The sequence below is a fragment of the Schistocerca gregaria genome, chromosome 1 (assembly GCF_023897955.1).
Source record: "Schistocerca gregaria isolate iqSchGreg1 chromosome 1, iqSchGreg1.2, whole genome shotgun sequence".
Lineage (NCBI taxonomy): Eukaryota > Metazoa > Arthropoda > Insecta > Orthoptera > Acrididae > Schistocerca > Schistocerca gregaria.
Window position 1 is genome coordinate 383,383,351 of NC_064920.1, and position 71,796 is coordinate 383,455,146.

Genomic DNA, 71,796 nt, shown 5'->3' on the forward strand with positions numbered 1-71,796 from the left:
AGAGAGATACTCCACATGTGCATTATCTACAGCAAGAAATGTAAGTGACTGGACTATTGACTTGTAAGTCACTAGGGCAGAGAATTGGTGGAGAATAGAAATATTCTGTTTATTGTTATTTACAAATTTTCGTGACAGGGAGAAACAGAGTGAAGCCCTAGTCCATATAAGTTTGTGGGTTTAACAAGGTTATGACAGTTGCTGTACCCATTTTCATGTGCAGAACTTTAGAAAAAAACGTAACACCAATGAAAAGCTTGTTTGATGCAACAGAAATAACCAATAAATGTTAATATCCATATCCACATAAGGATCATTGCACTGAATTTTTGTATTACAAACAGAAGCAGTGTGATCTTTTTGTTGCAATTATGACAGGTGGCCCTGCCTTTGAACAGTCTGGGCACTCATAGCTAATGAAACAATAAGGGCAGGACAGGACACATATGTTGCTATTTACTGGCCAGTTTACTTTGCTGGTGCAGCAGCTGCTGAGAGTAAGGCTGGCCACCTTGACACTGTGACCAAGTGCAGACCACCATCAGAATGTCTTTACCAGCGAAGTATATGAAGTTTGGTATGGAGGAGACTGTTGAGTTGCTGATACCTCACACCATGACTCAGCTCGCAACACCTTGAACAACTGTGCAATAGCTAAAACCTCAATGAGGGATGGTTTTTCACACTGCAGAGCACGATCTCACACCTCATGATCTGGAGCTAAATGAATTATAGCATCTTCTTTATCTGATCAGCATATGGCTCATTATGCATGTTGAACACAAAACGACAATCATGACTTCATCCGTGGAGGTCAGCTGCCCATGCTTGATAGGATTGATGTGGTTGCTTACTACAACAGTAAAACTCAACCCAGGATGTGATAATGATGGTGTGCTTACAATAGTATTTTGGAAGAAGTTCATACATTTGGTCAAGTGTTAAAGAAGACGGATCCTGAAAAGGTGCGAGTTCACACAGTACGTTATACATTCCATCTAAAGAACAAGGCACAACATAAAATAGCATCAGTAATTTCAAAAGCTGAAAAGGGTCATCACAGATGTTTCTTGTACGCATCCCATTCCTCAATAGACTCATTATATGTAGAAAAGGTAAGCAGATAAACCTTGAGGTCCATGGAGGACAAAACAGCATGCCGACTAGGCAAAACAGAAGCCAATTATTGAAGTACCTGAGTTTGAGTGCCTAGTGCATGTGATTGGTGGTGCAATGCTGTTTGACGAACCAATATAAAATGACCTCTGTAACACTATCGGCCATTGTGAGAATAAATAGAGGACCAACCAGAGTAGAAAGTCATAAGTCTGCCAAGTGATGTATTTGTTTAGGGCACCCCTTGCAGTAGGACAAGAATACAGGCAGTAACATTCAAATTTGCAAACAGTACAGGTGGTTGGCAAGTTTTTCCTTACATTAAGGGTATAACAGAGCCTAGTCCTTTCAACGCACAGTGGCAGTGAAGTAGGTAGGATTCTTGAATGGCATAGGCCATCTGCAAAACTGTTATGGTTTGTGCAGAGATTTTAGATAAAATGTGTGTGATAATTTTGGAAGGCATAAGGTTGGGGCTAAGTATATGTTGAAGCTCTAACTGAATAGTGGTATGTAGCATATGTACATGCAGCTACATGACATGGGTATTGTGAAGGAGAACCTGTAGGACTTTGGTCATTTTTAACACAACTGCAGTGCTGAATAAGTTGTTATGCATCTTTAATAAGGCTCAATCCATGACATTCTGAAGATTTTCATCTTGTTGGACTAATCCAGTGGCAACTACCTGAATCTGCAAGAGTGTTTGTGAGTAAGCTGTTATCTACGCAGATCAGCTAATTTTCTGGTGGGTAAGAGTGTCATGGGCATTTACAAGCATGTTGCAGGGTGGATGGGTTTTTCCACCAGACAGCATGCAAATGATTGAGAGCTCTGAGCACTGCTTTAAGTACTTTTCCTGTAGTATTACACCACACTCACTTTACTCGACATTATGGAGTGGTATCAGAAATGCTAATAGGTGTTAATGAATATTGGCAATCACGTGGACTAGATTTCATAAGGATCAGTGGGCTTCATTTTGTCCAAAATGCCTTAAAGCATACTCACAGTCTAGCAGTTGTTTGTCTAAGGGCTGCATGTTGAATTATTCTTCCTGGAAAAGTGTCAGCCTGATCTCAGCAAAGGTCACAGCATAGTGGGGTATAGACAGCAGGTTACTTCATCATTTAAAAAAGCTCTGGATTTGGATGGCTGCATATGCAATGGTGGTGTTCCAATGACAGTGGTTAGTAAAGCGAACAATGTACAGTATTCCTTTTTGACATGCAAGACATGAATATCTCACAATGCAATTAGTATTACAGCAGCGAAGGCAACTGGGATGGTATGTTCATCAACAGGCAGAGCAGTGACACAACTACAAGGTTTTGAAGTAATGGCAGTAAATTGTTGAGGGGGGAATAATCCATACACACTATTGTGACCATGAGAAGAATCATAAGTTGTTACTTGGTCAAACTGGTAGGTTCAGTGATGGCTGGCCGACAATGACAGACAGAAGACAGCTTGGAATTGTTGGCAAGTGCCAGTTTATTCATTTATCTGTTGGCTGTTATAAGCCACATTTTTGCTAACCTTCGGTAGACATGAATAGTGTGTCAGCATTAAAACCTGATTTTCATGAGAACCCAAAATCAGTGTAGTAACCTGGAAAGCTTACAGTGTAGGGCCCAATTTTCTGCACCATACGCTGGAATGGAAGGAAAAGGGATGTGAAATCAGCATCTGCAGTGTAGTTTGGCTAAAAGTTAATGCTGAAATTTTCATGTTAGGCTTGTGGCAAGGAAGAATTGGGATCAAAATCAACATGTGGGGCATTTTGGCTTGAAAGGTGTTCTGGGGAGAATTGAAAAGTGTGACCATCTGCCTGCTCCTTAGTGTCCCAGTCAATCCAACACATTTCACACCACATAAGACTGCCTGCTTTCCACTTGTTACAGACAGCCATAAACAGGGGGGTTAGGCAGGGGTATGGATTCACGTTATATTAGACCTGCCTGAGTTCAGCAGGAGCAAAATGACTTTCACAAGTGTGGTGTGCAATGACTCACGTGAACAAATATCCTTTAATAACTGTACAGGGACAATTGGTGATGGATGATGTGTACCAAATATTTATGGAATCAACTGAGGGGGCGCCATGGCCGACAGCTTAGCAAAATACTCTTCTTTCCAGACATTGTGTGTCAGATTGCAACAAGCTATGACTTGATGCAGTAAACTGCTGTAGGCCACATTGGTTCCCCACTAAGTAAAAATAGGCTTACCATAAGCTCACAGAAAGAGAGCACAATGGATTGTTGCCAAACTGCCAATGAGAGTTGGAGCACAAAGAAACTAATCTTCCACTGGTAAACTGGTAACATTAACGCTGTATCAATCACGCACACCAGAAGAAATATCTCTCTAAATTAGAGTAATTTTAATAGAAACTAGTTGACCGTGATAAGAAGGTTGCATACTGCTTTAGTAATCTTGCCTAGGAAAGGCAAAATAGTAAGGCAGTACTGCTGGGAAGTTTCATTAAAAATTACCTTCCTTGGCAAACGAAGAAGTGAAGAATAGCTCTGGTGGCATTGTGATAAGAATAAGACAGGGTAGAGCAAAAATGAACTGGAGAGCTGCCAACAGCTATCAACCACTAATGTAATTCACATCACAGATCATCAGAACAGACGATTGTGGTTTGGCCTCCTCAGCAGCTTGAAGAAACTGTGCCACCAAAAACACATCTGAACTAGTCTCTATCTGTTGAGAGTGTGACTCAGTCTCTCACAATACCTAATCAATAAGCAGATAATACCAAAGGCCTACTGATAGATCCTACAGCTCCCTATGGTGGGATTTCAGTAACTGGCTAGCATTCACATTTGCAAGAAGCATGACCATAGTGCTAGAAACTGTGTGAGTTAGGTATGCATGACATCTAGGCCACTCGGTGGCAGACATCCTATGCCTCCCTGATTATAACAATAAATCAGAAAGTAGATGTGAGGTGTAATTCCCATATTATACCCACTTAAGTGTCTGTAACACCAACAGAGCAAAATGCAAAAATTGGTCTGCTGACCCCTTAGGTTTTGGTGTGCATAGTCTTTTGCTCTAGCAATAATAAGTATATGTAGTAAGATAAGGAGGGTTGTATAATTCCTGCATTGAGCTGTTGCTTAATCCTTTCTTTGAGATATCAGTGGCCACAGACATTGATCATGTGTATATGTGAATTATGTCTGCTTGAATGTGTATGTTTTCTGCTTTGGAAGGAGGCTTTTTGGCTGGAAGCTTAAATGTATAGCAGTCTTTTTGTTGTACCTCTGTTCCTTCAGAGATGCATCCCTAACTGAAGGAACAGACATAGTAATAAAAAGTGGAATAATTATTACAGGCTAAATGGGCAAAATGGTGATAATACTAACTCTGAAAACTTTAGTCTTATTAACATTGTTGCAGGAATCCAGATAAGATGCAAGCAATGGGGGTGTACACACAGTGACATTTAGAAGTTTCGATTGGTCGTGGAAGCATGCACAGATAGCCAAGATGGTTAAGGTGACCACTTGTGATTAAGCGGGAAATCCAGGTACAAGGCACTGTCTGGCACCAATTTTCCTATGTCTCTATTTTCAACCAGTAGCTCAATGTGTAGTATCAATACTAGGAATAAGAACAATTTGCATAAGATGTAAAATCACTTACCTTGGTCCAAAAAAGGGGTAAGACTCAAACCATTTTGCAGGACTACTAACTTACTTAAGAATATGCTGTGATTCACACAGTCAAAGGCTTTTGACAATTCACAGAAAATACTAGGAGCATCTAATTTGTTATCTAATGAATTAAGAACATTCTTATTGTATGAGTTAATAGCCTTCTCTATAGTGGGACCCTTAAGAAACCCAAATTGTGACTTTTAAAATACATTATTTGCAGTCATATGCTTAAGAAGATGCTTCCACACAATGTTCGAAAATATTTTTGAAAAAGCCAGCAATAGTGAAATTGGTTGATAGTTTGATAGTGAAATTGGTTGATAGTTTTATGGTGTCTCTCTATCCCCCTTCTTGTAAATTGACTTCAGCATATTTTAGCCACCCTGGAAATGTTTCACTGACAAGAGATTGATTACACAAATGACTTAAGATAGAATTCAACTCACATGAACACTGTTTGATTAACTTCATTTGTATGTTATCACAACCTTTAGTATACTCTGATTCTAAGGATCCTTGTTCTAGGCGCTACAGTCTGGAGCCGAGCGACTACTATGGTCGCAGGTTTGAATCCTGCCTCAGGCATGGATGTGTGTGATGTCCTTTGGTTAGTTAGGTTTAATTAGCTGTAAGTTCTAGGCGACTGATGACCTCAGAAGTTAAGTCACATAGTGCTCAGAGCCATTTTCTAAGGATCCCTTGTAGGCTGACTGTGTTTTCCCACTATCCTATCAATGAATTGTAGTCTACCACTTTGCTCACCTCCATCTGAGACTATGTTATCATTCCATTTCATGTCCCTTCAAATTGTTATACCCATGTTCTTGCCTGAGTTAACTGATTTCGGTTGTGAGTCATTGATGTTATACGATTCTACTCTTCTGTGTTTTGCAAAGCACACAGTGTCATATTTCTGAGCATTTAAAAAACAAGTTGCCAATCTTTGTACCTCTTTGTAATCTTATCAAGATGTATCTTGATATTCACACAGCATTTTTGAGATAGTACTCCATTATTGTGTCAGTCACTATCATTTGAATGATTTTTGTTGAAATTAAGTAGAATGAGTCAGTTTACAGGATATGTATACATGATTAGTTTTAAAACTGGTGAACATATACAAAATTCAGTGCTTCTGCACTTAAAAATGATATTTTTTTATTTTTCTTTGTAGGGTACCAGGATTTGAACAGATGAAGTGATTTTAGGTTACATTTAAAACTTGATTCACTATAATATAAACTAAGGTATTCTATCGAAAAGAAATAACTAGTTCTTTTTCACCATGCATTCTTTCAGTCACAGCTGCAATATGGTGTTCTGCCACATATCTATTCAAATGGCAGAAAAAAACAATCAGCTATATTTAAGGATTGGGTCTTACAGAATCCTGTAAAAAAAGTTTGTGTAACTCAATACAATGGCATCCTAAAGTCTTTCTGTATATAACTGCTTAATATGTATCAAAGAAAATATACAATCAATGGAAAATCGAGGATGGAATAACTACAGTGCAGAAATGCCAGAGTTGGGGGTCATGTGCGCACGAGCATATTTTCTTGTGTGAATGAATGGAGTATGTTTCTCTTTTTCTGATGAAGTGTGTAGCCAAAAACTTTGTGTAAGTGTCTTATAATCGTGCCTGTCTGTAGCTTAGTGTGTCACCTTTATGGTAAGTAGCAGTCTGTCTTTTCCCACGTTGTTAACAAGGTAGAAAGGATAGATTGCATAGACAAGGCATTGAGTCATGGACAGGCGCAATGAAAAAGAATCTTAGAAATATTCAGCAGACATATAAATCCATCAACTGTTGATCAAATTATTTAATTTGATAGATAAAAAAATTTACTCACACATAAAGGCTGTTGTGATTGGCAAGCTTTTGGAGTCAGTGGCTCCTTCTTCAGGCAGAAGGGTTGAAGGGGAAGAAAAAGGGTACAGGAAAAGGACTGGAGAAGTCTAGGAAAACGGGTAGATTTTGGGAAAGTCACTCTGAACCACGGGTCAGGAGAGACTTAAAATACAGGTTGAGAAGGAAAGACTGATTGTTTGGGACTGCATTGGACGATATTTGAATACTCATACACATTCACACTAGCACAAATCACACACAAACATGGCCACTGTCATCTCTGGGGACTAAGGCCTGACAGTAACTGCATCTGATTTGAGCAGCAAGTTTAGTTGAGAGAACAATGTTGCATATATGGGCTATATATAAAAAAGAAATTGCTATTTCAATACATAGATTAAGAAATTTACAGTTTGTGACACAGTCTTCATGATCTGAGATTCAAATATTTACAGTTTGTGACCCATTCTAAGATCTGTGACTCATATATTTTTAAAAAGAGGGTCTTCCATCATACGAGTGTGCTAAATATAGAAACTCATCTATTGAATACACAGGAATGTTTAGGAGGCATAATTTTAATTTATTTTTTAATTCTGTAATGGGCAATTTGGAGATTTTATGATGGAAGCAATTCAGTAGTTTTATGACTGCATAGTGAGGGCTTTTCTCATAAAGTGTTGTTATATGAGAGATATTGCAGGGTCTCTCTCTGTTGTTGTGATCATGTATTTCTTTATTAAGCATTTTGTTACTGTTAATTGCCATAATGATTATCTTGAGTACATACAGGCTATGAGCAGTTAATATTTTAATTTCTTTAAACAAATTTCTGCAGGATTTCCAGGCACATTTGTTACCCATATTTCTAAGTGCCTTCTTCTGTAGGAAAATTACACTTTTCCTATTACCTGCCAGCTGGTGTGGCCGAGTGGTTCTATGTGCTTCAGTCTGGAACCATGCGACCGATACACTCGCAGGTTTGATTCCGGCCTCGGACATGGATGTATGTGATGTCCTTAGGTTAGTTATGTTTAAGTAGTTCTAAGTTCTAGGGGCTGATGACCTCAGATGTTAAGTCCCATAGTGTTCAGAGCCATTTTAACCAATCCTATTACCTTTACTGCTGGATCCCCATACCACTATCCCATAGCTTAGATGGAATTCAAATAGTGCAAAATACCTCTGCTTCAGAGAAGTAATGTTACAAAAAAGTGTCAGTTTTCTTAGGGCACATATGGTAGTAGATAGCTTTTTCCAAATATCATTTACATGATCAGACCAGTTTGACTCTGCATCAAGTGTCAAGCCAAGAAATTTGGTCAATTATTCTTTTTTAATGTATGCATCATCCATTAAAATTTGGTTTTCATGAGTTTTATGCCTCCCAAGATCAAATTCAATATAGGCTGATTTATTTGTTTGTAATTTCAGTTTGTTTTCATTAAAATACTGCTGAGTGATGTCTCCTGCGGTATTGAATTCCACTTCGAGTTGCGAATAGCTTCTATTATATTAGCATGGTATCAACTGCATATAAGATAACTGTAGCATGGTTTGTTATAGAGTGAATATCAATAGCATAAATAATAGAAAGAAGTGATCCTAATATTGACCTCCTGTGAAATACCAAAATTAATGTCAGTGATGTTTGATTTGTATGCTCCCTCTGTAGTACTAATAGACACAAACTGCTTCCTATTTGTCAAGTAGCATCTAATCAGATTATGGGATGTGCCTCAAATGCCATAGCTCCACAGTTGTCCAGCACTATGGTCATATCCACAGAGTTAAAAGCTTTTTGTAAGTCTATAAAGAGGCCAAATACATGTTCTTTATTGTCTATTGTTTGAGTGACATCTTCGATTAAGTTGGATGCTGCTGTAGTGGTGGATTACCCTCGACAAACCCATACTGCCCCTTAGAAATCACTTTTTTTTGGTTAACAGTAAGTTCCAGATTATTATGTATATCACTTTTCTCAAAGATTTTGGATATTCTTGGAAGAATTTTTAAAAATAGACACAGCTGGAGCAGTTTTCAACTGATCTGGAAATATACCATCTTCCATATGAAAGTTGATAATTGTGATAAAAGTGACGCAATTTTATGAATAAATTTCTTAAGAGTGTCCAGAATAACACCGTCTTATCCAACTGCTTCAAGCTCCTCACTATTTTAATTTTTTCTTCTCCACTTGTTGGTATCAAAAATATACTTTGCATTTGTGATTTTTAAGATGATGGAGCCAACAGAGACAAAGTAATTGCTAAAAAGATCTTCTATCTTATTCTGATGAGTTTCTTTTGTGCCATTTATCAGCAACTGATTTTCAGTTTGTGGCGACTACCACACATGTCGATTGCAGCCGACGCGTAAAATTCACACCAACCACAGAGATTATTCTTCACAGTTCGCACAGGAGTCACAGAGAAGAGAGCCATCGACTGTAGTTCTCATACCTACCTTTTTACTCTTTGTTGTTGATTTACTTTTATGTATTTTCTTACTTGGCAACCTGCTATATGTGATGAAATAAAAAAGAAACTTGAGTTCAGACCCTGTTAGTTTCCAATTTCTAACTGTGTTTGCGTGGGTACACACCTACTTACATAACACTGGTGACCACAACTGCAGAACAGGAGATACGGATATGGACACGCCAGCAGTATCAAGGTTAGCGGTTCGCTTACCACCCTTTTGGCCACACAACCTAACGCTGTGGTTCGCACAGGTGGAAGCGAATTTCACGTACATAGAGATAACTGCAGAAACAACTAAGTTTTCCCTCGTAGTAAGCCAACTCAATCATCGTTACGCAACTGAAGTTCGGGATATCATAACAGCTCCTCCAACAGAGAATGCATATGAACGGTTAAAGACTGAACTGATATAACACTTAGCCGTTTCTCAAGAAGATAGAATCTGACAAGTATTGATGCAAGAAGAAATCGGTGACTGGAAACCTTCGCAGTTCCTGCGCCATCTCCGCAGCAAGGTGGGCCCCGGCACAATTCCAGACAGCCTTCTGCGTACCCTGTGGAGTTCCTGCCTGCCACCGCAAGTAAAAGCCACGCACAATGAGACATCACTGGACGTGGTAGCAGAACTCGCCGACCGCATACTGGAAGCGATCACGCCGAACACACAGGTCAGCGTTGTAGACATACCTGTCAGCATAGCAGCTGCATCTACTATGGTGTCTCGGGCTGATTACGATGCACTAACCGCCAAGGTCGATCTCCAATGCACACAACTCTCGAAACTAATGTCGAATGGCATCATTGTCAATCAGAGAAGCCATAGCCAACGATGACATGGAAGTCGCTCTGCATCGCAATCTACAACCAAGAACAGACAGACCATTTGTTGGTATCATAGTCGGTATGGAGAGCAATCACGTAAATGCATTAGCCCATGCTCTTTCTCCAAATCGGAGTGGAAAGTGGCAGTAGATGCTACCTCCTACCTTCCTGCATCTCGACGCCTTTTTATAACAGATCGTGCATCAGGCAGGAAATTTTTAATCAGCACCGGTTCAGACCTCAGTATACTACCAAGACAGCCCTTGCATTGTTGCCGGCCGCGCACTGCATTTAACTTATCCGCTGCCAACAATTCGCAGATTTCAACATACGGATTACAACAAGAGAATCTGAACTTGGGACTTCGTAGAGATTTTAAATGGAATTTCACGGTAGCAGATGTCACAGAAGCAATACTAGGAGCTGATTTCTTATCACACTTCAGACTTTTGCCATACTTGGCCAATGCTCGCCTAATAGACAGTTTCACCAACCTATCTATGGCTTGTTGTTATCGTGACACAGATTGTACCAGTATTAAGTTAATTCAAATGGCAGACGCAGAGTACCGCACAATCCTAGCGGATTTTCCTGAATTAATGAACCCACCAGGAGCTCCACAGAAAGTGTTACATGATACAGTACACTACATAAAAACCATGGACGGCCCACCTATGTCATATCGACCTAGGAGACTAACACCAGAACACCTCACTATAGCTAAAGCGGAATTCGAGCTAATGCTTAAAGAAAGAATTATACACCCGTCATCCAGTCCATGGGCGTCGGCCTTACACCTCATACCAAAAAAAGGTGGAGCCTGGCGTCCGTGTGGTGGCTACAGAGCACTGAACGCCAGAACTATTCCGGATCATTATCCTGTACATTTGTTAAGGGACTACAATCACGCGCTTCATCGCGCCACAGTCTTTAGTGTGCTAGATTGCACAAAGGCCTATACACAAATTCCTGTAGCGCCAGAAGACGTACCAAAGACTACCATAATAACACCCTTTGGATTGTTTGAAAGTAATTTCATGATGTTTGGTCTACAAAATGCCGCACAGACATGGCAACATTTTCTGGATTCTGTATTACGAGGATTGCCCTTTGTTTTGCCTACCTGGATGACGTTCTCATATATTCTGCAAACAATGAACAGCACAAGCAGCATTTAAAAGAAGTACTCCAACGCTTAGAGAAGTTTGGAATAGTGTTAAATACAGCAAAATGCCTGTTTGGCCAACCTGAAGTGGAATTTCTAGGTCATCACATATCTGCTACAGGATCAGCACCCTTACCCGGAAAAGTTGAGGCTATTCTACACAAGCCCAAGCCTACTACGGTCAAGGAATTAAGAAGATACCTAGGCATGTTAAATTTTTACAGAAGGCACCTACCATGGACAGCTGAACAGCAGGCACCGTTAAACGCGTTATTAACCGGCCCAAAGGTTCGCTGCAATGCAACCATACAATGGAATGAGGAATCTGATGCAGCATTCGAAGTGACACGTCAGAGTCTGGCTCAGGCCGCAGTGCTGGCACACCCTAAACTAGAAGCACCTTTGGCACTGGTGGTGGACGCTAGCCAGTTTGGTGTTGGTGCAGCCCTGCAACAATTGGTGGATGGCGAATGGAAACCTTTGGCATACTATTCGAACAAGTTGTCACCGGCACAACAACACTGGAGGGCTTACGATAGAGAACTTTTGGCTGTATATTTGGCAATTAAACACTTCAGGCCACAAGTCGAAGCTCGTGATTTCGCAATTTTTACCAATCATAAGCCCTTGACTTATGCATTCAACAAGAACAGAGACAAGTGCTCTCCAAGGCAGTATTCTCAATTGGAGTTCATAAGCCAATTCACCACAGACTTACGCCACATCTCAGGTTTAACTAACGTGGTAGCTGATTGTTTGTCACGAGTATCGAGTATAACACGGCCTGTTACTATGGCCGAACTATTGCAAGGCCAGCAGGAAGATGATGAGCCAAATACCTTGTTGAGTGATGACAACACAGCGTTGAAGTTACAGCTAGTTGACGTGCCCGGGGAAGACGTATGACTACATTGTGATGTGCAACATGGTCGATCACGCCCTTACGTTTCAATCACACATCGCAGAAGAGTGACTGTCTGCACGGCCTATGTCACCCCGGTGTTCAAACAACTACCAGACTGGTGTCTAAAAGATTTGTATGGCCAGGAATAGACCGTGATTGCCGTAACTGGACTGGATCTTGCCCACGCTGTGAGCTATGCAAAGTGAGCAGACATGTGTGCCCTCCAATCGGACAATTCCCGGATGTCAAGGCACGCTTCTCACACATTCCACCATCAGATGGTAATCGCTACCTGCTAACAATCATTGACTGGTATACACGCTGGCCGGAAGCAATACCTACTGATAACATCTCGGCAGAAACTCTGGCAACAGTTTTCACGTCAATTTGGATATCGAGGTTCGGCTGCCCACTCCATATAACAACTGATAGAGGATGACAGTTCGAATCAGAATTGTTCTGTGGGTACTGCCATCACCACACCACCGCCTACCATCCGGCAAGCTACAGGATGGTAGAAAGATGGCACCGTACCTTAAAAGCAGCCCTCATGTGCCATGGTACTAAATGGATAGAAGCATTACCCATTGTACTGTTAGGTCTTAGGACGATTTTTAAACCTGATATGGATGCCTCCCCAGCAGAGCTGGTCAAGGGAGAAACTATACGTCTGCCCGGAGAGTTCGCTGACGATTCAGGGGTACTGAATGCAGATGACCAGTCAGAATATTTACAAGGATTGAGAAAAACGATCAAGAAAATCAAACCTGCGAAAGCATCCAGACATGGAGCCTCGGTAACATTCATGCACAACGATTTAAAAACTTGCACACATGTATTGTTACGTACAGATGGCGTCAAACCACCACTAAAACCACCATACACTGGACCTCATCGCATGATATGTGGAGATGCACACACCCTTGCAGGTATACTTCAAGACACTCCTGCAATGTCAGAATCGCGCAGCGATCAGCACAAGACAACGATTCAGAACCCCACTCCGCTTCCTCCGCAGTCAATAAAGCAGCAGCCTTGATGCACCACGTGTTCTGGCAGACAAGTGCACTTCCCTGCCCGCTACAGAGAGGAACATCCAAGCTCCGCTCTCACCAAGGGGGCTCAAGTGGCGACTACCGCACATGTCGATCACAGCCGATGCATAAAATTCGTGACAACCACAGAGATTATTCTCCACAGTTCGCACAGGAGTCACAGAGAAGAGAGCCGTCAACTGTGATTCTCATACCTACCTTTTTATTCTTTGTTGTTGATTTGATTTTATGTATTCTCTTACCTGCTATATGTGATGAAATAAAAATAAACTTGAGTTCAGACTCTGTTAGTTTCCGATTTCTAACTGTGTTTGCGTGGGTATACACCTACTTACGCAACAAGTTGTATGTTTCACAGATTTACCTATTTCTCTATTTGCTTGTGACCATGATGTTTCGGAAATATTACTTGAGTTTTCAATGACACTTTCAAAATGTTTCTGCTTTTCAAAAATTAGGAGGTCTGCAAGTGATGGATGTCTACATCTACATCTACATGACTACTCTTCAACTCACATTTAAATGTCTGGCAGAGAGTTCATCAAACCACTTTCATATCGTTTCTCTACTGTTTCACTATTGAACAGTGTGCAGGAAAAATGAACAGTTAAATATTTCTCTGTGAGCTCTGAACTGTCATATTTTTTTACAAAGATCATTTCACCTTACAGAGGTGAATGTCAACAAAATATTTTCATATTTGGTGAAGAATGTTGGAAATTGAAATTTTGCGACAATATCTCACCGCAACAAAGAAAGCCTTTGTTTTAATGATTGCCACTCTAACTTGTGTGTCATATCCATGACACTGTCTCCCCTATTTCATGGTACTACAAAATGAGCTGCTCTTCTTTGAATCTTTTTGATGTCCTCCGTCATCTTATCTGATAAGAATCCCTTACTGAATAGCAGCACTCTAGGAGAGAACACGCAACTTTGGTGTAGGTAGTCACTTTAGTGGATTTTTTGTGTCTTCTCAGGGTTCTGACAATAAAACACAGTCTTTGGTTTGCCATCCCCATGACATTATCTCTGTGGTCATTCCAATTTAAGCTGCTCATAATTGTTATCCCCACGTGTATAGTTAAATTGACAGCCTTTAGATTTGTGTGATTTCTCATGTACAGAAGTTTAATGGATTCTTTTCAGCAGTCATCTAGATGCCCCAATATTACAAAGAAATCCTCCATTTGGACTTATCTGTCAAAGTTCTTTTACTATAGCATTCTGAACTTTCTTTTATAATTGATGGATTTTCTCTCTCTCTCTCTCTCTCTCTCTCTCTCTCTCTCTCTCTCTCTCTCTTTTCAATATGCCAATCGATAAAATTTTGATTTTTTTCTGTTGATTAGTACCACATAGTTCTACATTTCGTGAAAAGGAGAGCTTCCACTTCTAGGTTGAACAGGTTTTATAAACAATTGAAATTTTTGCCATACATAAAACCTGTTTTATTACCACATTATCATATAACAGGCTCATAAAAATCAAAACCTAACCTTATTTAACATAATTTTAGTTTCGAAAGAGGTGTAACAGACTCATTTTTCAAGCCCTTTAAATGCTTCCAAAATGTATGTGAAAGGTCCAAAGACTTAGAGGTTTCAGTTTATTCAACTTCTGTGCACTCAGTTTTGTACTGAAATTAGCCAGTCAATGAAATAAAAATGTGCACTCAGTTTTGTACTGAAATTAGCCAGTCAATGAAATAAAAATGTGTTCCACTGCTTCAGTATCTTCCTTTGATATAGAGTGATGCCTTCCCATTGAACCAATAGGAACTGGAGCAATTACAATCTTCATAACATTGTGAACAGGAAATGAGCACAGTAAAAGAACTTTGACAGATATGTCCAAATGGAGGATACAATTGTAATCATAAGGCAATTATCTTTCAGATAAAAAAAATATCTAGAACTGTCACAGAGATACAAATTAAAAAAAAAAAAAAATCCGAAATTCGCATCTTCAAAGTGAGGTTCACGGTGTCATCTTTAGAGGCCTGTACCTCAGGGCAGGAATTTATTTGGAGAAAACAAAAAAAGTTCATGTTTCTTACTTACTCCTGAATTTTAACATATGCTAAATTCAATAACATCAGAGACTGTGAAGGTAACCCTGCTGCCTGAAGTGATACGGATTATGCCATGCACAGTTTTTCTTTGAGGGATCTACAGTATAGTATGGCAAAATGGGGGCTAGCTCAACAGCAAGTTCTGTATAGAATCTGACATAGAATCCATTGGGCCCTGGAACTTAGTTTAATTTGACAATTTTATCTGTTTCTCAATGCCACTGACACCTCTCTGATCATCTTTGTCTGACAAAGGAAATACTGAATATGTACGATTCATAAAGAAATATGAGACGATGGAAATAAGATGTACAAATGAAAAATGTTTAGAGAATTTGGAGTCCGCACTGCAGTCTGAGACATGGAATGACATATATTGTGTAGATAATGTTGCATACAAATGCAATAACTTTTATAACACTTCCTTTGCTCATTTCAGTGTAACATGTCCAGTTACTTTCAAAAACAAATATACCCAAAACCGTATAAGACTTCCTTCAGAAGTAAAACAGCTGAAGAAGAAAATGTTTACTACTTGGAAATTATATAAAGAGTTCCCGGACACATCAACTAGAGATAACTACCAAACATGTGGAAAAGCCTATAAACAAGCACTGAATGTATGCACAAAGGAAATTATATAGCAAAAAATTGCTACCTCAAATGAGACATGCAAATCAGTATGGAACTGTGTAAATGAGAGAATCAGCAGAAAACCAAAGCCTAGTGTCAACAATATCCAACTAACAACTGATAATGTAAATATTTCAGATCCATATATGACCAGCAATGTCTTTAATACCCACTTTATAAATTCAGGTAACATGTGTGTGACCTCTAACACTGATGACTACAGAACTCTTTACCAGGGACAAAAATCAGTGTCTATGTATGAAACAGATACAACTGAAGTACAGGGAATCATAAATAAAATGCAAAACAAATTCTCTACAGGACGAGTTGAAATCTCCTCCATTATATTAAAACAATGCAAACATTCACTCATACTTGTTCTGGCCCACATCTTCAATGAAAGTTTGAATAAAAGTGTGTTTCCATTTGAATTAAAATATACAATAGCCAAGCCATTGCACAAAAAAAGTTAGCATCGACATGGTCGAAAACTAGCGACCCATCAGCTTAATTCCAATCCTAAGCAAAGTATTAGAAAAGATTATTATACTATGGTTAGAAAACTTTCTTGTCAAAGAAAAAGTGCTATGAGAAACCCAACATGGTTTTAGGAAAGGCTATTCAACATCATCTGCCATATGTGATGTAGTAGATATGATACTTATGAAATTAGATGAAAAAGAAATGGTGGCATGTTTGTGCCTATATTTACCACATGCATTCGACACAGTATCTCATGAACTACTACTTGAGAAACTGGAAACTTATGGTATCAGAGGAATAGCCAAAAGTCTCAGACAGTCATATGTACAAGACAGATATCAGGTCACACAAGTCACACACAAAATGGGCAACGTTGTTACGAAGACCAGCTCCAGTCCAGCTATAGTAAAGTATGGTGTGTCTCATGGGTCAGTCCTGGGTCCTTTATTGTTCATACTATATGTTAATGATCTGCCCACAGAACAATACAGCAAAATTCTTAACTATGTGAATGACACAACCATTGTTAACTGGGGAACCAACGACAATGATTTGGCCCAAAATTGTTCTGGTGTCTTATTTGGATTGAATAATTACTTCCAAAACAATCACTTACGCTTAAACATAAATAAAACAAATATAATGAAATTTCAAATACACCACAAACAAGATTAAAGGTAATGGAGTGTTGTGTCTGAATAGTGTTCAGAAATAAAATTGAAAGATAAAATTTCCTTCCTTGGTGTAATGTTACATCAGCGTCTCTCTTGGGAGCATCATATCGATTTCTTATGCCAAAAACTAAGGAAATCAACTTATGCAATGTGGAAAATGTAACAATTTCTTAAATATTAGCAAATTAGTATAATTTACTATGCTTTAGTGTATCCATACCTCACATATGGAATTGAAGTATGCGGATGTGCTGCTGCCAAGCATGTAAATAGGGTATTCATCCTTAAAAAAAAAAAAAAGGCAGTTAGGATCATGTGTAAGCTTAGATATAATGAGTCCTGCAAAGCAGTTTTCAAAATTTAAAAAAAAAATAAAAAAAAAAAAAAAACTACTAACACTCCCATCACAATATATTTATAAAACCGTTCAGTTGATGCTAAAATACAAGCAGTACAGTCATCTAAATAGAGAATTGCACATGTACAATACTAGCAGGGGTGATGATTATCACCTGGAAAGAAATAAGACAAGAAGGGCAGACAAGAGCCCCTATTACATGGGGATCAAATTTTATAACAAACTTCCAAAAAAATTAAAAAGCTTAAGTGGAAGCTGCTTTGAAATTGCCTTGAAGGAGTTCCTCAGCAATAATTGTTTTTATAGTATTAAGGAATTCCTCTCAGAGGAGTAGAATACTTTCATTTCTATAAATAGTATTTACATGTACCAAAAAAAGCAACATAATTTTTTATCTGTAGGCTTATTGTATATAATTATTTCCCACAATGTTATAAGGGGAAATTATCAATATGTAAACTATCCAAAACAAATCCTTGTATTTGTCCATGGAGAATAAATAAATAACATCTGTTTCACTCAACTTTTCAGTGGTGTAAGTATCAAATTAGGGCAATCCCCATGGGTTTCCTTTGTAAAGCAACATTTGAAAATGGAGTTCAGCATTTCTGCTTTTCCTTTGCCACCCTTATTTTCATTTTCTATCTCATCTATGAGGGCTTGCACACTTAATTTGGTGCCACTAATGGGCTTAACATATGACCCAATTTGTTTGGGTTTTGTGAAAGATCATTTATAATATTGTCCTATGGTAGTCATTGAAGACTTCAATCATTGCTCTGTTTATAGGCAAACACATTTTATTTGGCATTTCTCTTTGTAGTACCCTATACTTTGTTTGGTAACGATTACTTATGGAAACAACTTGCATTTTTTAATATGGGACAGAAATAAACATAAAGCTACACTGCTGGTCAGTTTGTCAACACCACCCTTACATCTGGATTTCAGGTTTGTTGGCTAAATCAACTGACAACCAGACTGTTGCCTTTCAACCTAACCCAGACCTCGAGCTGTGCTACAGATCAGTCCATCATCACAACCGTGATTTCAGGGGTTGGGGGCAAGGGAGGGAGGACATCCAGAACCACACTTTAACCCTTCATTCTGTACCTATTATAGAGTAGTCTCCATTTTCTTATATGTTTATTGACAGTGAATGTGTATCATCATGAGTCCCTCCTGTCATTAAATTTTCTACAAGGTATCTTATGTGTAGTGCATGGGTGACTGCTCCTGTAAATTTTGAACACAATTATTCTACATGCTCCTACCCCATGATAAATGTTTTGTTCCCTTTTGGGATATGTCATGACTGCCTCCTTATCCAGCTTAATGAAGATGCAAATCTTCCTACTTGTTTCAACTGCCCTTCATACTTCAATAATTATTGTTGCTACAAGTGTTTCATTGTCACTGATACCGGTTTCAGTATGGGCATCCTCAGTGAGGTCAAGTCTATTTGTTGCCATCAGGTCTAACATATTTTGATCATGAGTTGGTTTCTTAACAGCCTGTTCTAGTTTTCAGAGAAGGCACTGGGAAATGTTTGGTAAGCTGGCCTGATATGCCCACAAATTATAAAACAGTAATTATCGCAATTGATTGATGGATGATAAGTCTCCTCCTATGATGACAGTATAACTGGCAAAACATATATAGTATTGAACTGATGTCTTCTCTAAAGTTTGCTGTTACATCTGGAGTATAGAGTATTACATAATGGCGCTTAATAACTTTACTCTTTCTGTGTATCTGTATTCAATACAGTCACATCTCTAACTGTGGGTGAAAGATACATTTAAAACTATATAGGGCTACACCACGTACGTTTCTGCTATTTACTTGTAGGTTGGTTCGGGGAAGTGGGCCGAGCAGCTTAGTTCATGGGTCCCATCGGATTAGGGAAGGATGGGTAAGGAAATCACCGTGCCCTTTCAAAGGAACCATCCCGGCATTTACCTGAAGCGATTAAGGGAAATCACGGAAAACCTAAATCGGTATGTCCGGACGCGTCCTCCCCAACAGGAGTCCAGTGTGATGCGCCACTTAGCTCGGTAATTTCTTGTATTTGAAACTGTAGTTCCATTAATTGTTTTGGTACCGTTGGCTTGTTGCTTTTATTAAAGTGTTGTGGTCTGCAAATTACATCTTGATAATACATAACAGTCTTACGTTAGACTGTGATACATAATAATAAACAGTAAACACGTTAAGTTTGACGAGATGTCATAGATGCTACTAGGGTAGATGGACAGATTCTTCGACCATGGTCGAAGGACAGATTACAAACAACAGTGAATGAGTGAAGTTATTTTGTTATCCGTGGTTATTTGAAGTCTATAAGCAGTGCAATCGGAACATTATTTATGGAAAAAGAAAGCTGCAACGATGCCAACTGAAAGACATTGTTTTTAATAATTCTTTGCTGACTTGGTTTGCTCTCTCAAGCAAGTACAAGTGCTTTCCATTCCATAGGAACTTACGCCTCTGAATAGTAACGGCTTGTGTGAAAGTGTGACATGTATGCGATATGGGAAAGTGGCGCAAGGAAGATTGGGGAGAAAATAAACGTATGCGAAAGAGAAGCCGCTTACAATGTTCGCCAGATTATCGTTTTATCCTACACTTTTATACAATGTTGCCATGGAGAAATGTACGAAACGGAGATGGTATGACAGAATTGACGAAACTGTGATTTTAGGCGCACTGCCGTTTAAGTGGTTGACGACAAAGGTGGGCAGTCCATGTTGAGTTCATATGACACGTACAAATAAATAAATGAACTGTTCAATCAATATTTTAACTTGTTTTGTAGTTGGTCGAAGAAGAAAACGTCAAAGGCGTAGTCTCAATGAATGAAGATTACGAACTAAGGATACTGTCAAATAATAAGAAGGTAAATCTGGAACGTAGATGTCGTCTACCAAAAGAAATTCGAATTTTCTAAACAATTTAATGAACAGTTTCGTCTTACGTTTCAGGATTGGGAGAGGCTAGGAATAAGATTTCTTCAATTGTCAACTACTGACATATTTGAAGCACCATGCCAAGGAAAACTCTCACGAGGTGTGGAATTTATTGAGGAAGTGAAACAAAGCGGCGGCAGCGTTTACGTACACTGTAAAGCAGGACGTACCCGTAGTGCCACTCTTGTTGGTTGCTACCTTATGATGGTAAGTAAACTTACATGCTTTTCGTACAATGAATGGTAGCTGTGTAACGCAGAAAACTTTCTTTGTAGTTGCTATAGTAGTATTGCAATAGCTTCCGTAATACTCGGGCACTAACATTAGGGCAGGCAAATGACAACAGAAAACAACCTTTACATGAACCAAAGTAAATGATAGATGTGGGGAAACTGATTAGGTACATGATCTGCCAGTTAACCTCCTCCTCCTGTAACACCACATGGCAAATTCTTCTGTTCAAAGGTTTCAGTGCTTTGTGCATTGCCAGTTATTTTTACAGTCCAAATAGCAAAAATCAACTTTTAGTGTCTCATATTTCTTCATTTAATTTAACTATATTCCATTGCCCTAGTTTTGCTTCTGTATGCACATTTTATATCATGCTTTCAAGGCACTGCCCATTCCATTCATCTGATCTTCAGATCCTTTGCCATCTCTAACAGAGTTAGTGTCATTGCAAACTTGTGACTTTTTATTTATGATTCCTGTATTTTAATTTGTTCTCCATATTTTTCTTTTGTTTACTTTACTGTTTGCAGACTGTACAGATTAAATAACACCAGTGAAAGGCTGCAGCTGTGTCTCATACCCATCTCAACCACTTCTTGTATTTCATCCCTGTAGCCTCTTATAGCTGCTATCTGGTTTCTGCACAACTTCTACATAACCTGTTACTCTCTGTATCCCTCCCCCCCCCCCCTCCCCTCATACCTTCAGAAGTTCAGAAATTGTATTTCAGTGAACATTGTGAAAAGCTTACTTTGTCTACAAATGATGTAAATGTAGGTTTGCTTTATTTAATCTACCTTCTGAGATAAGTCATAGCATTACTATTTCCTCACTTTCTTACATTTCTCTGAAACCCAAATTGATCATTGCCAAGGTTGGCTTCCCATTCTTCTTTGAATAATTCATGTCAATATTTTCCAGTCATTACTTATCAAACTGATAGTTCAGTAATAGTCACATCTGTCTGTACCTTTTTTCTCTGGAATTGGAATTATTCCTTTCTTTATGAAGCATGTGGATACCGTAAAATGGGGTGAATAGGATCAATTCTGACAGGAAAACATTAAAACAATAGACACTACACAGGATCGCAATAAAATATGGAAACCTGTGCGTCAGTCAGCATTATTGCTCTTGAGGAACACATTCACAAACATTTTGGGTTTCAATGGTGGCTACCCTGGCTTTTAGAGCACTGTAAACATGTGGGCAAGGATTCCCATGATTATGTATATTCCGAAAACTTGGTATACAGTGGTGTGCGGTTGGGATTTGTGTATCATCAAAATCAGTGCTTCTACCAAGAATTGTTCCGAATTCAGGTCCTCCTTTGTTTTTGGTGAGTATTAAATATATTTCTTGATTTCATTTTGTTTCACTCAAACGAACGCACTTTTTTAAAAAATGGGGTGAATATGATCCGTATAAAATAACACTATTATCGAGCTTACATTTGGTTATGGGATACTACCTTCTTGTGTTTTGAATGTTTCGTTCTATTTAATTTCCAGACTGATTAAAATGCCCAGAAATTACATTCCTGATCCTAATGGGAAATCCTACACAAAGAGAAGCAAGGATGAATTAGCCCAAGCCATTGCTGCAGTTAAAGGAGGGAGCAGCATTAGGCAAGCTGCTGGAAATGTCAGCATTCCATACACAGTTCTCCACTGACATTTGAGGAATAAGGATGTTTGCCCCAAAGAGGGACAAACTGCATTCTCCGCAGATGAAATGGTGTTGATTGTGGACAGGCTTGCTATTTGTGCCGCGTGGGGCTATCACTTTGACCGGTTAACTCTGTGATTGTTTGTCAAAGGATTCTTGAGCCGGAGAGGTGAATTAGTTTGAAAAAAAAAAAAAAATTGCGTGGTCATGAATTCACTGTTAGGTTTTTGAAGAGGCACAAATAAAAATAGAGTCTAAGACTTTGCCAGAACATACAAAGAGCACTTGCTTCTGTGTCGATGGGTTGTACTACGGGAATATTTTGATAATTTAGAGAAGAAAATTAAATATGTTCCCCCAAGTAATATTTTGTATTTCGATGAAACAAACTTAGCAGATAATCTAAGCCATGCAAAAGTGATTACGGAAAGAGGATCAAAATATCCTGAGAGAGTCATGAATACCTCCAAACCAGCAATGTCAATTATGTTTGCTGCTGCAGCCAATGGAAAACTGCTTCCTTTGTATGTTGTTTATCACTCAGAGCACTTGTGTGCTTCATGAATGGATGGTGCTCCCAAAGACACCAGATTTTATACAAGTGAAAGTGGGTGGTTTGATGCTCAATGTTTTGATGACTGGATTGCCACAATCATTTTCCCTTATTGTAGGAAGTTAGAAGGCCCCAAAATTTTAATCGGCAGCAACCTTTCCACTCATCTTTCTGTGGCTTCAGTCAAGGCTTGTGAAGAGAATGGTGTAAGAATGATTTTTCTTCCCAAAAACTCTACACATCTCACTCACCCTCTTGACGTGGCAATTTTTGTCCATTGAAGACCAGCTGGCAAAGCATTTTCCAAAAATTGAAGTTGGGTTCCTGTCGTGAGGAGACCACCATTCCAAAGGATATGTTCCCCAAATTACTAAACCAGCTTGTGAGGGCTCTGGAAGTAAATGCCAAAAGAAACATCCAGATTGGTTTCAAGAACTGTGGGATACTGCCATTCAATCCCAAAGAGAGTAATTACAGAGTTCCTGGTGTTGAAGATGATGGTGAAGGACCCACAAATCCACAGGATGTTGATGGAGCCCTCATAGAATTGCTCCAAGAATTTCGAGGGAGCGATGAAAGGCCTGTGAGACAACGGCAAACCAGTGCAGGCTGGGAAAAGTGTGTCAGTACATGATTTGCCTGATGATTAAAAGAGTGATGCCTCGGACAAAAGTGACGATGTTTTTGGAGATAAAGACTCTCAAACTCTCTCCACCAACGAACATGAGAACCCAGACAAGGCACAAGTGCAATCAGTGGATCGGAAGTCGTTTCACCTTATCAACTTTATCCTGGTCACTTTGTCATTGTTAGATTTGACACAAAAAAGGGACACAGGAGGTTCATAGGCACAATTGTCACTGTAACTGAGTCAGCCGTGACTGTTAAGTGCCTTTGAAAAAGGGTTTAGAAAAAGAACACTGTCTTTGGTTTCCTGGACATAGACAATATATGTGAGGTGACCCCAATAAAAGTGGAGAGAAAGATGAGTCACTAACATTCAAAGGAGTCAACCCACCTTTTTTGTGGATCCCAGGTTTTTAAAATAAGTTATAGCATTTCAAGTTTTCTACATAAAATGTATTTCTTTTTTCAATAAAATAATTATAATCATGTGTATACTTCTTTTTTCTATTTTGCAATAATCTTTTACTTTTTTAAAAAAATAAGCAGGAGTCCTAATCATCAGTCTTGTATATCTTTCACGCCAGATGGAATAGTTTTGTCATCACTGGTTCTCCCAAGGATGTCAGTAATTCTGAGGGAATGCTGTCTACTTCGGGTGCCTTGTTTTGGAATAGGTCTTTCATTGCTCTGTCAAATTCTTATCACAGGATCATGTATCTCACTCAACTTCATCTACTTCCTCTTCCCTTTCTGTAATATCACCTTAGAGTTCATTCTCCTTGTATTGCCCTTCTGTATATTTCTTCCACTTTTTCGCATTCTTTTCTTTGCTTAGTACTGGTTTTTCCATCTGAGCTGGTGATATTCATGCAGATACTTCTCTTTTCCGCAAAAGTGTCTTTAGTTTCCTTATAGGTGGTATCCATTTTCCCCTTAGTTTTACATGCTTCTATAGAATTCATTTGTCTTCTAGCCATTTTGCACTTTCTGTCAGTCTCATTTTTTTAGACATCTTTATTCCCTTTCACCTGCTTCATTTTTAAATTTTGTTTCATCAATTAAGTTCAGTACTTTCTGTGAAATCCAAGGATTTCTACAGGGCTTTTCTTTTTCTATTTCATCCTCTGCTGTTTTGGCAATTTCATCTTCCAAAGTTACTCATGCCCCTTCTATTGTACTTCCTTCGCCATTTTCGGTCAGTACCTAATGCTCCATTTGAAAATCTCAACAACCTTTGGTTCTTTCAGCGTTATCACCTTAATTTCCTACCCCGCCCCCCTCCCATAATTTTTTTTGCAAGGTTGGCGTCTACTAGTTTCTCCATTCTTTTGTGAACAAATCGTGTCAATATTTTGCATTCATGAATTATTAAACTGATAGTTCGGTAATAGTCACCACTGTCAGTATCTGCTCTCATTGGAATTGGAATTATTCCTTTCTTCTTGAAGTTTGGGGGTATTTCACCAGCCTCAGTGGTCTGAGTCCACATCTGCCCCTGGAAATGTATTACAGTTTAAAATCTGATTCCAGAATCTCTGTCTTACTGTTACATAACCAATCTGAAACCTTGTGGTGTCTCTAGGTCTCTTTCAGGCCAACAATCCTCTTTCATCATTCTTAAACCCAGCATTAGTAATGGTTAACTTATGCACTGTGCAAAATTCTATCAGGTGACTTCCTCCCTCATTTCTTTCCCACAGTCCACATTCGCATACTATTTTTTCTTCCCTTCCCTTCCCTTTTCCTATTACCAAATTCGTCTCCCCATCACAGTTAGTTTCCCTCTCCCTTGACTATCTGAATAATTTCTTTTATCTCATCATACATTTCTTCAATCTCTTTATCATCTGTGAAGCTAGTTGGCTTATTAACTTGTACTATTGTGATGGGTGTTGGCTTCATGTTTATCTTGGCTGCTCCAGTGGGTTCACTGCAGTGTTCATAGTAGCTTACCCACACTCCTGTTTTCTTATTCATTAATAGACCTACTTGCTCATTATCCCTATGTGGGTTTGTATTTACAATCCTGCATACACCTGACGAGAAATCATGTTCATCCTGCCCCCAAACTACACCATTTCCCACTATGACTAACTCCATCCTACCCATTTCCCTTTTTAAATTATCTAACCTATGTACACTCATTCACTCCAAGCTCTGACCTATAGAATTCCAGTTTTTTTCATAATGTTGACATTCTCCTGAGTAATCCTCACCTGTATATCAAGATGCGGGACTATTTTGCCTTTGAAATATTTTGCTCAAGAGGATACCATCATTTAACCATAGAGTAGAGCTGCATGCCCTCAGGAAAGGTACTCTCACATGGGACACAGCCTTATCGTAGCGACCTTTAGTGGTGCCAGGCGGGAAGCTTTGTGTATCTCGATGACACTGAGATAATGTATAGCTACTGGCAGGGTCACCCAAGCCAAACAAGGCTCGGTGGAGGGGCCCGACAAAGTGTGCCCTACACCTAAGGTAGGGGTGGACTGTTTTCCCAGCTGGGTGTGGGTACAGCAACCCAGTGCGTCCAGAGCTGGAGCTGGCAGTGCTGCTAGACCTCTTTTACCATAAACTGTGGGCCTACTTCAGAAACCATTGTTAGATGCAGTAGTGCAACATTGTGGATTCGGAGAACAAGGGCCGCTGGCTTCACCTCCTGGACCGATAGGAAGATCTACACCTCAAAAAACCTTAACCTCAAAGTGTGCTATGTGCTAGTGCAGTAAAACAGTCTCTAGCGGGCAACCTCTGGGGCACTTGCTGCCCACCAGATGTCGAAGGCTTGCTCAGACACGTGGGGCTCTGTCTGGGTTGGCATGTGGCTTGTGAGATTTCTATGCAGCATCCTAAATTTCAATCTCCTCCTGACAGAATGGGTGTACTGTAAAGTGGTACCCAACATGGAGAGTTCAGGTGGTCTGTCCTCTCGGGAAGAAGTCTTAGAATTATGGCAAGAGGGCAGTGCTTTGCCATAACACTTCAATTGTTATACAAGAGAGCTGAGGGCACCTTTGAGAAGGTCTCTCCTTTCTGTATTCACAAGGCGTTAAAGGGTTATTGGTGGGGGGGGGGGGAGAGGGTCCTTAAAAAGTGTTAAACGACTTTGTAATGGAACACTTCGTGTTGAAACTGCCATGTCGAATGAAGTACCTAATTATCTGGGATACTGAGTCTTAGGTGACTCTCCTGTGGTGGCTGAGTTACATAATGCCCATAACTTCTAAAAAAAAAAAATCACGCAAAAATTCATTCAAAATCCACGAAAGTGGCAGCTAAACTGTCAGGTTGGTGAGCCCCCTCCCTTTCCGACAGTGGTTTTACTTTAGAGGATATTGATATCCACATGGAGGCACTACTTAATGTTCCCCTCGATCTCTTGGGTAAATCACGTCTGCCAAGGAAGGACAAGGTAGCCACCACTAATCAATAACTCCCAGAGGGACTTGTGTGTTGCAGCGGAACTTAACCCACGAGCAGGTATGCCGCTCTCTTTGTATGTGTATAGAGAATGGCTGTCTTTATGTCACCTAGGTAAATATGTATGAGCAAAATCACAGTTTAATCATAGTTAAATTAACTAACAATAAAATGTTTTTGGTGGTGGTGGTGGTGGTGGTGGTGGTGGTGGTCTTCACTCCAGAGACTGATCTGATGCAGCTCTCCATGCTACTCCATCCTGTGTAAGCTTCTTTATCTCCTTGTAACTACTGCAACCTACATACTTCTGAATCTGCTTAGTGTATTCATCTGTTGATCTCCCTCTATGATTTTTAGCCCCAATGCTTCCCTCCAGTATTAAATTTGTGATCCCGTGGTGCCTCAGAATGTGTCCTACCAACCAATCCCTTCTTCTAGTCAAGTTGTACCACAAATGCCTCTTCTCCCCCATTCTGTTCAGTACCTGCTCATCAGTTATGTGACCTACCCACCTAATCGTCCCACTTACATAGTATAAGTTAAAACACTGTTTAATTAATTAAACAATAATGAAATAAACTTCCATTGTATTACTCTGTTGCCACAGGCAAATGTGACACCATAGTAACAACCCACTCAAAGCATTAAACAGCACAGTCGCTTCAGATCCTAGTCAACTGGATATTTGATTGTTAATTATCGTGTAGACAATGGATTGTGCTGCTGGCTTGTCACCTGGGTCATTTTTGTGCATGAATTGTAAAGTTTTTCTTGCCTATCTCGCTGTTTATTTTATGTTACTGCTACTCACTTGGGTGTATGACAACACAATTTAGAATTGTCAGCTGTAGCAATAATGAAGGTGTCATCTGAAGCAATAATGAAGGAACAGGTATGGGCTTGCAAAAAAAAAAAAAAATTGAGGTTGGTGCATTTTATACATATGCGTGCCCACTCAAATGTTAACTGTCTACTGGTCAAATTTGGAAGAATTACAACTTGTGGCCCATGACAGACTGTTATGCATCTGCTTACAAGAAACTCATTTTAAAGTTACCGATACCTTGCCCTAAGGGGCTACCATCCCTGCAGGAAGGAAAATGTTACTGTTTTACCATGGCTGTGCAAGCAGTTACAGTGGAAGTTCCCTCGCCAGTTAAAATCACAATGTGTTCATATCTCCCTCCTCGTGATCCATTGGATGCAGATGCGCTGGCAGAACTTTCTCAGACACCCCCTCACTCTTTCCTTGTTGTGGGTGACTTCAGGGAATATCTGTCTTTTGTACTCTGGTCAGGTGGTACACTTTTCTGTAGCTGGAGGGTCTTCAGCCATTGACCCTTGTAGATTCTGAATAGTGATGTGGAAATGAATTAAAAATTGCTTGAATAATTGGAAAAATTGATTGGAAAAAATAGTTGAAGATTTTGAAGGTAATTCATGAGTCTATGCACAATCTTGGGTGAACTTGAACTGATACCAATATCAGCAGACTTTGAATATCATTACATTCAAGATCAGTAAACATAGTTTATATTGCAAACTGCTGCTTTCAGTAGTGTGTGGTACCAAGTAATCACCGCAGCCATTAAAACTGTCGGTCTGTCTATAAGTTCTGAAAAAAACACAAAACTTTTAGCACAAGTAAGCCAAAGGTGCATATTAAGTCTTGAGTCATTACCTTCACATGAATTCCATTGTGTTCAGTCTTGAGTGCGACAGTGTCGGTGCAGGAATGCTCCTCCAGATACGGTGTTAATTATTCTAGTGTGCACTGATCCTCTTGATGTTTTATCTCAGCGGCGAGTGAAGTGATGAACATATAGGAGTTGAACTTATAATCATGTGAATAAATATTCCTTTTCTAATAACTTTTTATAATACTTTTAATTAACAGTTAAAATACACATTTTTAACAGTGCTGGTATGACAGGTCCAAGCATACGTCCATAAGCTACCACTTCCTGAAACAAACGGGTAAAGATACATGAATTTATTGAAGAGCGTATTTCTTACTTTGTTTCATACAGATATTTAGCGATGTATCAAAACAATATCCTGGCCACAAAACAACTCCTTAATTTACTTTTGGTGGTGTCTTTGGTTTATAGCTCTTTCTGTTTACATATAGCTTATATATGAGAAAAGAAAAGAAAGAAAAATAATAGGATTCAATACAATTTGGCTGCTGACTCAAGTTGTAGTTGACTAGAGACCATGTAGATGGATGTTTCAAGAGGCAAATTGGTTACAATGCAATCAGCAGCCGTTTTTGAATGTTACTCAGCAGCCAGGTGCGCAGCTTTGCAAAAATTGACACTACCCGACTACGGAAAACATTTGTGCCTTCAGATCTGCAAGAATACAAGTGAGACAAATAATAATGGAATGGAAGAGGGCCTCCTGGAAGAAATTCATTACTTCCATTAATTGGTCCACTTACAGTGCTTAAGTTTGGATCTCAATAAGGCAGATTTTAGGTGAGGGCAGTAAACCTCCCCTTATGGCCTTGTTGAGAAGCAGGGTCTTGGTGGACATGCTGAAAGATGTGACCTAGGTTTTCTCTAAACATTTCTTTACCAACACTGCGTCATCGAGACAATCATCTGCTTTCCAGGTGTGCTATAAGACTGTGGAGATGAGGCTCCACTTCTTCTCATGTAATGAGAAGGTGTACCATCTTCCATTCTCCATGTGGAATTGGAATCTGCTCTATCAGTGTACCTTACCAAATTCATTATGCCATGCTCTGTAAGCTGTATCCTGAAGTCAATTGCATGCTCCTGTATTGTTTCAATCAGATCTGGTTTGATGGACAGTATCCCATGACTTGGAAGGAGGCAATGTTAACTCCATTATGGTAACCAAAGATCACATTGACCCTAACAGTTATCAGAGTCTAGCACTTACCATTTGTTTGGCTACAACTCCTCGAGTGCATTGTCAGCTACTGCCTCACATTGCACCTCGAATCCAGAGGTCACCTGCCCCGCTCCCAGCGCAGTTTCAGACACTACCATTCTGCAATTGACAACGTAGCTCTACTGGAAACAATTATAGAGGATTTCTTCTAATTTTTTACTACAAAAAAAGTGTGTTACACCACAGGGAGGTGCAACATACTTTGTCAGCTTCAGGAATGGGGACTAAATAGACATCTCCCACTTCTTATTTCATCCTTTCTTGAGGGCCGGTGCTTCCAATCAAGTTGGTGGTGTCTCGTCTGATAGCTGTGTTCAGGAGAATGTGCCCCCCCCCCCCCCCCCCCCAAGGAGTGAACTGTGAACTGAGTATCACATAGCTTGCAGTCACTATCAGTGAATCTCCTCTGTAGTCAGAAGCCCTATTAAATGCTCTTTGTTTGTGGGTGACATTGCAGTCTTCTCCTCTTACCCAAATCATATAGTGACAATGAAGCAACTACAGCTGGTCATCAGTAGGCTGGAAGCTTGGACCAGTAAAACTGATTTTAAGTTTTTACCAGAGAAGTCTAGATATGTCAATTTTTACTGTGCTCGTTGAAGTTTTAACCAACTGGGCCTCTCATTGGAGGACAATATTTAATACTCTAAGGACACCGTGCACTATTTGGGCGTGCTATTCAACTGTAAATTAACCTGGTTACTGCACCTGAAAGACCTGCAGACAAAGGGCTCCAGATAATTCAATATTTAAAAATCCCTTAGCGAAAGGTGTTTGGAGCTAGCATGTCCCACCACCTGCTGTTGTACGGGGCATTCATCAGATCACGGTTATAATGCAGCAGCTGTGTTTGCGGATTGATCTGTATTTCCTACCTCAAGATGTTAGATGCTGTCCACCATAAGATATTTGGATATTAACTGAAGCATATCAAATTAGCCCAGTTGGGAGTCTGTGTAAAGATGCTGGTGAACCAACACTGGATTTGGCAGTGTCACCTTCTGGCTCTACAGCCGCTGAAACTGTGTTGCCCCAGTCATAGGCTAATGTGCAGCAGCCCACCCTAACTTTGAACAATTGCTCAAGAATCAGCCCCATGCAACCAGGCCATTCGCTACATGTGCACTGACTGTGTCAAGGATTTGCACATATGAGACCTCCGAATACATTGCCAGGAGTGGAACAGTCTGCCACCTTGACTTCTTTAGAAGCCCAAAGTTATTTTAAGCTTGACACAGTACAAGAAAACTCGCACTCCACATTATGTTTTTATAGCTCTTTGTTCAATTTTAAATACGTACTACATTTTATCGCTCTTTATAGAGATAGATCTGGCAAGTGAATGCTCTCAATTGTTCAGCTGTTTTTCTCTGATAGGGTTTCCAAAGTGCATCTTCCAGAACACTTTACAAACTATGATGCAAAGTTGTATGGCATTATAATGGCACTGGAGTGAACTTACAAGCATCACAACACAAGGTTTCTCATTTGTTCCCATTTACTCAGTGCGCTACATGTATACCATAGACCAATTGATTCAGCTCGTCCAGACTCCTTACTGCAGCTCTTACAGTGTGGCAAGGTGGTGATCTTTTGCTGGGTACCTGGACACATTGAAATACAGGGAAACAACATAGCTGACAAAGCAGCCAAAGAACTGTGTTGGGATCATGTTGCGGTCCATGTACTGTGCCTTTGCATGCTGTCATCTTATTATCTGACATATGAATCATGTGTCAGTGAGAAGCTAAACAGTTTGGGATGCCAGAAAACAAACCGCAGTCATTCAAATTGACCACACAGGCTTGAAAGACTCATGCCATGGAAGTGCTGCTCACCAGAATTTGCAAGGAACATAGCCCTTTAACACATGGTTCTCTCCTCAAGCAGGAGGATCCACCACTCTGTGAAGTTTGTAGTGTGCAACTTTCAGTTAAGCATTTTTTGGATGTTTGTTTTGTATATTGATATCAGGGCAGCCCTCAGTTTGGCTGCATATCTGCTCTCCGATACTGACATCAGTGTTAAATGGGTTTTGAAATATTCTGAACTGTTGGGCCTTATCCCTAATGTTTTGGTGAGAGGAGGCATACTCTTAATATGTTATAACCTACTCCACATGTGTCGACAGCCTTTGCTCCCCAACCCCCAACACCACCACCACCACCACCACCACCACCACCCTCCCTTGCATGAGAATGCCTTGCTGCTTTTATTGGGAAAAGGAATGGGTGTAGTTTACCCTTGCTGTCAGACTATCGCAGTACCAGATCAGCATGGCCATGTTGGCTGATGTTAGAAGGCCGATCGGTCAGTGATCCAAACTGGTGCCCTTAACAACACATTCGTTTGACCTCTCCACTGATCCCCTCCATGTTCTTGCACTTTCAGTATGATTATCTGTATTGTTGAGCTACACAGGCCTTCCCACATCAGTAAGGCACATTTCATGCGTTGTATTAAAAATGGTTGGGAATACAATAGAAATCAAACTTTGAATAATGTAAGCAGTAAAAGAAACATTATGTGTAAAACTGTGATCAATCCAGACAAGAGTTTTTATTGATAATTGATGCATCCTGACTCTGCACAAGACTGATTCACGGCAACAGGCTCCTAATGCCTCATTCCTACCGTGCCACTGTTGTACCAGGACTAATGTTAGCAGTGCTGTCACTTTCTGCTATCCTACTTCTGCATCTATACTCCACAAAACCTTCTGATTGTGTGGGGCTTAGGGTACTTCTGGTACGACCATCTGATCTTTCCTTCCCTTTTCCATCCATGAATGTCTCGTAGGGAGAATGAGTGTTGGTAGATCTCCATATTGGTTTAAACTTCTTAAATTTTCTTGTTGTGGTCATTTTGCGAGATACATTGTCTGAATCTTCACAGAACATACTCAGTTGGAATTTCCATAGTGAACCCTCTGCGATGCACAATGTCTGTCTTGTAGCGTGTCACTGGTGTGGGTTGAGCAACTCCATAATACTCTTGTGCTGACTCAGGTCCACTCTTCGCTGGGTCTCACAAAACAGTAGATATTAAACCTTATGAGCACATGCATTTCAAAATTGCAAATCCCCAAGATCTGGTGTTAAGCCAAAGTAATAGCACTTTTAAAGTCTGAGAAAGAACCAACAGATCCAAAAAGTTTCCATCCGGTTTCACTCCTTTGTCATTTGTACAAGGTCTTGGAAAGGCTGATCCTAAATTGAATATCAGAGTATATTGATAAAATACTCATAAAAGAGCAGTCCGGCTTCCGACCGGGAATTTCTTGCTGTGGACAGATCCTGAATTTGACTCAGCATATTGGGGATGGGTGTGAGAGAGGTGAAATAACAGGTGTGGCTTTCATCGACCTCATGGCGGCTTATGATACTGTTAACCACAAAAAGCTGCTTAGAAAAGTACACTTGGCTACAAAGGATTACCGACTAACTCAGATCCTTCAGTGTATGCTGCAAAACAGGAGATACGTTCTCTCTCTCTCTCTCTCTCTCTCTCTCTCTCTCTCTCTCTCTCTCTCTCTCTCTCTCTCTCTCCCCCCCTCTCCAAGACAAGAAGAGTCAATGGAGAATGCAGAAAAATGGTCTTCCCCCAGGGAAGTGTGCTGCCTCCACTGTTAGATCTACACAAATGACCAGCCAATTAACTCTTCAAATAAGGCATTCATATACACTGACGATACAGCATTCACTGCCCAAGGTGAAACCTTTGAGGAAGTAGAGGTGAAACTGACAACAGCTCTCGAAAATTTGGCCAAGCATTACAATGAAAACCAACTGATACCAAACCCTGGAAAGACCCAAGCAGGTGCATTCCATCTTAAAAGTAGGGAAGCCAAAAGGAAACTGAACATCACCTGGAGAGGAGAACTACACTGTGAAACTCCTAAATACCTTGAAGTGAAGGTGGACCGTTCCCTCACATTCAAAGCCCACTGTGAAGAAACGAGCCTCAAAGTAAAAGCGCGGAACAACATCATACGCAAACTTACATCTGCCAGTGTTTCTCCGTCGCAGAATACACAGCACCCATCTCGCAAAACTCTCTACATGCTAAACAAGAAGATACAGCCCTGAACGAGACAGGACACATTGTTACAGGCTGCTTACGACCTGCTCCTGTCAATAAGCTATACAAAATTATGGGTATAGCACCACCACCCATTCGTAGACAAGCTGCAACAGAAGTGGAGAAGGAAAAAACAAGAAATTGACCCTAGACATGTTCAGACATGACCCTCAACAGCCAAGACTGAGGTCAAGAAAAAGCTTCCTACAGAAAACTATGGCAATTTGTTCATCTCCAAGAACTCGCAGAGAGGTGCTTTGATGAGACTCCCTAGCTGAAGACTATCACGTGACTGTAAAGGAGGAAATAGCAGAAGGTTCACACCTGTCATACGTGACCTGGAAGACTTTGAACAGACTGCGAGTTGGAGTGTCAACGTGCAAAGCCAACCTCAGGAAGTAGGGCTTCAGTAATGAGGAGGAAACTTGTCAATGTGGTGCCGAACGACATCTGCTAGTCTGCAGGAACCTACCGGCTGCATGCACTATCTGTGACCTTGCTGCAGCGAGCGAAACTGCTGTGATAACCACCGAATACTGGGCCCGTTAAAAAATATAATCATCTTGCTGCTTGTTTGTATATATTATTGAATCTGTGTCATAAATACTACTGTACATATTTAATTTTGCAAATTTGTTGTGTGAATCAATACTTTTTGTAATTATTTTATGTTCTGGACTCGAAAAATAAAATACAGTCTTCCATTTGGGTGCCATTGTTACCATTAAGTGATTGAATAAGTCATTTTTATCTGCATACTGATTTTATTCAAGACCAAAACCTCTTAGGATTATTAGTCAGATAAGATTGCAAAATTTTACTTTCAAAGTCATTGAACACTTCTCTCAATGCTTCCATTACACTAATTTTTGCATTTTTCAGCTTTTGTTTGTCAGCAAGGTTTTGACTTCTCTTAAAACTGCAATGAAGGTCTCCTTGTTTACATAGTGTCTTTCTCAAATGACTATTAAACCACAGTGGGCCTTTCCATCCTGTAAATCCCTGTTTGGAACATAGTTGTCGAATGCATGCTAAATGATTCTTTTGAATTTTATGCATTTGTGCTCCACATCCTCTCCCTCAGCACCAAATATTTGGTGACTACTAAGATACTCATCAGTTTATATCCAGTCACATTTGCTGAGCAAAAATATTTTACTACCTTTCTTAGTAGGCAGTCATTGACGCTATTGCAGATACACAGCACTATTATCATATTATTGATACGTTTCTATGTAAGAACGTACATCATGGAATACATGATAGATAAAGTCTTGGATAGTCAATATTGTCATTGTGTCTGTAATTAAAAGTATCAACCAGCAACATCCTTCCCATCCTAGTCAACTTTTAGAGGAAAGACTAGTTGGACGAGATGTGAGATTATGGACCCTTCTCCCCGCTGCGGGCCTGGGGGTTAGAATAGGCCCGAGGTATTCCTGCCTGTCATAAGAGGCGACTAAAAGGAGTCTCACACCTTTCAGCCTTTATCTTTATGTTATAGTCTCTTGTAGGGTTTGACCTCTATTTTTCAAAATTTTCTTAAAGAGCGAGCCAATTGGGGAAGGGCATCTTACATGGTGTATCGTGTCCATCGTGCATGGAGATCTTTTTTCTCATTGAGGCATTGCAGTGCCACTCATCCTCCATCTCTTGGTCGAGGACACCTTCCTGGTTGCCTTTTCCTCCACCCACAGTGCAGTGTCATTTTCTGCACGGACGATGAGCATGGAATTTTTTGCACCTTATATCCAGCACAGTAGCCAGTCTGTTGTAGTGGGGCCACCATGCACCCTGTTGGTTGTAGCCCTCTGATTACACAAGGATCGTTCCGCTGATGACTGCGCCTTTAACTCCCCACTTACGTCAAGGAGAAGATGCCCGTCACCCTGGGGCAACGGGACTCCCAGCAATGGCCATCCTGCCAGGTGGCCTTTGCTGCTGCTGCTGCTGTTGCTGCTGCTGCTGCTGCTGCTGGGTAGCGCCCGTGGGAGGGCCCCAGGTCGGATTGCGTAGCATCAAGGCGGATGACATTCCATGAAGCGTAGTACGTCATCTCTTGCTGGTGGTCCACTGCCAGCAATCTCTAAGCGGGCAAAGTCTAACTTCAGTGCTAAGAAATATGACCCCAAATTGTTACCCTCCCTGGCCACACCATGGGAGGAATGCTGGGCTAAGGAGGTAGTGAAGCTTATTCACCACGGTACCTCATATTTATGAGGGTTGATGGGGAATCTTTCATGTCCATGAAGCCTCAGTTTTTTGTGGCGCATTTGGAGGACAAGTTTGGGGAGACGGAGGGCTTGTCCAAAAGGCACTCTGGGTCAGTCATGACAACAGCAGCATCCTCTGCCCCGTCACGAGCATCACTCGCTCGTAACAAGTTGGAGGATGTTTCTGTTGCCATCGCGCCCCATAAGAGGTTAAATATTGACCGGGGTATTGTATTCCACAGGGACCTTCTTTTGCAGTCTGACAACGAGCTGCACGCCAATTTAGAACGTCCAGGTGTTAATTTTGTCGGGTGCGCCTTTCAGGGTTTGAGGGATAATCAGGTTGCCACTGGTCATTTCATCTTGGTCTTTGAGGGTGACACATTGCTCGAGAAGGTCAAGATGATGGTCTACCGCTGTGATGTCAAGCTGCTTCCTGCTGTACTTAAAGATTGTGGACGTCCGTCACATCCCAATACTCCATGTGCCCCGCCTCCCATCTGTGTCAACTGTGGAGAGCATCATTCATCTTCCTCGCCAACCTGCAGGATTTTACAGAGAGAGGAAAATCGTGGAATATAAGACCCTGGTCTGACTGACCATCACAGAGGCTAAGTGGAAATTAGAGCTTTACACCTGCTTTCTGCATTGCCCTCCAGGGTACATAGTTCTCGGCAATGTGGGCCCCTGCCCCCTGTGGCTATAAGGGATATTACAGGAACCGTAGCAACTATAATTGAGTGACAGGTGGAGTTTGCATTTATGTCCTAAACTCAGTCTGTAGTGAACTTGTGCCTTTTCAAACCCCTTTTGAAGCTGTGGCTGTCAGAATAAGGACGACACAGGAAATAACTGTCTGCAATGTATATCTTCCTCCAGATGTGCACTATCTCTGAATGTATAAACTTCACTGATTGACCAACTCCCTAAAACTCTCCTACTTTTGGGAGATTTTAGCTCCCATAACCCCTTGTGGGGTGGCGGGGTGACACTGTGCTTAATGGCAGTCAAAGATGTCGAAAATTTACTGTCTCAATTCAAGCTCTGCCTCTTAAATACTGGGGCCGCCACACATTTCAGTGTGGCTCATGGTAGTTATTTGGCCATTGATTTATCAATTTGCAGCCCAGGACTTCTCCCATGTATCTACTGCAGAGCACATGATAACGTGTGGTAGTGACCACTGCCCTGGCGTCAGGCCCACAGATGGCTGCCTAGATGGACTTTAAACAAGGCGGACTGGGAAACTTTCACCTCTGCTGTCACCATTGAATCTCCCCCATATGGTAACATTGATGTGATGGTTGAGCAGGTGACTACAACAATCATTTCTATGGCAGAAAACAAGGTCCCTCACTCTTTAAGGTGCCCCCGGCAAAAGGCAATCCCTTTTTGGTCACCGGAAGTCGCTGAAGCAATTAAGGAGCATTGGCGAGCTCTACAGCGGCATAAGTGGCAGCCTCCCCTGGAGCACTTCATAGCCTTTATGTGGCTTCGTGCCCACATTCGCCAACTTATCAAACAACGGGAGCAGGAATGTTGGGAGAGGTATGCCTCGACCATTGGGTGCCATATGTCACCTTTCCAAGTCTGGGCAAAGATCAAACATGTTTTCAGGTACAACACCCCAACAGGTGTTCCCGATGTTAACATAAATGCCGTGTTATCTACCAAAGCAAACATGATTGCCAAGCACTTTGCTGAGCACTATGCTCGAGCCTCTGCGTCAGAGAATTACTCCCCTGCCTTTTGCACTCTCAAACAGCGGCTGGAAGGGAAAGTCCTCTCATTCACTAGATGCCACAGTGAATCCTGTAATGCCCCATTTACAGAGTGGGAACTCCTCAGTGCCCTTGCACATTGCCTCGACACAGCTTCTGGGCCAGATCAGATCCACAGTCAGACGATTAAACATATCTCGTCTGACTACTAGCAACATCTCATCATCTTCAACCAGATCTGGTGTGATAACATCTTTCCATCGCAATGCCAGGAGAGCACCATCATTCCGGTGCTCAAACCCAGTAAAAGCCCACTTGATGTGGATAGCTATCGGCCCATCAGCCTCACTAACATTCTTTGTAAGCAGATGGAACGTATGGTGTTTCGGTGGCTGGGTTGGGTCCTAGTCACATGGCCTACTGACTCTATGTCAGGGCGGCTTCCGCCACGGTCGTTCGACCACTGATAGTCTTGTGTCCCTCGAGTCTACCATCCGAACAGCCTTTTCCAGACGACAACACCTGATTACCATCTTTTTTGATTTACGAATATCATATGACATGACCTGACATCATATCCTTGCCACATTATATGAGTGGGGTCTTTGAAGCCCGCTCCTGATTTTTATCCAAAATTTCCTGTCGCTTCATACTCTCCGTGTCCAAGTTGGTGCCTCCCATAGTTACCACCCCCCCCCCCCCCCCATATCCAGGAGAATGGCATTCCACAGGGATCTGGATTGAGTGTATATCTATTTTTAGTGGCTATTAACAATCTCACAGCAGCTGTAGGGTCGTCAGCCGCACCTTCTCTGTATGCAGACGACTTCTGCATTTCGTACTGCTCCACGAGTACTGGTGTTGCTGAGCGACGCCTAGAGGGAGGCATCCACAAGGCGCAGTCATGGGCTCTAGCCCACAGTTTCCAGCTTTCGGCTGCATAGTCCTGTGTTATGCACTTCTGTCAGTGTTGTACCATTCATCCAGAACCAGAACTCTACCTTAATGACGATCCACTCACTGTAGTGGAAACATATCGATTCTTAGGACTGGTTTTCGATGCCCGATTGACTTGGCTTCTTCACCTTCGTCAGCTTAAGCGGAAGTGCTCTGGCAGCACCTCAATGCCCTCAGTCACCTGAGCAACACCAACTGGGATGCAGATCGCTCTACATTGCTGCAGCTCTACAGAGCCCTTGTTCAATCCTGCCTTCACTATTGGAGCCTGTTTTATTGTTCGGCAGTGCTCTCAGCATTGCATTTACTCGACCCAATGCACCACTGTGGCGGTCACATAGCGACAGGAGCTTTTAGGATGAGTCCGGTGACCATCATCCTTGTGGAGGCCGGAGTTCCTCCATCGCAGGTTAGGTGTGCACAACTGCAGGCCAGATATGTTACGCACGTTTTTAGTTCTCCTGCACTTCCGAATCACCATCTCCTTTTCCCACCCGTGGTGGTTCATCTCCCGCATTGGCAGCTCAGGTCTGGGCTTCCAATTGTAGTTAGTGTCCGAACCTTTCTTTTCGAACTAGATTCCTTGCCTTTACCACCTATATTCAAGGTCCATTCACGTACACCTCCATGGTGTACACCTAGGCTGTGGCTTTGCCTGGACCTTTCGTATGGCTCTAATGACTCAGTTAACCCTGCAGCTCTCCGCTGCCACTTCCTCTCCATTCTTGACATGTACCGAGGCCACGAAATGGTCTACACTGACGGCTCGATGGCTGATGCTCACATCGGCTTCGCATATGTCCATGGAGGACATACTGAACAGCATTCCATGCCTGCCTGCCTGCCTGCCTGCTGGCTGCAGTGTTTCCACTGACAAACTGGTGGCTATATCTCGTGCTCTTGAGCACATCCGTTCATGCCCTGCAGAGTCATTTCTTGTGCTTACTGACTCCTTGAGCAGCCTACAAGCCACCATCTTCTGCTACCCTCGTAATCTTTTGGTAGCGACCATCCAGGAGTCCATCTATGCCCTGGAACGGTCCAGTCGTTTAGTGGTGTTTGTCTGGACTCCAGATCACATTGGAATCACAGGCAACAAACTTGCCGACAGGCTGGCCAAACAGGCTAAGCGGAAACTGCTTATGGAGATCGGCTTCTCTGCAACTGCCCTTCGTTCAGTACTTTGCCGTAATGTTTTGCAGCTTTGGGAGACAAACTGTGTGCCATTAAGGAGTGTATGAATGTGTGGCTGTTCTCCATGCGGGCTTTTCACAGGGACTCCGTGGTTCTCTGCCAGCTCCACATTGGTGATGCTGAAGTGACACATGGCTACCTCCTTCGCCAGTGCAGCGCCCGGCTGATAATGGCCCATAACTTGGTGAGCTATCCTTCAGCTGCCCTGCGACAGACTCTTCAGTTACTGGACTCGTTGCCATTAATTTTAGCTGTCAATGCCTCATCTGCTAATTTAGTGTTACGTTTTATACGTGTCGGTGGGTTTTATCATTCAATATAAGTTTTAATTCATGTCCTTTGTCCCTTTGTGTTCTCCACTCTAACGCTTTGAGTGAATGTTTTAATGTGTCGCAGTGTGGCTGGGTTTTCCTTTTTATTCTTGTGGTCGGCCAGCCACGGCCATCTGCCCTCTTGTTTTTACCCTTTTACATGTTTCTTGCTTCTCTCTGTGGTTTTCCTTTCCTGTTTTGTCCATAGTTGTGTTGGTTGTCCTTCTGTCGTTCTTCTGGTTCTTCCTTTCTCCTGTTATTGTGCTGTACATCTCCTTTCTGTCTCCCCCCCCCCCCCCCCCTTCTGTAATTATTTTACTGGGAACAAGGGACTGATGACCTCACAGTTTGGTCCCCTCCCCCGTTTTAAACCAACCAACCTATGAACCCTACTGAAGTTTGTAAGGATACAGTTTGTATCTTTCCATCTCTCCCCTCATGAAGATCTTCTGTCCATGTCTTCATCCACATCTGATGTTGACGACCATCCTCCTACAGAAGAAGGACATCACGCAACTGGAGTTTCCCTAAACCTTGTGAGCTTACTGGGCTATTATTTTAGATGAGCAAACTAGTTGGTTGCTACCTGTGGTCTTATCAGTAGCAGTATGCAGTGATTGAACAAACACCCAATCTACAATAATTCTGGCTTGACGATATCTAAGGTCAGTTGTGTATTGCTGTCTTTTGGTCCAAATAACATTTAACACGCTGCAATTGCTGCCCTTAGAAATTACATGCACATTTTGATTTCCCTAACAGTCAGCACTTGAAGGATCTCTGAGCATGGCTTTCCTAATTGTTACTTCACGATGCATTATTTCCAAGCAGTGATGGCACAATTGTTCGATCTTTTGGTACTTTGGAGAGGTGCTAGATGGATGTTACTGCTTTCACAAAGTGCTATGTGATGTGAAAAGCATACAGTTTGTGTACATTCACTGGTGCAGTGTCCCTCTTTAGTTGCCTTGTTCACAAAAAGTTTGTCTTAAAATGGGGAACAGTTTGACTGATGAAGAAATTTTGGAGGCGCTTGAAGAACCTGTTTCCAAAATTGACAATGATGGTTTTGAAATTCATGGAAATATTTTTGAGGCATCTTATAAGCAGGATCCATACAAATAAGTCAAAAAAAATTTCAACTTCTGTGTAACTAGCAGTCACTGTGGCCCAAATGGAATATGTTAAACATTGATGTGGCTTTTCATAATAGTTTGTGAAATACTGATAGGATCAAGCATAGGTTTGTCAAAACACATTTAAATTCAGCGTGATAAATAAAAATGAAATAAGGACCATATCTTGAAAGATAGTGATGTAGCCTAATGCACAGGTGTAAAGTTAACTTGTAAATTTCTTATCATTTAAAGAATGAGAAACATGTCACAAAGATGGCCTTACAATCATGAATGGATTTACTGCAACTATTTAAATAAATTCATTGACGGAGCAGGCCAAAGCAAGCAGAGTGACATGTGAAAATTCCAAAAGCAAACTAATCTCACAGTTCTAATAATTTGCAACGTTCACAAAAGTTCCACAAAAAACTCATCAATGGATCAAGATAATTCAGTCACCACTATTAGTTTTGCTCTTCCCTTGCATAATACTTTACTGTTCCATGTGGTTACATAGAAACTGCACTAAGTCCATAATAAGGATTTACAGAGCAAAGTTATCACAGGTGGTGTGACAAATGCCCAATCTTACTAAGTTTATGGACCACCTGTCCAAGGACCACAAGGCATGCTCTTCTTGCATATTCCAGAACTTGGTCACATGACCAACTACTGCAGTCAAGATCTACTTCTCCTGGGCCACCTTATCAAAAATATACACTTTTACATTGATCTGTATACATTACACATATTTAATAAACATATTCATAAATGTACATATGTTTACGTCTTGTGCCATGTCCAAATATCTATGTTTTGCCCTTTAAAGTGTGTGTGTGTGTGTGTGTGTGTGTGTGTGTGTGTGTGTGTGTGTGTGTGTGTGTGTTTTGAGAGTAAGTCACAGAACCTAGTCAAGTGCATGTCAGTATTCTACCCACACTATGGCTCTTCATGATCCAAACCACATTTCTTAATTCTTACATAACCTAAATTCTTTTTCCATAAATTGTTACATTATAGTCCGTACTGCAATGTCATTATGTTGAAGCTAATTGGTAGTGTGCATGCTGGAATTGTTTGTTTTTGTGCAACTGAATTAAATGCTATATATAATTTAACAACTCAGTAGCATGCGTATCACAAACTATGCTTGTTCATTATGTACCTGAAGTCATGACCTATCTGCTGGTGTGTCTTATGTATTAATATCATATCTCCAAATATTTCTTACTTAGTTATAAATAAATCAACAAACAAACATGTATACTCTACTAAATTCTAAACACAATGTTGTACAAATTGGTGCCAATTTTATTGATTTCTAGAGCTTCCGCTGATTTCTGTTATGTCTGTATTTTCTCTGTAGCTCAACTATAGGCAGTTTTGGACTTATTTTAGTGAATATTCGATTATTTCAATCACCATGCTATCATAATGATCATCCCCCCTCTCGCATCGGTCCCCTTCTGCCACGCCTGGTAATGTTGGGATTTTCCCAGTGTCACACACTATTTGCACACTAGCAATCCTTCGGCTGCCTCATTCTTGCTGCAGTGTCATTCAACCTTCCTTACTCATCTTGCCCGGCCACACACACCGCAACAATCTGGTTCTATGCTGCCATCCCAATACTGCGCTAAGCTGTCTGGCCACGTCACTCATATTGTCACAACTTGTCCTTGGTTGATGAGCAGCATGGAAGTTTTGGAGTAGGGTCAGGTACTCTTTCTTTCACATGTTCTAGAAGTTTTCTACCACCTTCTGCTGTTGTTGAAACTCTTTGAACAAATACTTTGTAACTGGTGGTTAGTGCTGTGGGTTGCTCACTTCCCAGGAAACAAGTTGTTGTCTGTGGCTCATATTCCTCTTCAATCCTTGTGTGACTGGTCTGGAAGTTAGTGTTGCTTCTACGCTGATTGGGTGTGGGCTGAGATCTCTTTCGCCCAACAGCAACCATCCTAAACCCTTCTTCAGGCAGAGTTTGACAGATCTTACCATTTAATAGCGAAATCCTCCCCAGCAAGGTGTGTATGGGGCAATGAATGTCCATGTTGTAGGTTGCTGGGCAAGGTATTAGTGCGTCTTGTATGCCATGACAGCTTGCCAGAACTCGTTCAGCTTTGTGAGTGCAGAATGGAAGGTATTAGTGTTGTCACTGTAAATTGTGCTCGCTACTCCTTGTCTTCCCACAAACCTGCATGAAGAGTCTGTAAGTTGATGTATCTGAGTTTAGTTCCAGGTGCAGGATGCATATTGTTGCATGTGTGAATAGAGCATGTATGCTTTGTTCTTAACATGTCTTGTCTGGTAGATAACGGGCCAGCAAGGAAATGGTTTCAGTGATGAGACCTGTTCAGCTGGTAATGAAGCCTTGCTTTGTTCTTAACATGTCTTGTCTGGTAGATAACGGGCCAGCAAGGAAATGGCTTCAGTGATGAGACCTGTTCAGCTGGTAATGAAGCCTTGCTTTGTTCGACAAACAAAGTTACCCTTCACTATCTTGCAAGGTAGACAGCGGTGTAGAACATGTTTTGCCTGTCGAGCTATAGGAATCCATAAACCTATTCTCAGTTCAAGTAATACCATGTGTACGCTCAAAGGTGGTGCAGGCAAATGAGTCTGCTGGATTAGCAGGTGGGTGAAATGATGCTGTCCATCGAGTGAAATGGGGCTATCCATCAAGAAGAATTCAATGGTGTTGGTCTCTGCATAATTCTGCGAACAGGCAGATGTCTGCGAGACAAATAAAACCATTATCCAAGGACAGGTTGAAATGAGCTATCTTAGAATTTTGTGTCAGAGGCAAGTTGTTGCACAGTGTGCGGTTCGGCTGTGCAGTACTGTTGTTGAACGATCTGAATCCAGTATGTGTTTGCTTTGTGTTGGTCTGATGCTGTCAGTTCTCTCTGTGTCCTACTTTCTTTTGTTAACTTCTGTTCGAAGCGAAGTATCCATTCTGTGATTCACAGCGGTTTGTAGTAGTTCCTATGCTGTGTAGCTGTTAAAATAGGGAGTGTTGTTTTTACCATGAGCATGTGGTGTGTTAATATCTTCTTTTGTGGTAACGAATGGTCTTTTGTCTATATAAATTGTGGCCATTGTGTTTGGTTCTTTTTTTAACCAGTAGGCCCTTGAAACCATATACTACCATGCTGAAGTTCATCTGCTATAGTATCTCTGGAAAGTATAGCAGCTGGATTTTCCTCACCATGGCAGTGGCTCCACTGTGATGGGTTCATTAATCTTTATGATTCCATAGAACTGTTTGACACAGGAAGGGTCATGGCCTATACATCCTAAGTCTACAGTTGAGTCAGTTCACAGTGTTATACGACTTGCATTGTAGTTTGTGGCATTACAGAAATAATAAAATGAGCTTGAACCAAAACGTATTGCTAGAAGTTCCAGCCATGGAAGAGTTATCCATCTGATCCATTTTTGCTTCAAACTAAATGTACTGCTATCATGTTGGAAGTGATGCATTGTACGTAAAGGACTGCTCCGTAGGCCTCTTCTGATTTGTCGATTTGTCACTGACTTCTAAGTCAGTGTCTTCAGAAATACCAACCCATTGGGGCATATGTATGTGCATACATCATGGCAAAATTGATGCCCAGATTTCCCAGCATTTGCCTATATCCAGAGATAAGAGCTTGTCCCATTCACTTCCTCTTGACTAAATTCAAAGGAAAATTACTTTTCAGTGAGGGATACCAATAACAGATCTAGTGGGTTACAGAATCTGTCGGTGCTTTAACGTACTTCTTGCTTAAGCTTTCCTCACAAGAGATGTGTTTGTCATCACAAAGTATGCCATATGGGTGTCCATTGTGGTTGCTGCACATCCTGAAATGACCTGCAGTGGCAGTTCTCGGCTGTACATGGTGTGCAAATCGCAGAATTTTTCATGAAAAATATATAAACTAGCTGTGTTAACACTTCGACAAAGAATAGTAGAGAAAATTGTGAAGAATATTCTGGATTCATCTTTGGTTCAACAGCGAATGGCTGGTACAGAAACACACAAAAAAACCTCTTTACACTGATTTGAGAAACATGCTATACAAGTTATTTGTTAACTCAGTTGAATCTCTCTCTTTCTCTCTCTCTCTCTCTCTCTCTCTCTCTCTCTCTCTCTCTCTCTCTCTCTCTCTCTTTTTTTTACAGCTAAAATGCGGTGTCTAAAATCAGTTTGCATAATATCCATACTGTTGATATTGTATTGACTGTAATCACTCTGAAGTAACATACTTTATCACATAGGTTTCAATATTGGAATTTGTTGTGCAATTTCATTTGAATGGAAGAATAGATTTTTTTGTAGTTGCTCACCATCGCTGAAAAACATATTCATATTTACCAGCAAGATACAAACATGAGACAGTCCATAAAATCGAGAGACAGGTATAAATATTTTACACAGAGTTTCATAATAGGAACAACTCCTAGGGCATAACGTGTGTTTATTTTCTGACATAAACTGGTGGTCATGTCAAGATTTCTGGCTACAAAGAAAACATTCCAGTTGTTTCCTATGCAACAAGAATTGTTGCAAATACATTATTTATGATAGATAACATCAGCTGTTGCATATAATATGTCCATTAAATTAATAAGAAAGGCCCATGACCTTTTGTAAAATGAAGAGTGAAACAAAGAAATTGTAAGTAGCTGGACATAAACCTGCTAGTTTTCTCTTTATACGACACTGTCAACTAAGTTATGGCTTCAACACGGCAGCAGTGCCAAGTTACACGGTATACGCTGTGTAAAGGCTGTTTCTACGAATGGCATTATTTGATGTTTAAGTATGACAGATTATACAAAAAGGGATGCACTTTTGATAGATCATCATTGTGCTATAGCATTGAAGCAGTATACTTTCATAGTGCACAAATTATAACACTAAAAGTATCAAATATGGGAAGCCTTTAATGATCAGTATGTAATTTTGTGTTATTTTATTACAACTATTCGTACTTCAACAACATGGTTTTGGAGATCCTCAAAATGCTGGTGTCCTGTAACAGCTTATGTTCATACCACACATTCTATAATGAAAAAACACCAAATATGAAATTTAGCTCCATACAATATGGAGTCTCCTAAGCTCTGTTTGTGACATAAAACCGATACTGCATCTCATCAGCCATGATCCTCTCCGTGAGACAAAAATCTTACATGTCACCTAATTCATTTCACACGTCGCAGTGTAGTGGAAGATGGAATTCCATGCTGTGACGTCACCAGCCGCTCATCCATGCATATTTTCATGTCCCATGAGAGGCTGGCTTGAGTGGCAGGATTTTCTGTGATGATATCAATGACATTGCTGTGAACAACACTGAACATGTCAGTTCATTTTAGTTTACTCCGTATCTCTGTATGTGCCTCGTGGTGACTGGGTGTCGTGCGATGTCCTTAGTTTAGTTAGGTTTTTAGTAGTTCTAAGTTGTAGGCGACTGATAACCATAAATGTTAAGTCCCATAGTGCTCAGAGCCACCTCTGTATGCGTAGTGTTTACGTCAACTTCTGATTGCCATATTTCAATAATTTAGCTTGAATTTGTGGCCCACTTAGCTACTGGTAGACTGATGTGTCCTGTGAGTGCTGTAAGGTTATAATACAAATTAATCACCACACTGCCGTCTGCAGCACTTCCACCTGTTTGTTTTGCTTTGAGAATCACCAATCTTTTGACAAAATTTGATGCAGTATCTTTCCTCAACACATTCAGTCATCATTGGAGAATTGGTAATCCGATGAACACCTTGTGTAGCACCTCACTCAGCAACCGACAGACAGCAACTGACTCGCTGGAAGGCGGGGACAAAATTCACGCATACGTATAAAGGGCCCTTCCTTCACTGTGTACAGTGGTGCCGCACTGTTGTCTCCATTTTGCATGGAAAAATTGAAGGTTGGATACTTTTTAGACAGACATTGTATGTAGGTTGAGTCTTGCATAGAAGATAACAGCATCCATGCTATTTATTTAAATATCAATATTTAAATAAATAAATAGCATGTAAAAATTGGACGGTTGCTGTTATCTTCTATGTAAGTCAACCTATATTTTGTACACAGCCACGGACTCAAAATGTCAATTTTTGACAAAATAGCATTGAAACAATTTGTTTTCTATTACTGCCATTGAGTAAATAAAATCAGGTATTTATTTATTTGTTAGCTCATTAGGTCATGCACAGTACTGTCACCTCAACATTGAACACCTCAAATGTATGGTTTATACTGTATTTACTAAAATTTTCTCATTGTATTTTATACATTATGACTTGTCATTTATTCATACAGTTATAAAACATTCATGAGTTGCATATTTTGTTTGTAAATGGCAAATTAAAACAACACTATTCCATATTAATAAAATGTTCTCCTGTTCAACAGGAGTGATACTATAGATGTATTCATAATGACATCTCAAACTTTATCACATGTGATGATGAAAAATCTGCTCACCAAGTGGCAGCAGGGGAACACACCTACAAAAGGATTTAACTATTACAAGCTTTCAGAGCCAGTGGCTCCTTTGTCTGGCAGAGGAGTTGGAGGGGGAGGAAGGTGGGTGAAGGAAAAGGATTGGAGAGGTTTAGGGAAAGGGGTACAGTTCAGAAAAGTCATCCAGAACCCTGAGTCAGGGGAGACTTACCGGACATGATGAGAAGGATAGACTGATTGTTGGAGACTGCACCGGACGAGATTTGAAAACCTGAGAGCTTAAAGGTGGAAAACAGGAAAATGTGCAAAACAGAGATTCCTACTCAAACATCATACGTGACTTAACAAGAGAGGAAAGCTAAGTGCATTGTTTATAACAGAGGTGGGAGGGGGGCAGTGAAAAATAGATGAGTCAGAAAATAAAAAATGTAAGAAACTGAAATGGAGTGAAGAAAGGAGTAGTTAATGTGAATAAATGCTGAGATAGAAGGAATTAAATTAAGGTCAGGTGGGGGGGTGAAAACTAAGGACATGTTGTAGTGCTAGTTCCCACCTGCGGAGTTCTGAGAAACTGGTGTCTGGGGAAGAATCCAGGTGGCTCATGTGGTGAAACAGGCATGGAGATCATGAATAATTGATTATTTTCATTGTTATATTTATCACATGAGTGGTACATTTTAGAGTCTTTAGGAGTTTGTTGTGCAGTTTTACCTTCATGTGGTAGGTTCCTTTTTAACAGTTACTATTGTTTGCAGGCATAATGCATAAGTTATCTTGCTTTCTTGTGCAGTGATTGTAAATGAATTATTTTGTTCATATATTCCCCACAAACTTCAGGTTTTCTGAAAAACTGCAATATTTTCAAAATCTACATGCAGGGTAATAGCAGTAGGTTTAATATGTTAAACAAAGGCTTGCGTGAATCTCTAATACTCTTTTCAGTAATGATTCAAATAGTTCTAAAGTACTCAGTGTTGCATGAGAGTTACTCTAGAATATTATATTTTAGGTTTGAATTAAAATATCTATTTGAAACTGTTTAGCCCAATTCCGCCATCCCCTCTCACACCCAACTACAAGTTATTATTTTAGACATGTTTCATATGCAGCAGAAAACAATTTAATTATCACAAGTCTCAGTAAAACTATATTTGTATTAAAACATGTGGGTGGATGGATTTAGTGTATTTGTGCCAATTTCTTACCACAGCCTGTAATTAGCTGTGAACAAGTACTTTATAGGGCCCAGGGAGATGCTGATGACTTGAGACAGGGCAACAAGACAGTTGTACCAGTGTGCAGTAATTGACCTAGCTGTATATTAACAAAGCTGTAATGTAATTGAGAATGTGATTTAGTAAAATTATGCAGGCATAAACAACTGCTATGGCTCTTCCTGTAGCTGAAAGCTTTGTAGCTAATGGACCACAGAGGTCTAGCTCAGTCTGTTTCTTTTACAAAATCTGAACATGACCTGAGCTGGCCTTGTTTCACATTTTACTTGGTCTTTGAGTCTTACAAGGAAAATTCACAATCGCACCCTCTCAGATTTAGTGGTAAGATCGCACAGTGGATAGCCCGTCAAAAACTAAACACACGTCAAACATGACAACAGGAAGGTGTACTGAACTGTGAAAAAAAGCAAAATAGAAACTGTGAACAAGAAGTGAAATAAACAGCAGCCTGAAATGTAGCAGTATCATGGGTAAGTGTCATGGTGTTGGACTACCATGTGGGCAAGCTGGGTTCAAAATTCCTTCGTGCCATGTATACATTTTTGTTTCACAAAATTATGAATGTCTGTCCAGTCATTGAAATGTTTGTTCTCTTGGCTATCGTCATACTATACGTTGGTTATAGAGCATGAGTGATTTGGTAAGAGTATGTTACTGTTGCAAGTAAATGTGATGAATTGTGAGAGCAGGCGAAATACCACGTAGATGTCTCACACAAATGAAAACAACAAATAAATGGGTACGAACTATGTGACAACAAAGGTCAAGAATCAAGACTTCCATAGTGGAATGCAACTTCAAAATGTTAAAAATCATATTTTTGTACAGAGCACAGAAAAATTGTACGTTCGTGAAACTTTTTCGTTCATTTCTTGCAGCGTACATGACAAACTATTATGTTTTTATAATTTCCGTGAGAATGATCGCATTCACATTGATATGAATACCTATATTGGGCAAGGAGGCATGACTCTTACTCACTTACCGGTCGCACAAAGTAGGTGCGTACATAGAAGATTACTATTGTATGAAATGCGTAGTGTCACTAATGCTGGGTACGACACACTAGACGTGTTTTCTGGTGGAGGTCTCGGTTGACTTGCCATCTTGTCACAAACTTTTGCGGTCCCATTCAAAAGCCACTTCCTTTCAGCTGGTGATAGAGTAGTTGTGCAGAATCAACTGTTATTATAGGTCCCTACCGTATACCTCGCTGTTGCAAATGGTTGCTACCATCATGACATAGACACAGATTTGAGTAAAGTGAGCAGAAGGGGGAAAAAAGAGCACTGGGAAGATTTCAACACAGCTTGTCCATTTGGCAGACCAACACTGTAACCACTTTACCACAATGCCAGTGCACTTTGTGACTGTTCTGTAATGCACTTCTTGTTCTTAGACCCTTCACTGTTTCTATTTTGCTTCCTGTTTTTGTGCTCGATCTGTGTTCAGTTTTTGACAGGCTATCCACTGGACCCTCTTACCACTAAATCTAAGGGGATGGGATGGGGAGTTTCGCTTATTAAGTTATTTCATTTTAATTTGTTAGAGGCTCTGAAAACCTCTTATGAAGGTTGCTTGCATGATTCATGTACTTTTACATAACTTTAATCACTGTGTTCAATTGTTAGTTTTATGCTTTTGTAGTGTACTTTTAATTGTGAGAAATGTGTTGAAGTAAACAATACTTCGACTATCCTGTTATACGTATCCTCCAGTTTCACACAATTATGTCACCTCTGGGATAATTTTTAAATGTTGTAGCTATATAGATGCAATGTTAAGGCTTAATAATCTGTCAGCTCAAATCAAATATGTGTGCTTATCAATAAGGGAACTTATATGATCTGTAAACTGATCGATGAAATTTCTTGCTTTAAGAAAAATAAATGGACTCCAGAAGATGCAGTGAAACATATGAAGAGGAAAAGGCCTCATATTCTGTTGCACACTAAACAGTGGGATGCCCTCAAGATGTACCATAAAAATAATGTAAAATGTTAACAGATCAATGTACTAGAATTTTATGAAAATCAGTCCACTTTTTAAAAGTGTTCTGATAATGTTATTAGCTGTTGAACTTTGTAAGATGTGTTGAAAGAGATTTTTTAATGAATGATGGAATAAAATGTTTTGCATGTAAGTAATGAATTTTCCATGGTGAATTTATGACCTATTTTTCTGAGTGTAGACTGCACCTGTCAGCACTTTGCTAATTTTGATATTCAGAGTAACATTTGTTACTGCACTCTAATCTTTGATTTTTTTTTCAAACTGCATTTGACATTTTATTTTAGTGTAATGCTAACAGCAAAAAATCAGGTAAAATTTAAAGATGTCTATACTGCCATTCTACTTCGCCTTCTGGAGAAACAAACTAACCTATTTGGTAAATTCATCTTTCACTTCCTTGTCTGAAAGTGGCCAGTTGTATATTTTGAGCGTTTCCAAAGGTACATACCTTTTGGTCCGTCTGTCTTTGTGCTATTTTCCTTTTTGACGCTGGCATTTTCATACCAGTATTGAATACACAAATCTTCTGCAAGTTTGAGAAAACTCCCAGCAACTGCAAGTGCATGCTGCAGGATGAAAAAATTGTTTCCACTAATTTTCAGAAGCTACTTCTGGAAGTTGACGAAACTTGTGGAAGTAGACTTGCTGGCAGTGTTGCCACGTCAAAGAACTTGCAGAAGCAGCTTCTGGAAGTGACTTGTAGAAGTTGACTTGCTAGTGAACATATGCCTTAGGATGTGTCACATGAGTGTTAAAGAACCGCATTGTGTGTCACCTGTTTCACCTGCAACTTAGCCTACATAATTGTTCCATTTCATATACCTAAAAGCTTCTGAAATGCTCAAATGCATTTGAGATTTGGATGTGGAGGAGAATGGAGAGAATAAGCTGGATGGAAAGAGTGAGTAATGAAAGAGTATTGGAAAGGGTTGATGAGAGAAGATGTCTGCTGAAGGTTGTAAGAGAAAGGAAAAAGAACTGGTTGGGACATTCATTGAGAAGGGATTGCTTGCTAGTATATGCTTTGGAAGGATTGGTTTGTGGGAGAAGACTGAGTGAAGAAGGAGATACAAGATGATAGACGACCTGAAGAGGATGGCAGAAGACCGGACAGCGTGAAGAACTACCAAGTGAAAACCTGCCTTTAGGCAGAACACTGATGATGATGATGATGATCATATACCTACAAGATGTTACACCCTAGTATTTGTATGAGTTGAGAGATGATATTGTAGACGTAGGCTACTACATTTATTTTTATGAAGTACAAGGTTTTTACATTTCTGAACATTCAAAGTAAGTTACTATACTTTGCACCACTTTGAAATCTGATTAAGAGATCTAACCATTGGTGAATACATAAGGGAGGGTGTGCAGGACATGCACCCCCGCATCCCCCCCCCCCCCCCCCCTTTTACGGGGCCACCCGCATTGCCACCCGCGCCACTCCCTCAGTCAACCTGCACGCTACCCATTCATTTTTTGGTCAGTCAACTTGACTGAATCGAGTTATCAATTAGTTGTACTTTTCTATGTAACACGAGCATCCGTGTCATCGTATTTTATACGTTTGTGTCTGGCACATAGATAGCTAACATGTACCTACGAGGAAAGTCTCAGCTATTCTAGTGATCTCGTACATTATTCTGTTTGTCATTTCTTTGAGAAAAGTCGCGAATATTCTATGGTTTTCTTGTACAAACAACCTTCTTCAATATGCAGCATTATAAATACTGACTATTCACCGAATAGGAAGCTAGTTTACATTCAGAAGCAGAAATATTAAGACTGAAGAAGAGAAATATTAAGACTGAAGAAGAAATAGTAAAAAGTCCTAGTTGTAGCAAGTACGACTTTCTTAAACTTTGTATGTGACTTGATTATTTTTTATTACAGTAAAAGTAAAGGTAGCTCAAGATATCTTTAGCGCCCCCTCCTTGAGGTTTTTTGCATCCACTGCTGAATCTGATTGAATATTTGTGCAGCATTTTTCAGACAGCTGCATCACCTGCAAAAATTCTGAGCTAACTGTTAATACGGGGATCGTTTGATAATTCTGATAGAGAAAAGTGTTTGTTTCATAAAAAAAAAACTCGCCTTACTTCTTGACATAGTCTCCTTGAGGGATATGCACTTGGTGTGATCTTGCAGCTCTTTCATTCCGTTGGAGAAATAGATTCTGTCAAGCTCTCCAAAATACTCATTGACTTCAACTACCATTGCCTTATTTGATGAAAATTTCCTCCCAGAAAAGGCAAAATTTCACATAAGGGAATGGGAAGAAGTCACTTGGGGCGAAGTGTGGTGAATAGGATGAATGAGGAGCCAATTGCAAGCCCAATTCATGCACTGTCACCATTGTTATCGCGGGTGTGTGGGATGATGCATTATCTTGGTTAAAGAACACTTTTTTTGCATGCCAACCTCCCCCCCCCCTTTTTTTCCCCTCCCCAGCCTACGCAAGTTTCAAATAATCCAACAATGAAGCCATACTTTGCCATACTCCATGTAATGTGTGAGGATTAGTCATTATTTATTGGGACTGTCAATCCCAAAAAAACAGTGGCTATCGCCTTACCAGCTGACAAAATGGTATTTGCCTTCTTCAACACACTTTCATCAGCCTGTGTCCATTGTTTTGATTGCCATTTTGACACTCGTGTGTAACGATGGATCTAGGTTTCATCAACAGTCACAAATGAGAACAAGAAGTCTTGCACATTGCAATTAAATATCACTGAGCATTGTGTTAAAATGTTGTGCCATTTGCGATTTTGGTTGACTGTGAGCAACTGTAGCATCCGTCTCGCACACTCGCACGCAGTTTCTTCATAGCCAATTCTCCATGCAGGATATTATGCACTTACTCAGTTGAAATACCTATAATGTCAGTGACCTAAAAATTTTGTATTTGGCAGTCTTGCATTAACATATCATGTAGTTTGTCAATGGTTTCCTTTGTGGTGACCTCAATTGGACACCTGGAGTGCACCTTATCTTATGCTCGCCTGACCTTGTTTAAAATAATTAATCCAAAAGGAAATGGTCTTCTGTGATGGTGCTGCGTATGCATGAACTTCAGTCCAACCCTTCAAATAAAAATGTTTAATAGCAGTGTCAAACTCTGTTTTCTCCATTTTCAGTTGTCAGCACACTGATAATCTAGACAGCTGTCAACAGTGAGCTGTATGTTGTACATTGTTGAAATTCTTTACACGACTCCTGCAGTGTACATTTATTGCATGAACTGATACAAAATGATGTATCTGTGGATATATCAGTGCAACTGACCTGGATTCCAGAACATTTTTCTAGACGTTACTGATGAAGCTCAGTGTTGTCTCCTCTAATGCCCACTTTCAGTCTCTGTCCAGTGTTAGAAGCTGCTGAGTGTTGGTTAGACAGTCAGTGAGAGAGCACCGCAAGTTCCTACTGCTAATGAGGTGAGTACACCATGTGTTTATTACATATTTTTATGAGCTTCAAACAAGGGCAACTTCTTTTCAGTCACCTTTGTAGTTACTAGTATATTTTTTTGTAATTTATTCCGTGTTTGACTGTAAGCAACCTTTCATTTTAAAAACAGTGTAGTGTACAGTACCACCATTGCTATTATCTGTTGTATCAACCCTCCTATCGTACAGGCTTTCATTTGTTTTGCTTAGAACAGCTCAGTGTTGGTTAGACCGTCAGTGAGAGAGCACTGAGAGTACCTGCTGCTAATAAGGTGAGTACACTATTTGTTTATTACGTACCTTTATGAGTTTGAAACAGGAGCGAGTTCAGAAATGGATAGGCACTGTGATTGCTGTGTACAGATGCGAGCTGAATTTGTGACCCTTCGCTCACAGCTCCAGGCAGTGTTAGCTTCCGTCACATAGCTTGAGGCTGCTATCAAGGGGCATCACTATTGGGGTCGCACATGGGGATGCGAGGGACGTCAAACATGACCCACGTGTCTCCCAATCGATCCACTGCTATGGCCGTCCCGTGTACTGCCTGCACTGTGGTTGACCCCTCACCTGTGGTCGGGTGGGAGATCATCCCAAAGTCTGGCAGACAGTGAAAGGCTTTCCATGGGGCTGATCATAGGGCCTCCCTGGTTTGACGAACAGGTTTGGGCGTTATCTGTGGCTGATGAAGTCTCTGAGCCAGATGCAGTCGTCCACCCTGTACCAGAGGAAGTTTCTCGGGCCACAAGGTCTGAGCATTAACAGAGGTTTGCTGGAAAGTTGGGAGCTCTAACATTAGGCGCGTAATGGGGCCCCTTAGGAATGTGGTTGCCAAGGAGGGGAAGCAAGCCAGTGTGCACTCCGTGTGCATACTGGGGGGAGTCATTCTGGATGTGGAAAGGGTGCTTCCAGACGCCATGAAGAGTACAGGTTGCAGTCAACTGCAGGTGGTAGCTCTCTCGTTGTGGGTAGTTAGCGGAATTGGTAAAGATTGCCAGTATTGCTTCCAAGATTAAGTCGGAGAATACCATCTGCAGCATCATCGATAGAACTGACTGTGGTCCTCTGGTGCAGAGCCAAGTGGAGGGTCTGAATCAGAGGCTCGGGTGGGTCTGTGACCTCGTAGGCTGCAGATTCCTTGATTCGCGCCATCAGGTGGTGGGTTTCTGCTTAATAGGTCAGGAGTCCACTACACACAGGAAGCGGCTACACTGGTAGTGGGGACTGTGTGGAAGGGCCTGGGCTGTTTTTTAAGTTGAGGGTCTCAGGAAGCCACAGAAATGGTGTCTGTCTAAAAGAAGGCAGGTAAAACACAGTAAGGTAGTTGTAGAAACGATTGCTATTATAGTTATAAATTGTGGTAGCTGTGTTGGAAAAGAACCAGAGCTCCAAGCCCTAATAGAAAGCACTGAAGCTCAAACATAGGTAGAGAAATCTAGCTAAGGCCAGAAATAAGTTCAGCCGAAATTTTTTCGAACAGTCGAACAGTGTTCAGAAAGTATAGGTTAAATACAGTTGGTGGTGGAGTATTTATTTCTATCAGAAGTAGTTTGCCTTGTGATGAAATTGAAGTAGATAGTTCCTGCGAAATAGTATGGGTAGAGGTTATACCTGACAATTGGACTAAAGTATTAATTGGATCGCTTTACCATCCCCTCCCCCCCCCCCCCCCCCCCCCCCCCAACTTCGACTCAGAAGATATAGTTGCTGAACAGTTTGAAGCAAACTTGAATGTCGTTTCAAATAGGTACCCCACTTATAGCCGGTGGTGACTTTAATCTACCTTCGACAAGCTGGAAGAATTATACGTTCAAAGCTGGAGGCAGGCATGAAACGTCATCCGAAATTGTACTGAATGCTTTCTCAGAAAATTATTTGGAACAATTAGTTCATGAGCCTACATGAAGAGTAAATGGTTGTGAAAGCATACTTGACCTCTTAGCAACAAATAATCCTGGAGAAATAGGGAGTATCGTGACGAATACTGGGATTAGCTACCACAAGGCATTTGCTCAAACTACGTATATTTTTTTTAACAAATCTGATAAAAATTCTCTTAACGCGTTTTTAAGACAGTCTCCACTCCTTCCGATCTGATCACGTAAGCGTAGAAAAGATGTGGAATGATTTCAAAGAGATAATATCGACGGCAATTGACAGATATATACCACATAAATTAATAAGTGATGGTACTGATCCCTCATGGTACACAAGACAGGTCAGATCGTTGTTGCAGAAGCAACGATCAGGGTGTATAAGACCAGGGAGATTCGGGAAAAGCACGGGAATTTTTTCATCCGGGGAAAACCCAGAATTTTTTAGGATTCCGTGAATTTTTCATTGTTTTAGTTTTCCGTTAAATTTTTGTAATTTTGACTGGTTAGAACCGATACTCTAACAGAGGATATTACTGTATCCTGCTGCTTCAGAATAATGGTTCAACAATAAAACATAAACGAGAGAAAAAAACGAAAATAACTTATATTGCAAAGGAAATGCGCTATATACAACAACGATACACAGTGCTCATGCAAGTGTCTACTAACATCAAAATGTGTCGAAGGGTTACGAAGACTGTGCAAAGCTTCATAACAACAAACTGCCTCCGATGAGCGTGAAGTCACGACTGTTTACATTAGATTCGTTTTAGAGTTACGAGCGAGCTCGTGCGCATGGGCAATTGAGTCGCGTTTGAGTTGTAGATCTCCCGCTTCTGTCTACAGGAATGTGGCTGTTGGCTGTGCAAGCTGTCGCAGCAAGCAGCTAGATGCTACCGGGAAAAGGGGGCGCCAAATTCGTTTTCTTGAGGAAAAGAACTTGTTTCACAAAGCGCCTAGCGTCCAGAGCACGTTTGTCTATCGATTATTCACATGCGTTTGAAACGCTGCCCTGTTGGCTTTTGAACCGTTTTAACACATTTTAAGTTGATTTCCGAATGAATCATAAGTTGATTTTTGATTGCGTGATGTGTCTATCAGGAGAATCCTCGTCGCGTCTAGAAATAAACTTTCCGCAGATAAAAGGGGACGGGGCTATACGAGCTGAGCGGAGTAAAGCCGAATGGATGAATGCCAATCGCTGTCTGATTATGTCGTTGATTAGGTTTGCGAATGATCAGCGTTGTTGTAATTACTAGCGGAATCTATAGATTCAGACAACCAGAATGGAAATAAACCGCTGACAGGAATAACAGATGAGAAAGATTACGTATTACCTTCTCGGTGTATCCACGAAAATGAAATTTTGACAGAAAATTATTAGGCAGATCGCTGTGCTAGTAGGGATCAGTTGTACAGTACCCGGCTAGCAGCCGCTTAAGTTCTATTTTGGAGTAACACGGTAAACGTGTTGTACGAAAACGTAATAGCGCCTAGCCGGAAAATAATCGTGGGATAACTAAACCTGTGATCTAGAGTTAATCGGCGAACACATTTTGACAATGGCTGGAATAGCTACAGAATTGATTATGACAAGACTGTTTGTTAGAACGAGGAAGGAGAAGAAACGGGGACATCACACAAATTATGGAAGAATAAGACGATTCCAAATTTATATAAGAATTTCGTAATACTACTCTTCGATCTCATGCTTGAGAAGCTGATGCGTATGAGTGAAATGTGAAACTATTTCCTAACATAAAGCTTTTTGCTTGTAGTAGGTCTAATAGGCTTTTGATATTTGTACTTTGTGAATTATATTCTGTCTTGTTATGAAAATGGCCATTTGTGCCAAAACAGTCTCGTTTATCTGGTGTGTGTTACAAAATTGCTGCAATATTAGAAAGGCCTATTTTGACAAAATACACGTAATCAGATGGAGAAACCACACCAGTCTTGGGTATTATTCGTGTTAACAGCCTTTTCAGTATTAGATAACGACATTTCGATTTTTCATGTATCAAAACGTTTGACGAACTTTGATGAAGCAATAGATTCTTTCACAGAAAGGAAAGCACGCCATGTAAATTTTTAGCAAGATTAGAGAAAAAAATGCTAGGACCTAATGATTGAAGAAATGTGTAATATCTTGCTTATCTCCTGTCTTTATTGGTTTTATGTATCCTATATTTAATTTTATATCACACAAAACAGCAAGTTATAAACTAAAAGGCAATAAAGGGTGCAAATTTTCTGAAAAATTCTTGTTCTTCCGAATACAAATAATCCCATCCGCTATTAATTGCGAGTTTTTTAAAAGAGGGGCAGGCTGTCAAACCGGCCGACTGGGAGCAGGAGAGACACCACAGAACATTTAAATTTCCACTCCCTTATTATAGTTTGATGGCAACCATTATAAAATATACATGTTTCAATTACACAGAGCGAAATACAGGGTCGTGCGGTAGAAGAATGCTTTATGAAGAGGCGTGGCACTGCACTTTGTCATACTTAAGACCAAATAATACGACTTAATGTTTCCTCTAACACATGTGTTTTATGTTTCAGAGTTTTCAGAAAGATATGCGCTACAAGATGAACGTATTTTTCAAAATTCGATTTTTTAAGTATTGACGCGGTTCGCAAAGGACTGATGCACAGAGCAGTCTGAGTTACTATGGGTAGCCTCCACGTGACCCGTGTTTACATTTAGTGATTTTGCTGTTTCCCCCTCGATTACTTTCGCGTCAAAGGAAAACGAAACGGATATCTGTGGCCGTGAGCAATGAAGTGAATTAAAATGCATTCACATAATTACATAAGGCTAAAATATGTCATTACTTTCAGGATTTATTTTATTTCCAGTTATCTGACAGTCAAGCATTAATCATCTTGCGGAACAATGAAGTTATTTTTGTCTGTTTGCTAAAGAAATTTGACTTTTATAAACTTTTTCCGTACAGGCAGACAATGTATTTGAAACGAAATATTTAATTCCACAGTACTGGCTAGTTTCAACTTGTTGTGGTGGTCTTCAGTCCTGAGACTGGTTTGATATAGCTCTCCGTGCTACTCTATCATGTGCAAGCTTCTTCATCTCCCAGTACCTACTGCAGCCTACATCTTTCTGAATCTGCTTAGTGTATTCATCTCTTGGTCTCCCTCTACGATTTTCACCCTCCACACTGCCCTCCAGTACTAAGTTGATGATCCCTTGATGCCTCAGAACATGACCTAACATCCGATCCCCTCTTTTAGTCAAGTTGTGCCATGAACTCCTCTTCAATTTTGTTCAGTACCTTCTCATTAGTTATGTGATCTACCCATCTAATCTTTAGCATTCTTTTGTAGCACCACATTTCGAAAGCTTCTATTCTCTTCTTGCCTAAACCATTTATCGTCCATGATTCACTTCCATACATGGCCACACTTCATACATATACTTTCAGAAACGACTTCCTGACACTTAAATCTATACTCAATGTTAACAAATTTCTCTTCTTCAGAAACGCTTTCCTTGCCATTGCCTGTCTACATTTTATATCCTCTCTACGTCGACCATCATCAGTTATTTTGCTCCCCAAATAGCAAAACTCCTTTACTACTTTAAGTGTCTCAATTCCTAATCTAATTCCCTCAGCATCACCCGACTTAATTCGACTACATTCCATTATCCTCGTTTTGCTTTTGTTGATGTTCATCTTATATCCTCCCTTCAAGACACTGAGCATTCCATTCAACTGCTCTTCCAAGTCCTTTGCTGTCTCTGACAGAATTACAATGTCATCGGCGAACCCCAAAGTTTTTATTACTTCTCCATGGATTTTAATACCTACTCCTAATTTTTCTTTTGTTTCCTTTACTGCTTGCTCAATATACAGATGGAATAGCATCGGGGATAGGCTTCAACCCTGTCTCACTCCTTTCCACTGCCCCCCTTTCATGTTCCTCGACTCTAATAACTGCCATCTGGTTTCTGTACAAATTGTAAATAGCCTTTCGCTTCCTGTATTTTACCCATGCCACCTTCAGAATTTGAAAGAGAGTATTCCTATCAACATTGTCTACAAATGTTAGAAACGTAGGTTTGCCTTTCCTTAATCTTTCTTCTAAGATAAGTCGTAGGGTCAGTTTCAACTGTTCGCTGCATTTCAAGTGCATGTTTTCATCTTCTAGCACATATGGCATGTGCCATAATAAAGAATCGAACATGATATGATACAGTATTGGTGCTCCAAGAAAATTTACATCCCGAAAACCACACTGAAAAGCTTAATATCAGGTCGAGGTCTACTACGTTGGGAATCTGGACATAACGAATGTGCACTTTAAGTATGCATTTTAAATGTGCACATTTTAGTATGGTTCATGAAATTCCGATGCTCTTGGGGTACCCTCTGATTTCTTGTTTCTTGTATGACATAATGTAGGATCTTTTAATATTTTACACGTATGTACATACGGGTTTCCTACATCATGATAGCTGCGCAAGCGCAGTGTCGCCTGTTACTGCGCTCTGTGGCGACTGCTGAAACGAACCTATTTCTAAACAGGTCGTGGGAAAATATTGCGAATGGTGGTTTGAAAAGCGTTACTTTCAAAGTAAATATCCTTTTCTATAAATTGAACTATGTGCGAGAATGTATCATGAATTAAATCAGAGCGTTTGACTCTCACTTAAAAAATCAACTATTTGATGACGAGCCATTTAGAAGAATTTCGAACCCTGAAGATCAGATATTTATGCCATTATTAAAAATTTTTCTTGCACATTTGTGTTATGTATCTGAAGTGGAACATGCGCAAAAAAGATTAACATTATATGCGAAACCTTAGCATCTCTTGCAGCTTACTAACCTTAGAGACCAATATTATATGTGAAAGCTTTGCTTTTACTGTAGCAACACGATGTATATTAATTTAAGCTATTAACTTTCCCTGTTTGTGTTCATTAACAATGTTTCTGTTGGCTGACTACATCACATGTCCTAGGCTCTCAATATCCGCTGCTATCGATTGGCGAGATCACGTGGCATGAGCTATGACTGGCTTATAATGGCGCATCACAAACTCGATTTCAATGATTCGGAAAGTAACATGCGGTGTTTGGTGGAGTTCGAATGTATACTTTCGTAATACGAAAATACGCATAGTACATGTCGCTGCACATCAGATATTTCCAAAACGTGTCTTTTTCCTTGAGTTTCGTTTTCTCAAGTGCCGGGAAATTCTATGCCCGTGTATAGAACCATAACCATTCAAAGGATTGATAAGGGAAAATATACTGTCACTTAACACGGAAACGCGGGAAAAACTGTATTTTTAACCGGAAAATCCGGGAATTGTTTTTCTTTGTCCGCGTTTACACCCTGAACGAAAAAGCTTGCCAAATTTAAAAGTGCAAAATCCCAAAGATTGGCAAAGTTTTGCAAAGCTCAGAATATAGCACCCACTTCAATACGAGATGCTTTTAATAATTTCCCCAACGAAACACTGTCTTGGAATCTGGCAGAAAGCCCAGAGAGATTCTGGTCATATATAAAGCACACCAGTGGCAAGACGCAATCAATAACTTCGCTGCGCGATAACCGCTTAAATCACTGATGACAGTGCCACCAAAGCAGAGTTATTAAACGCGGTTTTCCGAAACTCCTTCACCAAAGAAGGCGAAGTAAATATTCCCGAATTCCAATCAAGTACAGCTGTGTAGACGAGAAACATTGAAGTAGATAGCCTCGGTGTAGCAAAGCAGCTCAAATCAATAAAGGTAAGACTTCCGGTCCAGATGGTATACCAGTGAGGTTCCTTTCAGAGTATGCAGATGCAATAACTCCATATTTAGTAATTATATGCAACCGCTCCCTCACAGAAAGTTCCGTAGCTAGAGACTGGAAAGTTGCTCACATCACACCAATACCCAAAAAGGAAAATCCGCTGAATTACAGGCCCATATCACGAATGTTGATTTGCAGTAGGGTTTAGGAACATATACTGTATTTGAACATTATGAAGTACCTCGAAGAAATAGATCTACTGACACATAGTCAGCACGGATTCAGAAAATATCGTTCTTGTGGAACACAACTAGCTCTTTATCCTCATGAAGTAATGAGTGCTATCGACAGGGGATGTCAAATTGACTCCATATTTGTAGATATTCAGAAGGCTTTTGACACCGTTCCTCAAAAGCATCTTCTAACCAAACTGTGTACCTATGGAATATCGCCTTAGTTGTGCGACTGTATTCATGATTTCCTGTCAGAAAGTTCAGAGTTTGTAGTGATAGATAGTCATCAATTAAAACAGAAGTAATCAAAATATCCACGGGTGTACTGCCGGTCTATAGTGTCCAACGGGCACAATATTTCGGCGATCAAACATGTCGCCATCATCAGGTGAACTGACGGACTGAGCTCCTGTGAACGCGCCGGCACGGAGATCCGTACGCTATGGCTGCTCAGGGGGAACTGGGTTCGGTCGACTCCGATACTGTCGTGCCTACCTGAGGCACGTGTGTGGGCAGGGTAAGCACTTGTGTGCTGTGCCTGCAGAACCTGGAATAATTGTTTTTCAAAAGACATCCTAACCGTTGTTGGGGACCTCTCGGTGATTATCTCATCTGCCCTGGTGTTGTTGGGGGAGTGTTATTCCCGCAACAGGTCCGGCCAACGTGTATTTGGTAGGTGGTGTTGCTGCTGGCCCAAGCCCTGAATGAGCCGATTGCGGGATTGTCCTGCTTTTTGATAAAACTGATGTGCAAGGACTCGGAATCGGTCCCGCAGCATCAGGATACCTGTGTCTTCGTGAAGATGGGTTGTGGGGTATAGCTTGGGAAGGCGCAGTGCAAGCTTCAGCGCCTTGTTTTGTACTCGTTGTAGCGATTGTATGGAGGAGTCGGCGGCATTGCCCCACACCACGGCCGCGTACTCTAACACTGGGCGTACCAGTGTCAGATACAGCGTGATGCCGTGGTGCGAGGGCAATGTGGACTCCGGGTTTAGCAAGGGATAGAGTGCACGAAGCCGCTCTATCGCCTTGTTTCGTATCCACTGAATGTGTGGGGCCCAGGTGAGCCGCTGGTCTAGTCTCACTCCTAGGTATGTAGCTGTTTTCGACCACGGGATGGGGCCTCCCGCGATGTGTAACGCTTCTAAATTTGGCGGCACTCTGCGCTTCGTGAAAGCCACCGCCTGGCTCTTGCCAGCGTTAAATTTGAGGCGCCACATGGTTGCCCAAGCACCAAGCGCTTCACATCCTTGTTGGAGGCGACGTCCCATGGTATGCGCGTTCATGCTCCGTCTACTCTGTCCACTCGTGGTGCGTCGGCGGTAAAGAGCGAGTAAAGTATGGGGCCAAGTACCGACCCCTGCGGTACGCCGGCACGGATGGGTCTGTTTGTGGACCTTCCCTGTTCTGCTCGGACGTGGAAGGTCCTGCCAGATAGGTAGGACCTGAGAAGGACCCCGTGCGACATCGGTACCCCGAGTACAAACAACTTGTAGACGAGGCCGTCGTGCCACACGGAGTCGAGGCCGTCGTGCCACACGGAGTCGAAGGTGCTTGAGACGTCCAGGAATACCGCCCCAAGGTATTCCCTCGTCTCCAGCGCCCTCATCGCGGGTTCCACGAGGCGGAGCAGCTGGTGGGTCGTGGAGTGACCTCCACGAAAACCAAACTGCTCATCTGGCAGTATGTGCTCCTGTTCCACGTGTTGCAGAAGTCGCCGCACGTATAGTCTCTCGAAAACCTTTGAGAGACATGGGAGGAGGCTGATGGGCCTGTAACTGGATGGCGACCGGGGGTCCTTGTCCTGCTTCGGGATGGCCACCACCTCGGCATGTTTCCACACCGAGGGGTAGACACCCGAGGCAAGGATTTCATTGAAGACTGTGGCAAGGTATTGTTCATACTCCTGAGGAAGATTCCTAAGGAGTGAGTTCGGGATGCCGTCGATGCCACCTGCCCTCCGAGCGTTGAGGGATCGGAGTTGCAGTGCTACTTCTTCGGCGGTGATGGGGTCTATGCTGTCTCCCTCCTTTCGTGCGTCGAGGAAGACTGGGAGACGTTCTTCCACTAGCCGGACGTGGGCCACGTCAATATCTTCCTCTACGGGCCGGAAGTTTGCCTCGAAGGTGTCCGCCAGGACACTTGCCTTGGCCTCCGGGTCGCTGACGTGATCCTGACCGAGTTTCAGGGGAGGAATGCGCTGCCTGCGGCGTAGAAAACCTCTCACGACGCGCCATGCACTGCCGTCGTCCGGGTCGAGGGACTCGACAAGGTCGGCCCATGCTTGGTTGCGGTGTTCGCGGACAGCCGCCGTGATGGCGCGACGCATGCGGTTTACGCGGCGTTTCGTTGTGGGCTGTCGCGTTATTTGCCACTCGCGGAAAAGATGGTTTTTCGCCACTATAAGCTCCCGTATTTCTTGCGGCAGGCGACGCGACCTGTCCTGTGGCTGACGAGTGCGACCAGGTGTGGCAGTCTCTGCAGCTCGCAGGAGCGCCTGATTTAGGGAGGTGATGGCGGCTTCCGCCCCCACCTCCTCTGGGTCAGGGGCATCTGTGAGGTACTCCCGCACCTCGATTTGGAAACGTTGACTTTCCTGAAGGATGGACGTCCAGCCCGCACCGCCGCGCCGACGACGTCTATGTCAAAGATCACAGGCAAGTGATCTGATGACAGAGCCGACCTCGTCTCGGCAGCCGTGAACCGATCGACCCCCTAAGTATAGCAACGTTGAGAACGTCCGGTTGTCCACGCACTGGGATGTGGGTTGGGTCGTAGGGCCCTAGAATAATGGCGCCGTGTCTGAGGGCGGCGCGTTCAAGTCGGCGCCCGCTGACGTTGGTAAGGCGGGAGTTCCAGTGGGCGGACTTTGCATTAAAGTCCCCCCCGATGAACAGCCTCCCCTCCATGGCCATTAGGGTGTCAAAATCGGCCTCTTACAGAACACCCCGTGGCGGCCGGTATGCCGCCACGAAAGTGATCTTGCCGACGGATGTGTTGACAGTCACACCGGTGGCTTCAAGGTATCCAAGTTGTGGCAGTTGCACAGGGTAGTGCCGCAGGGACGACCTGACATACACCGCCGTACCGCCGCCGTGGGTCGGCCGGTCGGTACGGTAGCAGCTGTAGTTTGCGACCCTGACGTGCACACCGGGTTTTAGGAATGTTTCACAGACGAGGCAGATGTCCACTGCCTCGCTGTGTAGAAACTCCCTAAATTCACCCTGCTGGGGTACAAGACTGTTTGCGTTAAAAACGCAGACGGTCAGGCCATGGGTATGGTCGTTATCCATGACTGGGAGGGTTGTGCGATGGCCTGGAGGGCCGTCGCAGCTGCGGAGACTAGGGTTGGAAGTTGTGCCATGATTCTGTTTAGTGTTTGCAGTAGCGTCTGCAGATCATCGGTGACGGCGCTCGCCGTCGTGGGGGCAGGTGGCGCTGGGGCAGTACTAGGCTGGCACTGTTTTTCGGCGGGACTCTGCATGGTGGGGGCAGCCTGTACATTTTCTTCGCGGATCGGGGGGGGGGGGCGGGCGGGGGCGGGGGGGGGGGCGGGTGGGGGCGGGGGGGGGGCGGGTGGGGGCGGGGGGGGGGGTAGCCCAGTAGCCCAGTAGCCCAGTAGCCCAGTAGCCCAGTAGCCCAGTAGCCCAGTAGCCCAGTAGCACTGGGTTGCGGCTGCGGGTTGTTAGGCGATTGCAGGTTGCAGGTGGGTGGGCGGCGTTCACCGTGAGTCAGGGCCTGCTGCTCAGCAGCCTGTCCTCCGGCAACGGACGCGAAACCGACTCCTGGCTGCACTTTCTTGGCAGCCTTGCCACGTTTGCGAGATTTGAACGCGTTGCAGCCCCTTTAGCTGGCAACATGCGGCTCACTGCAGTTGCAGCATTTGGGTTGTTCGTCGCGCGTTTTTACGCATTCTCGGCTTTGGTGTGCACCTGCACACTTCACGCAACGCGCGGGCATGGTGCAGTTGTGCGCAACATGGTCTAGGCCTTGGCAGGTGTAACACTGAGGCCTCTTGCTCCTGGCCTTGAGTAGTTCGACTGAAACGTCGATGTCTGCAATTTTGTCATGTTGGAATATTTTCCTGTTGTCCTCGTTGTCCACTAGGACGACTAGGAACAAAGGCATCTTCTTGTGGGTTCGGGGCGATGTCATTAATTCTACCGTGCGTGCGGCAAAACCCGACTCCGCGAGTTCGTGTTTAAGGTGGGCAGGGTCCATCTTGATTGGAAGGTGACGTATAACCACCTTTAGTAGCTTCAGGGACTCAGTGTTGTGGGTGTAACAATAGAGTCCCTTTTCCCTAACAAATTCCATGAGCTTTCTGTGCTCATCTATGGATGTCGGGAAGACCCTATAGAGGCCATTCCCGGTGACTTTGAATGACTTAATTTCCGCTACCTCTTTAATCATGCGGCGGAAGTTCATGAAGTCATCGTCCCACTTAATGACTACCAGTGGGGGGCGTGTCTGTTTACTTGCCGGAGCGGCGGGTTCCGCTTCCGCGACATCTTCGATTGCCTCTGTGAACCGAATTGATGTGGCTGGGGGCGGGGGGAGCACTTTTTCAAGCCTTTTGGGCTTAGCGGTGTGCCGCCGGTTTGGCACGGTAAAACCGTCTTCCTCGGCTGCTGGAGAGGCCGTGGGGGCGTCTGTTGCAGAGGCCTTCTTTTTTGTTTGGCGCCCTTCAGGCGCAGTTGTTGCAGCTTGTTCCTCAGAGTCGGAGGTGGCCGGCCGTTTTCGTGATGCCTGTTGCACTTCCATCGGCATTTCTGCCGATAGAAGTGTCTCCAGGTTGGCTTCAGGGAGGTCGCTATCAGTCAGTCCCTGCGCGGCGAGGACTGGCGCACTAACGGCTTCTTCACTGGAACTGTCCGTTGGGGCGATCAGCAGCGCACTGGCTTCTTCAGTAGCCAGGTCTGGTGACGCAGCACCATTCGGGGCCGCCTCCGCTGGAGCAGCAACATCTTGAGTTGCTACACCCGGCAGGGCTCCCGGCGGAACAATATCCTCTTCTGTGGCCGAGCGCGGCAGTTCACTCGGCAGGATGGATGACTCTGTATGCGACTGTTGTGCCTTGACGGCGGCTAACTCGTAGCGCACGAACAATTCGTACGCACTTTCCGCGGCCTCTCGTTCTGCGACTGTTGTTGCCTTTGTCAGGCGATTCATGATCGCAAACAGTTCGATGCCAGAGAGGGGGCGGTAGCCAGGGGGTGCGCAAGAAACGTCGACCGAGGGCGTGGTAACGCTCGAGGCGGATTGTGTGGCGGATGTTGCCGGCGACAGAGCGCGGTCTGTCGGGACGGAATCCTCCATGGGTCTGTCGGGAAGGAATCCTCCATGGCGGTTAGGCAGCTATTTTTCTGGTCCATGGGGCACCTGTAGTTGTGAAAGAAAAGATGAAGATTTCTAACTCTAGTGACCGCGGACTGGTCCCACGTGAAGGGGGTCCTGGATCACGGCGTGCCCTAACGTTCCCTAGGCGTGACGCAAATCGATTCCTATCGATTTGTGCCACAGCCGGTAGCAGTTAGCACGACAATTTTGCCGCTAACAAACCCGCGTGCGAGTGGTCAGCAGGGGAGCGCCAAAGATGACCTCGGTTTGAGGAAGGCCGGCGTGTACCAGATTCCGTGTCAATGTGGCAAGTCGTATATTGGTCAGACGATGCGTACCGTCGAGGATCGATGCCGTGAACACCAGAGGCACAATCGACTGATGTATCCGAGCAAGTCGGCGGTCGCTGAACATTGTTTATGGGAAAATCACGCTATGAAGTATGAACGCACGAGGATTCTGGTACAGACGTCGAGATACTGGGACAGCGTTGTTAGAGAGGCCATCGAAATTCGCACCAATGACGACCTCATAAACCGTGACTGTGGCTATAATCTTAGCAAGGCTTGGGAACCAGCGATTGGGTTAATCAAGAGTTATTCGAGCAAACGCATAGTTGTGACGACCACGGCGGACAGAGCCATCACACCGACGTCATCTCAGACGCCGTCGCAATCTGTTCCACCGCGCTACCGTGGCGCGGGGCGCGGACGGCGGAGGAAGCGCGCCGCGGGCGGAGGGTATTTCAATCGGCCGCTGCCGCGACCGAACCCAGTTCCCCCTGAGCAGCCATAACGTACGGATCTCCGTGCCGGCACGTTCACAGGAGCTCAGTCCGTCAGTTCACCTGATGATGGCGACATGTTTGATCGCCGAAATATTGTGCCCGTTGGACACTATAGACCGGCAGTACACCCGTGGATATTTTGATTATCAAATACGCCGGGAGAAACTCAAGAATCACAAAACAGAAGTAATATCCAGCACTCCCCAAGGAAGTGTTATAGGCCCTCTATTGTGCCTGATCTATATTAAGGATATAGGAGACAATCTGAATAGCCCTCTTAAATTATTTGCAGATGATGCTGTAATTTTCCGTCTTGTAAATTCATCAGATGGCCAATTGACCCTGAAGGCTGTAAATTCAACCAAATACTTAGGAATTACAATTACAAACAACCTAAATTGTAACAATCACATAGTGTTGTGGGTAGAGCAAACCAAAGACTGTGATTCATTGGCAGAACACTCTACAGATCTACTAAAGAGCTTGCTTACACTACACTTGTTCGCCCTATTCTGGAGTATTGCTGTGCGGTGTGGGATCCATGTCAGGTGGGATGGATGACATCGAAAAAGTACAAAAAACGGCAGCTCGTTTTGAATTATCGCGAAATAGGTGAGACAGTGCCTCAGACATGATATGTGAGTTGGAGTGACTATCATTAAAAGAAAGGCGTTGTTTGTTGTGACGGGATCTTCGCATGAAATTTCTATCACCAGTTTTGACCTCTGATTGCGAAAACATTCTGTTGGCACCCATCTACATAGGGAGATATGATCATCACGATAAAATTAGAGAAATCAGGTCTCGCTCAGAAAAATTTAAGTGCTAGTTTTTCCCGTGCGCCATTCGAAAGTGGAACGGTAGAGAGACAGCTTGAAGGTGGTTCATTGAACCCTCTGCCAGGCACATAATTGTGAATAGCAGAGTAATCACGTAGATATAGGTGTACTTGCTGTGATGTGAAGGCAACTTCAGGCAAACTGCTATCACCCTCCCTACAGTGAACACAGACATCAACAATGAGTCACCTATAATAAAGAATTCACTTTCTGCCTTATTATAATGCTTCTTTCCGCCTTTTTTGTACGTTACACTGGTCCACTTATATTTGTTTGGTTCATCTGTATCTTCAGTTTCTTTTTATTTCGTAATGGCGGCTGAATTTTTTCGTGGTTTGTCAGTCTTATCATTCCGTGTATTTGCTGATGTAGGTCCATCTAATACTGGAGTTTTTTCACATACACAGCGTTTTTCATGTTTCAGTGCACTAGTTTCCTGCTTTAGCAATGTCAGTTCTGCTTTCAGAGCATCAATGGCACTTTAAAGAACACGAATAATTTCGTCTTTAGAATTTAGTGTAGAGGTCAATCGCGCATTATCGTCACTTACACGGACGATACAAATTCACTGAATATCGTCATTTATAAATTTCAGATAAATGTTTGCGCACTTCTCGTGTACCAAAAGTTGCACTTAATGGACCAAAATCCTTAGACTACATGATTTTTACACTTTCTGTACGAAGAACATTTAATTTCAAGCGATTGTGGAGCGTCCCATCACCACACAATCCATCCTATCGGCGCCATCTTTCCTCTGTAAGTCACTTGCGTAACATTTGCGTCTGCAACAATTTAGGTTTCAATATGAATTGCAAAACTGATCAAAAAAGTCTCATTTGAGGCATTTTTGTCATAATTTTAGTGCTTAAAATTCATTGCGTGCCCTTAGACTTCACGCTATGCTGCACTACGTTGTCCGGTCATACTTGCATCTACTTATTTGCCAATTCATACACTAAGCAGAAAAGACTTTTGGAACTGCTGTTACAGTGAGCTTTTCGTGAGGAAAAATTAGCATCTGGATTTTTTTAAATACTTGCAGTTTGCCTCACTAGCTAAAATTTTGATAGTGGATTTCTTTAGGCGTATTTTTTCTATTTGAAAGATTTTGGGGTAGGTTCTGATATGGACGGGACCATTCCTTTGTGAGGAAAACACAATATATTTATGTTAGCTACATACTATATATGTTTAGAGAGGATCGGCCTAGTTTTTCAGTATTTTCACACATTTCCTTTGTGTGAATAGCGTCTGATCAAATGAAAATTCATGGCCACTTACAAACTTCTCATAATGATTGTTACTTGATGTCACAGTAAATTCAATATAAAATTTCATTCAGAGAACACAGTATTAGCTTGAAGTATGAATATTTCATTCATAAATGAGAACCATATATTGTAGTAATAGATTTGGTAAATGACGATCATTTCATTCATAAATGTGAAACATATATTGTAGTAACAGATGTGGTAAATGACAAATAAGTGATGTAAAGCCTACAAGAGTTGAAAAGTAAATCTGCACCAACAAAACGCAGAACTCTAGTCATGTCTATCGTAGCATTACAATTGAATAAAATTTCATCAAGATTTGTGTACTGGCAATCATTGTAAGTGACGTTTAAAATATCAGAGTACATCAAAATAAATAAGTAATATTATAGGCTGTGACTGCTCCAAGCTGTCTGAATTCACAACACACAATTTGATTGAGTGAGTGAAGTTATTGTATCACTCACCTTTCTAGTACGCAAAATTTGTTCTGACATAATGCTAGTACTGTTCCATATCCCATTATGATGATATGTGGTTTACTATACAGAGTTCTTTTCATTTTGAACGTGTGTGTGTTTGTGTGAGTGTTATGCTGATCATGTGGGCATTTCACTAAATTAAACAATTGACATGACACTTAGTATTGTGAAAATGTAAATCAACATGTATCATCCCTTCCCTTATCTCATCCATGGTTTTTAGTAAACAAAGTAAACTCAGCATGGTGCAGAATATCTTTGAGATGTGAAGATAGTAAGAGATGTCTATTTTATAGAACAGAATGAAGTACAAATAAACAGCAATATGAGTCTGGAAATTGAAAATTTTGAGATAAGAATCACACAGCTAGGGATCTAGTTCAAACCACACACTTGATGCACAAAGAAGTGCACCTCCCAGAAGGTTGGCATTAAGTTCGATACGAAAATACAAAATTGCTTTTACTCATTTGCATTTTGTTCCCATTCTTTCATAATGACTGACTTTGTTCACAAGTCTTAGTTACATGTTGGTATGGCTTCAGCTGAACATTATTTCATAACCCAAATAATTTTCTTTACTTAGAATAAGCTAGCCCATAAGCATCTCGATGAGAAATCTAACGTCTCAAATGGGCCAATATATAGGGTGATTACAATTAAACTTTCAAATCATTGTAGAAATAACACCACCGGTCAGAATGATGTCAAAGGGCAACAGAATATTATCAGAGAAGGGGGAAAACGT

General features: G+C 41.7%; 1 protein-coding gene across 4 annotated transcripts; it reads left to right on the plus strand.

Annotated features, from left to right (window-relative positions):
* Positions 1-19,323: 19,323 nt before the first annotated feature.
* Positions 19,324-51,126, plus strand: LOC126348418 (phosphatidylglycerophosphatase and protein-tyrosine phosphatase 1). 4 transcript variants are annotated; one of them, XR_007565172.1, is made up of 5 exons: positions 19,324-20,029; positions 20,112-20,192; positions 20,260-20,469; positions 39,933-40,035; positions 50,857-50,930. XR_007565172.1 is itself a non-coding variant. In XM_050002355.1 (4 exons), the coding sequence occupies exons 1-4, from the start codon at positions 19,892-19,894 to the stop codon at positions 22,011-22,013; spliced, it is 438 nt and encodes a 145-aa protein (XP_049858312.1). In that variant the 5' UTR covers positions 19,324-19,891; the 3' UTR covers positions 22,014-24,446. The 4 variants fall into 4 exon arrangements, 3 of the variants coding, with proteins under 3 accessions (XP_049858312.1, XP_049858309.1, XP_049858310.1); XM_050002355.1 differs by lacking the exons at positions 39,933-40,035; positions 50,857-50,930 and adding an exon at positions 22,005-24,446; XM_050002352.1 differs by lacking the exon at positions 39,933-40,035 and having other exon boundaries at positions 19,528-20,029; positions 50,857-51,126.
* Positions 51,127-71,796: the final 20,670 nt, after the last annotated feature.

Coding starts and splice junctions, on each gene's coding strand:
- LOC126348418 (XM_050002352.1), top strand. CDS start 19,892: ATGTTCGCCAGATTATCGTTTTATCCTACACTTTTATACAATGTTGCC. Junction 20,030..20,111: donor TTAAGTGGTTGACGACAAAG/GTGGGCAGTCCA, acceptor CTTGTTTTGTAG/TTGGTCGAAGAAGAAAACGT. Junction 20,193..20,259: donor TACTGTCAAATAATAAGAAG/GTAAATCTGGAA, acceptor TTTAATGAACAG/TTTCGTCTTACGTTTCAGGA.